Source organism: Sorex fumeus, unplaced genomic scaffold (genome assembly GCF_029834395.1).
Source record: "Sorex fumeus unplaced genomic scaffold, SorFum_2.1 ptg000037l, whole genome shotgun sequence".
Classification (NCBI taxonomy): Eukaryota; Metazoa; Chordata; class Mammalia; order Eulipotyphla; family Soricidae; genus Sorex; species Sorex fumeus.
The window spans coordinates 16,313,632-16,385,720 of NW_026606094.1; positions in this window are offsets into that span (position 1 = coordinate 16,313,632).

Genomic DNA, 72,089 nt, shown 5'->3' on the forward strand with positions numbered 1-72,089 from the left:
CAGGTGAACATCTTTCCTACTACAGTAATGCATAAATATCTCCTAAATTAAAGACAATTTGAACCTAAAGGGAAAAGCAGGCATTATTGTAGTATTTTATTTATTCATTATTTATTTATTTTGCTTTTTGGGTCACTCACACCTGGCAATGCACAGAGGTTACTCCTGACTCTGCACTCAGGAATTACTCCTGGCACTGCTCAGAGGACCATATAAGATGCTGGAAATTGAACCTGGGTCTTCTGCGTGCAAGGCAAACATACTACCTGCTTTCTATGGTTCCAGCCCCAGGATTTTATTATTTTAACATTAAATTTCTGTATAAGGCATCTTGACAAGAGAGATAGGAGACATATATCACTCTGTAGTAGGAATCTTATATCCTTCTGAAAAACTGTCTTTTTAAATGTCTAACTCATGATGTTTCTGTGTAAGAATATCGACATGAAAACCCCAGACAAATGTCATATGTTGTTTTGTTCTACCAAAATCAATTATTATGTTTGTGGTTTTATGGGTACATGAGTGTTTTTATTATAGTTACAATATATGTTGGCTTCATTCCCAGAATAGGGTTACCATTGGTAACAGGCCTAAGATGAAACTACTTAAAAGAAAAATCAGTCACTCCTATATAAACGTTAACTTCTGACTAACAAAACATGGTAATGATGATGGGGTGTCAAACTTTGGATTATTTATTACATCTGAAGAATTTATACTTTTGATTATGAAGAAGGAAGCAGTCATATTATGAACTATCTTTGGAGAGGGATGCAAGGCAGAGAGACTTCTAGAGTATAAGAGTCTCAGTATACAACTATAGTGGAATGAATTTTTCCAACAGCTTTGAGTCAGCTTTGAAGAAGATTTTTCTTTATTTATGGACCAGATAAGGACATAGTCATACTGCACCAGTAAATTTAGTTTTAATACAATATCCTTACTTATTACAATCTACATTTTATTAGTATTTCTACAAAGTGTCAGATATTCTTCTGCTGCTGACTTGGGTTAGACTTGACTCTACTGAATGGTAAGAATGAAAAAAATATGATATACTAAAGAAAAAAATAGAACTGAAGATCAGATATCCATGACTCTGGGCATAATTTATTTAACTTCAAGTAAGACCAAGGGAGTTAGAAATTTGATTATTCAAATGATAGCTACCCGTGCTTGGTGGAGTCTCTGTCTGTCTCTCTTTGTCTGCCTTAAACAATATATGTATCATATAAGCAATTTATATATAGTATATCCTTATTATACTTTGTGTATTGTATACCATATTATAATATAAAGATAACCTAATATAATATAAAAGCATTCACAATGCCTGCCTGTCTTTCACCAAGTACAAGACCAAGATGACTGTCCTCCAATACCCTGATGGATTTATCACATCTTCCAGAAAGGCAATGGAGAAGATTATCCATGACTTCTATTCAGATCTCTTTGATAGCCACATCTGCCTGCCCACATACCAAATTCAGCCGCAGGATGGATATGTCGTTCCCAATGTTCTCCCTTCCGAAATCCAACATGCCATTTTGTTGGTAATGAAGTGAACAACACCCAGCCCAGACAAGGTCAGACCCGAAAACCTGAAGGACTTGCCATCAGTATTCATCAATACACTAGCTCGGCTCTTCACACACTACCTGTCTGAATGCAAGTTTCCGTCCCATTGGAAAACCAGCAGGACTGTACTACTGTACAAGAAGGGAGACATCCACAACATTGGTAACTATCGCCCAGTCTGCCTATTGTCTGTCATCTACAAGCTGCTCACTCAAGTCATCCTCAATAGGATTGGCAGAACACTAGATGAAGGACAACCATGTGAGCAAGCAGGGTTCCGAAAAGGATTCAGTGCGATTGACCATATCCACATGATAACCAAGCTCATTGAGGTTTCTCAGGAGTTCAAGATGCCGCTCTGTCTAATGTTCATTGATTTAAAGAAGGCCTTTGATTCTGTTGAGACTGAAGCCCTAGCAAAACAGGGCGTTCAAACTCAGTACATCAGGATCCTCCATGACCTGTATTACAGATTCACTACCAGGATCTCACCTTTCTACAAGGAAGTGATCATCCATGTCAAGAGAGGGGTTCGACAGGATGATACCATTTCAATAAATCTTTTCAGTGCCACCCTCAAGAACATCATGCAACAACTGGAATGGGGAGGAATGGGAGTGAAGATAGATGGTCAGCAACTATACTACCTCCACTTCGCTGATGACATCATTCTAATAACACCAAACATTAGCCAAGTGGCACAAATGCTGGCCGACTTCGAACATGAGGTTGGAAAGGTTGGATTACAGCTGAATCTCAATAAGACAATGTTTATGAGAAACGGTCTCATTCCTGATGTTCCATTCACTGTCAATGTAATGAACATATCCAAATACAACAGTTACGTTTACCTAGGTTAAGAAGTCAACATGATGAATAACCTGGCACCTGAGTTGTGCAGGAGGAAGAGAGCAGTGTGGAATGCCTTCAAGAGCATCGAAGAAATAGCTAAGAGGATGAAGAACCTCTGGCTCTGGGCACATCAATTTGATTCCACTGTTCTTCCTGCATTAACATACCCCCGAGAAACCTGGGCCCTACGAATACAGGATGAGAATGCTATTCAGGTCTCCCAAAGAGGAATGGATAGAGCAATGCTTGGAGTATCACACTTCATTCAAACACTTCATTCAAACGAGAGAAAGAATCCAGAATTCCAATCTCTGTCGATGGTCAAGAATCAGGGACTCTGTCTTGTTTTCCAAGGCGTCGAAAATCAGATGGGCTCAACATGTATTTTATTTGGAGATGACAGCTGTACAAGAGCCATTACTGACTGGATTCCATGGGACGTCAAAAGATTGCGTGACCGCCCACTTACGAGATGTTCAGACTTCTTTGTCAAGATCCTTAATGATTGATTTGAGGCTCTTTGTGTTACTAGAACGAGCACACCCCATTGGGCTACACTCGCACTCAACAGGGATGAGTGGAGATATTACTGGTGCCCATTCAAGCAAATGGATGAGTAACTGGATGTCAAGTGATCAAGTGATAATATACCCTGCAATACTATATAGGGAATATATATTGTCTATATTCAATTAGTTTCTCTTGCTTTTAGGATTCAATAATGAACAAAGTAGACTAAATCCATCATGATGCTTAAGGTTTTTTTTTGGTTTTTTTTTTTATGCTTTGTTTTGTTGTCAGGCCATGCTAGCAGTGCTCAGGAATTCCTACTGTCTCTGCACTCAGGAATTATTCCTGTCAGTGCTAGAGGGACCACATAGTTTGCGGGGTATCAAACCTGTGTCTACCACAAGCAAGGCAAGCACCCTAGCTGCTGTACTATCACTCCAGTCCCTGAAGCTTAAGATTTAAAAGAGGAATCCAGGGACTGGAGCAATAGCACAGTAGGTAGGGCATTTGATTTGCACGTGGATGATCCGGGTTCGATTTCCAGCATCTCATATAGTCCACTGAGCACCGCTGGGAGTAATTCCTGAGTGAATCAGCCAGGAGTAACCCCTGTCTGTTGCCGGATGTGACCCAAAAAGAAAACAAACAAACAAAAAAGAGGGATACAGGTAAAGGTAAGGTAAAGGCCCTCCCGTTGATCGTCGATTTGCTCGAGCGGGCCCAGTATCGTCTCCATTGGAGACTTTGTTGTTACTGTGTCTGGCATATCGAATACTCTCGGTAGCTTGCCGGGCTCTCCGAGAGGGGCGGAGGAATCGAACTCGGGTCGGCCATGTTGGCCGCGTCGCGTGTAAGGCGAACGCCCTACCCGCTGTGCTATCGCTCCAGCCATGATTATAAAATAAATTTAAGAAATATATACTATATATATATACACAAATTTAATTGTTAGCTAATACTCTCTGTAAAACATCAGAATAAATTTGATTTTAAATAGTCAGGAAGAGAGTGATATTACTATTAAATAATCGGGAAAATCTCCACTAAGAAAGGAGGCATTTAGCCTTAAAGCCTAACTTTTAAAAAGAGACTAAAGGGAAGTAAGGAAAGAAGATGATTGTCTCTCAGGGAAGATGTTTCAGAGACAGTAAAGAGAAGACTCTAAGGGAAAGCTTGCTTGGCATGATCTATAGAAGGCCAGTCAGTGTATCCAGAACTAATGAACCAGATAGATGACTGACTTTAAAAAGAAGTACAGAAAAACAAAGTGGAAATTGGGAAACCAGTAGGAGGTTGTTAAAATGATTCAGGTGAGATCTGTGAGAGCTTGATTAAAGTGATGAGAAATATAGGATTATGGGTATATTTTTTAAGTGTAGAAGATGGCTGCATTTGTGATGGATTGGACAGGTGGTGTATATATATATATATATATTTATTTATAAGTGAAGAATTACTTTACAAATTTTGCCAGTCAAATAATGGAGTTCCCATTTACTTTATTGGAGGAAAAGAGCAAATGTGAAGAGCATATGTCAACTCTTTTTAAATCACCCCTAAATTTGAGAGGCCTTCAAATAATCTAAGGGAGTTATTCTTGTGAGTAGTTGAACACAGATTTTAGAGTATGATTTTTTTCTTGTCATTGTTTAGGTATTAGTATTTTAGTTAATGGAAATAATAGGTCTTCTGTCATTTTATCCCCAATTTTATTGTGATATTTTAATGTGAAAAAATAGACATTTAAAGTTTATCACAGTTTTGGCATATATTGAGATGACTTTAGGAACTTCTTCTCAGGATGGTGAAAAGCTGCCAGGAGAACCAACCATATAATTAGAAGTTTGCAACGTTTAGTATCTTTTTTTCCTATCTTTAGGCAGGGAAGATGATGTTGAGATTGAGTTCTGTTGCTAATAATGAGTGGCTTCAAAATAGTGTCTATGTAAAAAAGTGTCCATAAAAAAATCCAAAAGACAGAGTTTAGGGAGCTTCTGGGTTGGTGAGTATATAGATATTTGGTGAGAGTGATATGTTTAGAAAGACGTAGAAACTCTGTACTGTTTCCTCAAGCATTTCCTAATAAAGCTTTTCCATTTGGCTACAGTTGCGTTGTACTTATTTAATAATAAAATTATAATCTAATAAGCAAAATATTTCTTAAGTTCTCTGAGCTACTTTTATTAATTAAACCCAAGAAGGTGGGTGATGGGTGCGGAGCATTTCATTGGAAACTCCAGTCTATAACTGTTTGGTCAACAGTTAACAGTTTACACTTGAAAACCTAAATGCAAGTACAAGCTGTGACCTGAGGTATATTAATTCTGCTTTTATTCCTACCAGATACGAATGATAAATTTTATTTTTAATATTCATTTTGCTGATTTTTATAAAGCTCCTTATTTTTGCCTGCACCTTTTAATTTACTTTGCTTATTTCTTCACTGTTGTGCCCGAGTTTCAGATCCCCAACTGAGGAGAGACCCAGTTCCATACATGATAATGCAAAAGCAAAGGAACTTTATTACTAGCCCAAACCAGCGCTAGCCCAAGCTAGGGTCCAAGTCTCATCCAAAGCAGTGGAGTCTTGACAAGGACCTCGACTCCAACTCACAAGCAGTTTATACAGGGTCAAGAAATGGTTTATATCCTGATCTATTTTTAGCATTGCTCTACTACAACAGTGGTCAGCAATTAGACAGCATGTCCCAGTAATGGTTTGGGGTTCTTTCCAAGAAGGGTACAGCGACCTCTCATGACTGGCCAGATCTAACTGCCCAATTTCTTACTTAGGTGAGTTTCTCAATTGGAAGTTTTCCAGAAACTGCAAGTCTTGCTCTGGGGAAAAAGAAACTGAGACAGAATTGGGACCTAACGTTAGTTGTGGACTGTCATGGCATCAGTTTTGCCCTCACATTCACTTCCTCTTTTCTAATCAACATTTTTTAAAGTTCCACTTAGGCTTTCAGCTGCTTTCAAGTTCCTAACTCTTTCTTCTCTCTTTTATGTTCAGTTTTGATCCCTAGAAACTGGTGACATTTAGCTTAGAGAAGGGTAGGACAAATATGTGACTTAAATGGTCTCCATTTATCCCACAAGCATTCGAGGAATGAAGTCTCAGTTTAATATATGTCTGAGATTGATATCATTATGCCAATGTCATTTTGAAGAGTCAAACCTAGTACGGAAACATAATGTATCCAAATTGGAAAACAAAAATAGGGCAAACTAGATATTAACAAGAAAACTATGGAACAATTTTATAGTGAGATCTGTGTACAAAATGTTGAGGTATAACTGGGTATTTGAATATGCTAGGTATTATTTATTTGATATAGGATATTTTATCCTGTACTTTATAGGATAATATAGAATATCTTATCCTAATACATTAACTGTTATGAATTATGAGATCAGATCAGATCAGGCACGTTCAGGGTGGGATGGCCATAGATATTATGGATTGTGAGCATGCAAAAAGGTAGCACTGTAGTACTGTAGGACTGTCCTCCTGTTGTTCATTGATTTGCTTGAGCAGGCACCAGTAACATCTCCATTGTGAGACTTGTTACTGCTTTTGACATATCGAATAAGCCACAGGGAGCTTGCTAGGCTCTAGTGTGCGGGTGGGATAATCTCGGTAGCTAGCCGGGCCCTCTGAGAGGGGCGGAGGAATTGAACCTGGGTCGACTGCGTGCAAAGCAAACACCCTACCCACTATGCTATTGCGCCATCCCAATGCAAAAAGGTAAAGGTAAAGGTAAAGGCCCTCCTGTTCGTCGATTTGCTTGAGCTGGCCCAGTAACGTCTCCATTGGAGACTTTGTTGTTACTGTGTCTGGCATATCGAATATATCACAGGGAGCTTGCCAGGCTCTGCCATGCAGGTGAGATACTCTCGGTAGCTTGCCGGGCTCTCCGAGAGGGGTGGAGGAATCGAACTCAGGTCGGCCATGTTGGCTGCGTGCAAGGCAAACGCCCTACCGCTGTGCTATCGCTCCAGCCCATGCAAATAAAAGGGAGAGCCCTCTCGGAGAGCCCGGCAAGCTACCGAGAATATCTCACCCGCCCAGCAGAGCCTGGCAAGCTCCCTGTGACGTATTCTATATGCCAGACACAGTAACAACAAAGTCTCCAATGGAGACGTTACTGGGCCCACTCGAGCAAATCGATGATCAACGGGAGGGCCTTTACTTTGATAACACAGCGTTAGGGAGTTTGCCTTGCACGCAGCCAACATGGCCGACCCGAGTTCGATTCCTCCACCCCTCTCGGAGAGCCCGCAAGCTACCGAGAGTATCTCACCCGCATGGCAGAGCCTGGCAAGCTCCCCGTGATGTATTCGATATGCCAAACACAGTAACAACAAAGTCTCCAATGGAGACGTTACTGGGCCCGCTCAAACAAATCGATGATCAACGGGAGGGCCTTTACTTTAACAGTGGTAGGGCGTTTGCCTTGTGAACAGCCAGCCCGGCCTAGCCGGGTTGGATTCCTCCGCCCCTCTTGGAGAGCCTGGCAAGGTACCGAGAGTATTCAATATGCCAAACACAGTAACAAGAAGTCTCACAATGGAGACGTTACTGGGCCCGCTTGAACATTATTATTATTATTATCATGCAAAAAGGTATGCTATCAAAATAATTTAACAAGAGGTCAGGCAAACTTCCACTGGGTGGGATTTTTGAAATGCAAATTAAAACTATCATGACATAACACTGTGCACTTATTAAATATATGTAGTTATTGAATTACAGTGAGATACACAGTTACAAAGTTGTTCAAAATTGGGTGTCAGTCATAATGTTCCAACACCAAAATGTTCACCAGTGTACATTTCTTACCACCAATGCTCCCACTTTCCTATGCTACCTGTCTCAGACTGCCTCTATGGGAGGCACTTTTATTCTCTCTCTCTCTCTCTCTTTCTGTTTGAGCATTATGGTTTGCATAACATGTATATTTAATAAGTACCTTAGAGGGTATGGTATAAAAGAAAATTGTACATATTATTGATGGAAATGTAAAAATGTACAGCCACTATGGAAAACAATATGAAAATTTCTTACAAAACTGAATATAGAGTTCAAGCAGAATCTAAAAATTCCAGTGCTAGTTGCCATTTTACCTAACAGAAATGAAGACCAACAACTCGTTATGAGTGAAAGTTTGTAGTTTGTAATGACTTTACTCATAATTGTCACAAAATGTTCAAAATGGACAGAGTTATCCTCGATTAACCAAAATCTGGTACTTCCAAATAATGAAACACCAAAAATAAAAAGATCTACTATATGCAACAATAAATAAATTTCAATGCATTATACTTAGTGTATGAAGTCAAACCTAAAAGACTTTTGTGATATGCATTGATTATTATGACATATTATCTCACTCCTACTTTGGACAAACTGGCAGGCTACTGAATGTAGCCTGCCCACACGGCAGAGTCTGGCAAACTCCCCGTGGCGTACCCAATATGCCAAATACCACTAACAATGATGGGTCTCATTCTCCTAAAGAGCCTTGAATATAATGTCAGGGCTAGGATGAAAGAGACGCTACTGGGGCCTGCTCGAGGCAATCGACGAATAACAGGATGATTTGTGATTTGTTTGTGATTTGTGATATGCATTGATTCTTCATGGCACTCTAAGAAGATAAACCTATCCATCCTGGCATGGTCAGAACCACACCCATCAGTGCTGAGGGTGAAAGTTAGAGTCTTGTGCACGCCAAGTTGCATGTGCTAGTTATTTGAGCTCTAACCCTAGATACTCAAAAACTTTCTGGCCTACACAATAAAACAGAAGAAAAAATTCTATTGGGCAGACCTTCAAAAGAACAGAAATTACTAGCAGGCATATGGGAAAGTGCTCATTGACATCAGAGATATACAAATGAAGATGACAATATATATCAGATAAGTGAGAATGGAATAGATTCATATATTAAAAATACTAAAAACAGGTAGTTTAGTTGGGGACAAGAATTCCTCTATCTCAGCTGATGAGAATATTGCCTGACTCAGCCTCAGTGGAAAACAGTATGGAGATTTGTAAGAATAGAATTTCTATATGACCCAGCAATTCCACTTTTGGTGTCTATACAAAAACACAAAAGACATCCATTCAGAGAGATGTGTGTATGCCTATGTTCTTGCAATGTTAAGTGTGGGATCTGTAAAAATCTAAATGTCTGATATATAAATATAAATATAAATATCTTACATTGTGTGTGTATATATACATACACACATACAAAGGGATACTACTCAGTTATTTAAAATGGCGAATTTTTGTGATTTATTTCAACTTGGATAATACTGGAGAGTATCAATATCATCAAAAATTCAGAAGGAGAATGACAAATAGCAGATGATCTCGCTAATCTGTAGCATATACATAAACAAAATAAAGGAATTAAAAAGTTTTTTTTCTCAAAAATTAAAGCTGTCTCATTTAGTTTTGTATACCTATCTAGTTATTCAAGGTACAAAATTTGATTTTGGAGTAACTTCTCACTGCTTTCCTTTTGCAAGTATTCTCAAAATTATACATTTTGGGGGTTGGAGGTGGGTCAGGTCTTTGTCAATGCCTTATGATGTTAGAACTTGGAAAATAGGAAAATACACATTACTAGGCAACCCTGGATAATAATAATCATTTAGATATACCTTTACATAGTTTTTTCTGACTCCTGTAAAGACCATATGCTCACTATAAATAGCACGGTAGCACTGTCCTCCCGTTGTTCATTGATTTGCTTGAGCGGGCACCAGTATATTGCCTAACTGTTACTGTTCTTGGTTTATCAAATACATCACAGGGAACTTGTGAGGCTTAGCTGTGCAGGTGAGATACTCTCCGTAGCTTGCCAGGCTCTCCGAGAGGGGCGGAGGAATCAAACTCGGGTCAGGCACGTACAAGGCAAACTCCCTACTGGCTGTGCTATCACTCCAGCTCCTCACTATAAGTATATTCCTTAAAGACAAGGATTATTTCTTGTAGTTCTGCTGTATTTCAGAACATTAACTCCAAAACTAAGGTGGTATTAAGTAAAAATTTTTTGAATGAGCAAATGAAAAAAATCAATGAAAATGACAATACTATTGGGGCCAGAGTGGTAGTACAGTGGGTAGAGCATTTGTCCTGGGTGTTACCAACCCAGGTTTGATCCCTGCCACCATACATGATTCCCAGAGCCCATCAGAAGTGATGTCTGAGTGTAGAGTCAGGAGTAAGTCCTGAGCTTTGTGAGATATGGCTCTGAAACAAAAAGAACAGCAAGAAACAGAAAATAACAGTAGAGAAAGGAGAAATAGACTGTGGTGCTGTATCAACTTTATTAGAACATCTATTTACTATTTGGTTGACTTCAGGTTAATTATTTGATTCTGCTGGGACGTTTATCCTAGTATAAAAAGAGGTTAATAATAGGGCTTAACAATTAAGAATAGTGAGAATTAAATGAGAAAAAGTACCTGACATCCTCAGCACAGTTGCAAACATTTACATGCAATGCAATTCCAATTGTTTTTACTAATTATAATTCAGGGCTGGAGCGATAGCACAGCGGGTAGGGCGTTCGCCTTACAAGCGGCCAACATGGCCGACCCGAGTTCGATTCCTCCGCCCCTCTCGGAGAGCCCGGCAAGCTACCGAGAGTATTCGATATGCCAGACACAGTAACAACAAAGTCTCCAATGGAGACGTTACTGGGCCCGCTCGAGCAAATCGACGATCAACGGGAGGGCCTTTACCTTTACCTTATAATTCAGCAAAATGTATTGGTAATATTAGTAAACTCTATTCTCTGATTTCATTAATGATAAAAGTTATATATTGATAATATTTAGCTATGTCCCCATTTTGTAAATTCTTTTAATTCTTCTAATTCTTGATATTAATGTGTGTTTTGGAAAATGTGATCCAACAAGACTTAATTCAGTTTGCAAGTTGTTATAGTTGAACTAAAGAAGGTTGTAAGAGAAGGATAAGTCGGTGGCAGCCTTGATATTTTCATACATCTCCATAGACATGTCTGTGCTGTCTGCTCTTGGAGTTGGATGTTGTCATTTTGAAAGATTATTTATTATTTTATAGTATTAAAATTTTTATAGTATAAGTTACACTAAAACTATCTTCAGTTTCCTAAGGCTGATGGTTGGTAGCTCCAAGTGTGGTTCAACCATAAGCCAAATCAAAATCTGTATTTGTGGCTATTAAATTAATATTAGAGGAGTGGTTCTATCAGTAACTGATTTTCAAGCAATCCTGAAGAGCTCTTAAGGACAGGACTTGACCTGATGAAGGAAATGCCAGAGAACAAGCTTTTGTCAGAGACAAGGTTTTGTATCCAAAGGAGAAGCTGCTTCTAGGAAAGTGTGATAAATATGCCTAGAATTTTCTTCTGTCTAATCATTAATCCTCAGTCCTTTGGATGAAACAGGGATGGAGGCAGAGTTACTTTTATTAAAATGGAAGGAATTATTTAACGCAAAGTGAAAACTCCATCAAGTTTCAATGCACTGTAAACTTTAAGGCAATGCAGTTTTTCTGTAGATCCTCATTAACAGAGCTGCCAGATTGCTGAGGCCTAGGGAAACCAGAGGTACAAAACACTGAATGTGTCACGCACTGCATGGGAAGATGTGCTCCAGGATACACAGGAAAAATTCTCTGGGGAATCACTCCTTAGGGAAGAGGATATCTTCCTCCAGCGACTGAAAGAATGCATAAGCAAGAAAACACTTCAAACCATTACATTATTTGAGCAGATGGTGAAGAGATCAATATAAAATTAATTTATTTTAGAAATACCCACCATTTACTAATATAAGCAAAAATGATCCTGTTAATCTTTCTGTAAATGTCTTCTGGGATATACTAGTTTTGATCTTGCTTACACTTAATAAATATTCTTCCTACTGGTAGAGGAATTTCTTTTTCCATGGAACAAGGTAATTTAACTCATACAAATTGTGACTCTGGCCGTTTTCCATGTCAACCAACTCTGATAACTGGTGATAGCCAGGACATTAACTAAATTAGTAAAATCAAGACAATGCTTGAAAGGTACGGTAAGAAATTCTGGTAGTCCTTTCTAGTTGGGTGTCCATTCAGACAGTACAGTAAAGGCAGGGAGACAAAATATTGGTGAAAAAGGCCTAAAGCAAGTAATTAGTAGCTGGGGAAAGCAATGGCACATTTAGATTATTACACTTCACTTTGTATTGGTATCAGCTTCTGAATATTTCAGCAGCATTCATTTGCATATCCTCTGAGAATTGCTGAGCAGAAATTACCCTTTGTTCTCAGGCATAGAATTCAGCAGGGTTACAAGTTATATCTAGACTTTGGCCCCTTCAAATAGAAAGCTTTGTGATGATATGTTGAATGATATGTAATCTTCACTTTTGTTAAGTGAAAAGCCACAAGATTTTCCTACAGAATCTTTTGTCAGTGGTCACACATCATGAGAATCAAAATTTTTTCTATTGTGGAAATGTTCTTTGTTGAGAATATTTTAAAGGTAGTTGTGGAATGTATTGTGTAGCACTGTGCTTTGATATTTGTCACACTCATCTTTCTCAGCATTGCCATTTATGATCAGAGAGTCTAAGCGTCTTTCCAAAGGCCCCACAGTTAACAGATAAGGAACAGCAGTGCAATGCCAGCGCTACTCTCCCTCCTCAGGTCTGGTCAGACAAGGATTTGCCCAAGGACACCAAATGAAGTGCAGATGTCTGTAGCAAGGTGTTCTGAGGCAACTGAGTGTTAAATGCAATGTTATCTAATGCTAAGATCTGCCTAAGCCTCACACACAGTTATTTCGATAGGAGAAAAAAGAAAAAAGCAAGATTTCAACTTTAGACACAGTTTCTAAAGAAAAGTGAGTTGATAAAGAATGGAAGACTGAACAGAGGAAAAACATTACCCCAAAGAACTTTCTAAATCACTAAAAGTGTCTTTTTCAAGCTACGTTCTTATCTCTTTCCTCCCTTGCTCTCCAGTCTTCTCAAAGACCCTCTGCCAGGCAATTTCAGATGTATTATAAACATACTCGTGTGAACAAGAGCGATAATCCTCCACCACGCGGGGCCCTGCTGCTGATGACAATCAGCCCCAGGTAGTCTTTCACTTACCAATAGCTGTTGGCTCCAAAATAAGTTTTGAAAAAAAAAGTGAATCAGAGCTTAGGATCCAAATGATAAGTAAAATGAAGGAATGCTTGTGTTGTCACAGCTTGTGTTTTTGAGGTGGTCAAAAGTCACTGAGCTGGCCCACCCCCGAAAACCCTCATCATTGCATTCATCTATTAACAACCATTCCTGTTTGAGTTCAGGCTGCTGACCTTTTCTCTAGGTCATGTTTGAAGATTAGCCTTGTAGTCCAGCTAATAGCATTTCCTCCAAAATAAATCGCAACCTATATTTCCTTGTTATTCTGTTTTAAAGTTTTGGCTAGTTTATTAAAGTTTTGACATCTGGAAGCAGAGCGTACCTTAGACTTCAAATTGAAAGCACCCATTAAAAGAACACAATAGGGGAGTTATGATTCTTTAGAGCTGATATGGGTTGGAAAGATCTTCTGGATGAATGGTGTTTTGACATACTTAGTTGGTCCCAACTGATCAAGTACAATAAAGACTTTTGGCTGATATAAGAATTGTGTGTGTGTTTAAAAATGTCATGTGTGTCATACCAGGATAACCAGGATTTACTCAACAAATGTTGGTTGAATCTTTACTGATTTCTGTAAACCACTAATATAAATAATGCAACAAATTCTGGGCTATGTTCGGTTTTCTGCATTTAAGAAAATTTCATTCTTGTGTGAAAATGTGACAGAGTGAAGTGATCTACACAACAGTGGGAAACACAAATGCATAGGGAATATAACACAAGAGATGAAATAGACTATTTGCATTGAGTAACACAGAAATTTTAACAGAGGAGAAGCATATAATGAAACTTAGACTTCAGTGAAGGGACATTTTGCTTTCAAAACAATTTTTAAGCAACTTTTTTTTGGTCACCAATATGTTTTAATACAAATACTGGTTACTTTGTGTAAACCCAAAATGGAATATTAAAGTTTGTGAAACTGCACACAGACACACAAAACCCCAGAAGTGTGGAATTCCAGATGTAGGTAGTGGTGGCATTAGTGGATGTTCCAAGAAGAAATATTGTTTGTGTTGCTTATAAAGCTTTGCCTAGAAGTAACTCAGATATTATATGATCCATTTACTGGAAGGAAACAAGGTTAAAGGAGATTTCTTTCAATGCCTGTTCACCCAACACTTTATTTCTTTGGAATACAAGTAAACCTTCTTTGGATGTTCACGTTTGGCTACAAATTCAAAGTTGACTATCCATTTTCCTTATAGAGTGGTTACTTGAACTGGTCGGCAAAACCTGGCAAGCTCCTGTGGCGTACTTTCATTTTCATTTCATTTCATCATCCCTCGATTATTATTCGTCTATTGCCTCGAGCAGACCCCAGTAACGTCTCTTTCATCCTAACCCTGAGATTATATTCAAGGCTCTTTAGGAGAATGAGACCCATCATTGTTACTGGTATTTGGCATATTTGGTACGCCACGGGGAGTTTACCAGACTCTGCCCTGTGGGCGGGCTACATTCGATAGCCTGCAAGTTTGTCCAAAGTAGGAATGAGATGATAAGATGTCATAAAAGATGTCCTGATAAGATGTCGCACGGCGTGGTTCCGGGAGCTGGATTTTATAGTCTCTGAGTCTTGGCCGTTGATGGGATTACACGGCGCCAGGGGGCCAGGTGGTGGGTGTGACCCCCGCCTATTGGAATTTGGAGGATCTGGGTGGAGGATGCTCGACTCCAATCCGAGTAGGCTGGGAGATCTCGGCCCCGGAATCCGCGTGGATTTGTCCCTCTGCCAGTACCTTCATGTGTGCGGAGAGTGGTCTCAGCATGGTGGTGGCTGGTCCTGGAAGTCTTCGGCTGCCGGAGCCCTGGTCGGGGCGGGGAGGAAAGCTCAACTTGGTGGCGTACTTGATATGCCAAAAATAGTAACAATGATGTGTCTCATTCCCCTGACTCTGAAAGAGCACAGTTGGGAAGGACGAGTAAGGAGAGGCTGCTAACATTTCAGGGCTAGAACAAATGCAGTCATTACTGATGCCCGCTAGAGCAAATCGATGAGTAACGGGATGACAGTGATATAGTGATACAGTGATATTTGAACTGGTAAGTATTTGGGTATGTGGCAAAAGGGCTTTTTCCAAAGAAATTTTGATTTTGATTTGAAATGCATTGTGGAATTTTTCTGAAGCTGACGGAATAGGATAGAAATTACTTTCTTCTAGTTGCCACTGTTAACTTGGGTCTGCATATCCAGAGCTCCTTACTGACTGACAACAGTTGGAGAATCACTTTGTAGAGGGGGAAGTCAGTTTGTATTACATTTTAACTGGATCTCATACGTGAAGTTAGCCCATAGATGCACTCAAATTTTCAAGTACGTTTTAAACATCAAAACAAATCACAGCTAGCTGAATTTAAATGTAAAAACCATTTGGAATATATGCTTTTATACTAAATAACAGTCTCAAAGGTCTATATGCTCATATAAATAAGTTCATATAGAGCAGTACAAAGATGCTTATCTTTGTTATATATTCAGGGAGACAATCAACTCTGCTGTTTATTGTCAGAGTTTAACTAAAAACTTGTACTCTACTAAAGAAAGCAAGGTCAACGCTAGGGTAAATTTATGACAGATTATTCCAACTTCTGAGATGGTAAATGCCATTCAGAAATAATGTGCTTTTTATTAAATGAGTCTGTCTAATAATATTAAAGGTGCTATTTCTATATTAAAAACAGATGAAGCCAATATTGGTACTAAAATATGGGGGCAGAAGGTTGAGGTCATTTGGAAATTAGGTATTACTTAAAGGTAAGTCACAAGCACAGGAAATAGGAAAAATAAGCTTTATTTCAATGTTGGAGCAAAGTTTATTTTTTACTAAATTTTTCTATGTTTAATTTTTACGAACCAAGATTCAAGATTTGAACATATATGTAAATCTGCTTCTAAGTCCCAAATCATCCCTCATCGAGATTTCATAATCATTTGTGGATGTATATATGTGTGGTATAATAAAAATTGAGTTATCTCTTAGGCATTTACAATATGAAATCAAATGCTTTCTTGTTTTATGTCTCATACAATAAAAACTTCTCCCACTTCTGTACATTTTTGTTGATGACTTGTCTATATGGGCCCCTATTTGGTGAGTACTGAAGAACTCTCTATTGCTCCAAAGCATCGAGTTTGTGATATTTACTGATGCATTACTTAGTGCTATTGGCCATGAGTTCAATGTTAGTAAATCAACATGTGTTAAATACGATATCTTTAAGCAAAACTGCACACAAAGAGTATCACACATTAGTAAGATTACAAAGAAATGGCCAGAGGTTTGTAAATAACTAATCTTGTTTTCCCCTTGGGATAACTCGACATTTGCTTGTTAATTCTGTGTCTGTTAGAAGTCTGTTGAATATAGTTGCTATTAGTAACAGAAATTCACTCCTTTGTATGACAATTTTTGAATTTCTGGTTAGGACCCTGAAAAGTTATTTAATGGGCTGTCCTGCAATTTGCAAATATGGCTTATATAAATTATTTCTCTTACAAATTAGCATTAGAAAAAGTTTTTTTTGCAAGGAATATATTGAAGTTGTTCCATTTTCTCTGAGAGATTTGTAATTTGATGCTTGTCTTTTTAGCATGCCTGCCAGAAACTTAATGGAGGTTTTATGCTCAATTGAAGAAACAATATTAATTCGTGATGTTAAAATGTTTGCTTTCGTGTTTTTAACCCTCGTTTCCATCTTTTATTTCTAGCAAATAATTTTTGTTTAATTTATTTTTATAGAGTCTTGAACCTCTTGGGGAAAAAAGATATAAATGAATAAAAGTATTAATGACTAAGTGAATAACTAAAGCAAATAATCCTGGAAGAAACATCTAGAGAAAAGAAACTATCTCAGTTGAGACTTTAAAATATAACATTGTTACCTTATAAAAAAATAAAATAAAAAATAAAATATAACATTGTTTGGGTCGGAGTGATAGTGCAGTGTGTAGGGTGTTTGCCTTGCATGCTGCTAACCTGGGTTCGATCCCTGGCATCCCATATGGTCCTCCAAACACTGTCAGGAGTAATTTCTGTATGCAGAGCCAGCAGTAACACCTGAGAATTGCTGGGTGTAACCCAAAAAGCAATATATATGTATACATAGTGTATACATATATATTTGTATATCTATACTATATATTTATTTAGCACTATAGCACTGTCCTCCTGTTGTTCATAAATTTGCTCAAGTGGGCACCAGTAATGTCTCCATTGTGAGACTTGTTGCTACTGTTTTTGGCATATTGAATATGCCACAGGGAGCTTTCCAGGGTTTGCCATGTGAGTGGGATACTCTCAGTAGCTTGCCGGGCTCTTCCAGAGGGATGGAGGAATTGAACCCGGGTCGGCCATGTGCAAGGCAAATGTCCGACCCTCAGTACCATTGCTCCAGCCCATATATGTATATATACACATATATACACACAACAATGCTTTATATATATATCATATATATATAACATTGTTGTAAAATGATTTGATCTTATGTGTTCTCATTAATTTGATTTTTAAGGCATTGTATGTTCATTTAAAATATACTCATAAATATACATGAAAATTAAATAAATATCTTTTCTGAAATAACAGAATAGTTTCACGGTCACGTTTCTCCCGTTGTTCATTGATTTACTCAAGTGGGCCCAGTAATGTCTCCATAGTGAGACTTGATGTTACTGTGTTTGGCATATTGAATACCTCACGGGTAGCTTGCCCAGCTTTGTCGTGCAGGCAAGATACTCTCTGTAGCTTGCCGGGCTCTCCGAGAGGGGTGGAGGAATCGAACTCGGGCCGGCCATGTTGACCACTTGCAAGGCAAATGCCCTACCTGCTGTGCTATTGCTCCAGCCCAACAGAATAGTTGATAAGGCTTAATAACAGTATAAGGAAAATACAACATGTATTACAAGAAAACGTAATACAACATGTTTTTACCTTCTGAAATCATTTGTCTCTTCATTATTGTATGAATAGTTACAAGATGTGGATGACATTATGAAAATTATTCCTCTTGCAATATCAAAGTAAGTATGAGATGGATATTTCAATTATCAATACTAAAAATCTAATCATAACAAATAATGTTAGTGTTTTTTCTTGGCTTACTCACTGAAGTTGTCCAGTTTTATTTCTGTAACCAAAAAGTCCATTAATGTAAACTGTCCTAAATAACAAAATGTTGATGTACAAATTTCAAATGCATTAAATTTCAAATTTCACTAAAACATATGAAATTTTCTTTCTTTTCTTCACAAAAGTGCTTTTAATGGATTAAGGATTTATAAGGAGGAATTTGAAGATGGCTTAAGACTGCATGTTTTTCACGTAGAAGCCCCACCCCTAATAACTTATAAAAAATAAGCCCTGTAGCACTGTCCTCCTGTTGTTCATCGATTTGCTCGAGCAGGCTCCAGTAGCGTCTCCATTGTGAGACTTGTTGTTACTGTTTTTGGCATATCAAATACACCATGGGGAGCTTGCCAGGCTCTGCTGTGTGGGCAGGATACTCTCGGTAGTTTGCCGGATTCTCCGAGAGGGATGGAGGAATCGAACCCGGGTCAGCCACTTGCAAGGCAAATGCCCTACCTTCTGTGCTATTGCTCCAGCCCAAAATATAAGAACAAAACATAAGTACCTTAAGAATAAAATACAATTATTTTGAATGGAAAGATTGATATTGCAATAAACAATACTGATGACCAGCGAATCTCGTCCTCAAATTACCAAAATAGTTTGTGAATGGTAAGAGCAGACTCTAATCATGCTTAAAATATAAATGTTTTCTAATAGTGACTCGTATACATAGTATACATATTTATTTGCATTCATCTGATCATGAGAACATCAAACTGCTATGATTATATTCTTGTGGTTGCCTTTTATGCTAAACCATTATTTTATACTAAAGAGTCAATGTTTAGTGTCTTGGGGAAGCAATAAAAATGTTTTTACTTTTTTGGTCCTTGAAAACTTCTTGCAATAATCTGACACTATTTATTTACTTATTTATTCTCTATATCCCACAGATAAATTGTCAACTGGAATTTGTCTTTTCCTCTCTGATTTATTTCACTTAATGTGTCACCCTCCAGTTATTTTATTTTTTTAAACAACATATAGCATTTTTATATAGCAAATAAAAATGACAGTTCAGAGGACATGTAGAAAATGTGGTTTTTAGGTTAAAAATAACACTAGAGCTTTTTTTGCCTTTGTTTTTCTTCCAAATAAAGTTATATAAATAGAAAAAATCTCAAACTTCAAATTTCTTCAAACTTCTAATTTCTAAGGATGAAATTGTAAAACACCCGACTTTTTTAATTGATAAAGTAATTTTTATATATCAAGTAAAGTGATGTTCAGAGTTGGTAAATTATTCACTTCCTTGGTTGTTAGTGTTCAGAAAACAATGAAATTTAAGTATTGTCCAGGTCTCGCTCTTAGTGTTCCAAAAGATTGGGCCCTTTCTTTCAGAGATGAAAGCATATTTTACTCTTTAATAACTAGATGATCCTAATCTTGCGTTTTAGAAATATGCCTTCTAGTAATGTTTCTGCATGTAAATGTCCTTCCTGCCATTAGTCATTATGTCTCAGGCAAAGGGGAAAATACTTTTAACTCCTTTATCTACTTGTTCATTTCATAGGTTTTTCCACATATAAACTAATTAAGATGACATCAATGCAGTGTTAAAAATGTACTGTTAAAGTGGAGATGGGGCCAGAACAATAGTATAGCGGGTAAGACGTTTGCCTTGCACGTGGCTGACCCAGGTTCAATCTTTGGCATCCCATATAATCCCCCAAGCACCACCAGGAGTAATTCCTGAGTGCAGAGCTAGGAGTAAGCCCTGAGCATCGCTGGGTGTGACCCAAAAAGCAAAAATAAATAAATAAAAATGTACTGACACATAGAAAGGGAGTGACATTTAAAATTTGGTTTATATTATCTTTGTAGCATTCCATGCTATACAATAAACTGGCAAAAACACACTAGTAGAGTTCAAAGCGTACTAGTCTGAATGAGGGAAGGAAAAGTTTAATGATTGTGGTAATTAATTTGGTAGCAAATAAGAGGCAAGACTAAGTTGGACTAAAATCTGGTTGGCTCAATATTCACGCTTTTTTAAAAAAAATTTATTAGTGAGACACCATGAGGTACAATGATCAAATACCCATCCCTCCACCAGTGCCCATTTCCCACCACCACGGATCCCAGTATCCCTCCCACCCGCCATCCCCCCTGTCCCACTCTGCCTCTGTGGCAGGGCATTCCCCATAAGCAGCCGCACAGTTCAGAAAGAATGTCCTGGTATCTGCATGCCAGAGCCATGCTTGTAGAAGCTCATGGTCACTGGGATTCCATCTGGAGAAGGTGGGACAGCAGCACCTACACTGTCTGGGACCTCCCGGTGATATTGGCTCTGCTTGGGGCCTGGAGCATTCTCTGGGAACTGTGGGGCCCTTAGGCCAGTTTTCTTCTTTGTTGCTGTGTACTGTAAGATGGAGCTGGGGGGCGAGAGACTCACACTTTTTTTAATAAATCTCTGAACGATTGATGTGGGTGTCTATTTTAGATGGCTAATTGATAATTATGTAAAACCCAACTTGTACAATGAAGGCAGTAAAAGTAAAATATTAGTTACATAGCACAAACTAATATTAGAGACTTTGAAAAGAACCAAAACTTGAGAATACCAAGAAAGTATTTTGACTTAATTTTTTCCTCCTCTAGATATGTACAAGTCATTATTTCACAGTTAACTTACCTTCTTTGAACCTTAAAGAACATATAATCTGATGTATCACAAAAAATTTACTGTCTTAGATTCTCCTGCCTCCATGCCTGGCTGTCCTCACCAGGGCCCCTTGGAGGGGGGAGGGTTGAGTTTCCCTTCCCGCCCCCGAGCATAGCCCAGGCAGCTGAAGACCTCAGGAACCAGTCACAGCCGTGCTTAAGACCATTCTCCACACATTCAGACGAGCCTCATGCATGAAGGAACCAGCAGAGGAACCCAGGTGTGTGGGACCCAGGGCTGAGATCTCCAAGACTGCTCAGATCAGGACTGGGCCTCCTCCACTCAGATCCCCCATCTTCCAGTAGCTAAGCAGTAACACCCACTAACTTCCCCCTGGCACCGTGTAATCCCATCCATGGTCAAGACCCAGAGACTAAAACCAAGCTCCTGGAAAGCAGCTGCGTGACTTCCTATTGTCTAGTTCTCGCTCTTGGAGAACCCGGCAATCTACTGAGAGTATCCTCCCTGAATGGCAGAGTCTGGCAAGCTTCCTGTGGCATATTTGATATTCCAAAACCCAGTAACAATGATGGGTCTCATTCTTCTGACCCTGAAAGAGCCTTCGATGTGGCACTTGCTAAAAATCTCAGGGCTAGGATGAATGGAGATGTTACTGGTGCCTGCTCGAGGAAACTGATGAACAATGGGATGACAGTGACAGTGACAGTCTTAGGACCAAAAATATATGGGGACCAGTAACAATAATTTCAACTGTTTAAGGTGAAAGGTAAAGGCCCTCCCGTTGATCATCGATTTGCTCGAGCGGGCCCAGGAACGTCTCCATTGGAGACTTTGTTGTTACTGTGTCTGGCATATCGAATACGTCACGGGGAGCTTGCCAGGCTCTGCCGTGTGGGCAAGATACTCTCGGTAGCTTGCCGGGCTCTCCGAGAGGGGCGGAGGAATCGAACTCGGGTCGGCCAAATGAAATATGTAGTAATATGATTTTATTTTGTTTAGTGGCATTTATAAGTATTCAATATGCCAAACATAGTAACAAGAAGTCTCACAATGGAGACGTTACTGGGCCTGCTTGAGCAAATCAATGAACAACGGGAGGACAGACATACAGACAGACAGACAGTGGCATTTATGATGTTAGAAAAATAATAATTTGACATTGGAATCATTACTCTCATCCTGTTCCTGTTGGAATAAGTCTTAATGACAATTATAAATTATATTAAGGATTGTGACCGCGTATCTACAAGCTCCTAGGTTCTGGTGGTCATAAAAATTTGGCTGAATTCTGCTTTTTAAATAAAGAACAGCTACAAAAAATATGTGGACTATCAGCTGCTCTTCCTTAATAAGATTTTCTGGTGTGCAAATCACAGCAGTGAAATGATGCAATGGGGCATAAGTACAATGAATCAGGTGACAAATTGAGTGTAACACTAATTATATTCACTATGAACCGAAATATATACATTTGATGGCCAAGCTGGCACACCAGTGTTCAAAGCTCAAGGTGAAAAATAAATGCATTTCTACCTCTCTCTTTTACAAAACTCAATAGCCTACGACAGCCTGTGTCTGGCATCAAATTCTATATCTCTACCTGTTTTTCAGTGTGGAAACCCAATTCCTAAAGGAAAGGTCATTATCATTATTAAGTTTTATAAGAAAATCAGTACATACCAGAATCCATTTAATAATGGAGACATCATGAATGTCAGATTTAATACAATTTGCAGAGTGCTAATAACTTAAAGTGTATCCTTGTCTTAAGTTAAAGACAGAATTGGAAATTTTATATTTAAGGGTTTGCCTGAAATCATTCAGAAGTATTTCTGCAAGGCTAAAGGAAAATAGTGACTTTTTATAACATTGCCTTTATTTTGGTTCAATTTCAAAGCTAACAATAGTTAAGACAAATTACATTGGTATTTGCCTGAGCTAATCAAGGGGATCATTTTAACTGTGAATTTTGTGTTACCTTATAATAAAACACAGGATACAGTTGAGCCTTTGTTTGCTAGTTTGTAGGTAGATTTATTTTAGACACATTGTTAACTCTATCAAAAATACCTTTCCAGCCCAACAGATTTCTTTTGGTTCTGAAATTGCACACTTGTAAAATATTCATTTATTCAGAAACTAAACAAAAATTTTGTAATTTCTGCATTACAATGACCCTAATTCAAGTTCAGTTATAGATAGAAAGAGATTGTTTCTTTTTCTATTATATATTTAAATTAAAAATAGGAAGATGTAGTTTCTACTAATGAGTTTTGTAGAATTGTTTTAATATGATGTCCCTTAGGAGATTTCCTCACTCAGTGTGAAGGCTCCTAAGAGGTACTTGTGCACCTGATTAATTCATAAATGACGCTGAGGGTTGCACATTTGCCCAATTCTAGTTAAATCATAGTAGGCAGCTATTCCTCTGTAGGATGTATTGAAAATTGTGATGCTCTTATTATACACCTAATTACAGTATTCTACACTAGTTTGATTCTTTCCATATTTTCTTAATAAATGTAATGTCTATTGGAGAACTTGAAATTGAGGTTCATTAAAATACTTCAGTTCACATGATGGCAATAGACAATAAACTTGTGCCAACGAAATATTTTCTAAAATTCCAAGTATGTGTATAATAATTATAGAGAAAATAAAGTACACACAATGATTTTCAAAATTAGTTTTGTGTTGGGCTGGAGTAATAGCACAGTGGGTAGGGTGATTGCCTTGCATACGTCCGACCCGGCTTCAATTCCTCTGTCCCTCTCAGAGAGCCCGGAAGTTACTGAGAGTATCCTGCCTGCACGCCAGAGCCTGGTAAGCTCCCCATGGTGTATTTGATATGCCAAAAACAGTAACAACAAGTCTCACAATGGAGACGTTACTGGTGCTCGCTTGAGCAAATCGATGAACAACAGGAGGACAGTGCTACAATGCTACAGGTTTATGTTATAAATAATAAGTAGCTACTACAGAGATATTAAAAAAATTTGAAAAAAACACCTGAAAGGAAAGTTGATAGTTTGTGGGTGTGTAATCAATAAAAATGTGCTTTTTTTTAAAAAAAATGGAATCACTATGAGAAACACAATTACAAAGTTGTTCATAATTGGGTTTCAGCATGCAATGTTCCAACATATGTCCCTTCAATTGTGTACATTTCCTACCATCTGTTTCCCTCCAGTCAATGGGCAGCCAGTTTGCCACTTACGGCAGTCACTTTTCTTCTCTCTCTCTCTCTCTCTCTCTCTCTCTCTCTCTCTCTCTCTCTCTTTCACTTTGGACTGTTATGGTTTGTAGACAGGTATTGAAAGGTTATCATGTTTGTCCTTTTACCTTCTTTCAGTACTCAGTAGTTGTCCAGAGGCTTCACTTACTTCTAGAGCCAACAGTCTAAATTTTGGTCAGGTTAATTTCTTGGTGAACTCAGTCCCTACATGATGGAGCTCTGCTGGAGGTCTGGCGTTGATTTGGAGAGTCAGAGCCAGTTGCTACCAGGACTCTGTTTTACTGGGACCTGGGCTGACTAACCCACGCCCCACCAGGGTGTCCAAATACTTTTGGCAGCTATTGATCTCTTTCCAGATTTATTTATGAGTCTCTGGAGCAGGGCTGGTAGATGAGCTTACATGGCAGAGCCAGAAGCAGTACATCTCTGGCTCTACATTGCTCTTAGCCCTAACAAGAAAGAAGGACCATGCTCTTCAGATGCTCCACATAGCCGGATAACACAAGGCCAACAAACAGCTGGGTGCCTTGGTCATTCGACTGGTGGTCCTCATTGAGCGTGTACACTTTTACCTGCCACCTTGTATCAGTCATCGTCATTGTGCTACCCCACACAGGCTGGCCAAATATCCCTCCTGAGTGAATTGAGAAGGGGGGGCTAAGGACTGAAAAGTTAGCACCCACAAACTGAGTGACTCCCTGACTGCTGCTGCTTGCCACCTTCAAGCCTTGTGGTCAATGCCCTCATGGCCCAGTCCGGACCTCCACCTCACCTCACCTCTGCTGCTCAGTCTTAGCACTATTGTACAAACCCCAAGAGATTAGCCATGTGACAGTGGCTACATAGCACTCTGCAGTTCCCTGCCACATTGCCTTCTCCTCCTCCACCATCACCGTTGAAGAGAAGTCTCTTCCCACGTTGCTGACACCTCCTCAGGCCGCTGCCATTTTTCCTACCTTTCCACACTAAGTGCTTTCCCGGTTAACTTATGTAGCAGTCAAAGAAAGATCAATATTTCATTCTATTGACTCTTCTCTGGCTGAGGCGATAGCACAGCGGGTAGTGCGTTTGCCTTGCATATGGCCGTCCCGACCCGGGTTTGATTCCTCCACCCCTCTCGGAGAGCCTAGCAAGCTACGGAGAGTATCCCGCCCACACGGCAGAGCCTGGCAGGCTCCCCGTGGTGTATTAGATATGCCAAAGACAGTAACAACAAGTCTCACAATGGAGACGTTACTGGTGCTTGCTAGAGAAAATTGATGAACAACGGGAGGACAGTGCTACAGTGCTACTTCTTCTGCACAGTCCTCAGAGATAGAGTGCCAAAGGCCCAGAAATAATGTGTGCAGTAGGCAGCTGCAGCAGCCTCCTGGGGTTTGTGGACTTCCAGAGGAGTGTTGCATCAATTTTTGGTCACCACACATGCATTCTTGGCAGTGTTCTGACTGCCGGCTGGCCCTTCCCACAACTCCTTTATTTTACTTTTTTTTAAAGGATTTTTTGACTTTTTTATATTTATATTTTATTTATTTATTTTGAATACCCATCCCTCCACCAGCGACCATTTCCCACCACCATGGACCTCAGTATCCCTCCCACCCCCCATTCTCCCCAATCCACCCTGTCTCTGTGGCAGGGCATTCCCTTTTGTTCGCTCTCTCCTATTGGGTGTTGTGGTTTGTATAAGAGTTAAGCCTGATTTTCAGGGAGAAACGTTGGATGATTTACTTTCCATTGATCACTTCCCACAACTCCTTTAAAAAGCATTTTTTTTTTCTAAAGCAGGTCAGAATCCCGTTCCTTTGTCCCTCATGGAGTAGTGCTAATTCAAGCTATTTTAGTATGAGAATTAGTTGAGTTAATATGGTTAGAATGCTTTAGAATATAAACATGTCTGACTCATATTAAGTCCTGTGTTACCTCTTATTTATATAGATCATTTTTCCTTAAGTTTTCTCATTATAAATATTCTCTATATAAAATACAGTGTCCACTATTTTTGCTTCAAACTGTTATTTTCACTGATATTTCTTCTATAGGTCTTTGATATTGCCTTTTGAAAAAGCATATATTATTCTACTTGGCATGGGAGATGTTTCACCTTTAAAATTTCCCCTTTAAAACTGCAGAAAAAATATGTTAAAAGTAAGCCACTCTATGAAAAGGGAAGATATTTATACACAATACGTCCAAAAGGACTAATATCTAAGATACATAAAGCTCTCACGAAGTTCAATTGCAAAGAAACCAATAACGAAATAAAAATGAGAAAAGATGAGCAGTCACTTCTACAAAGAAAATATACAGATGGAAAAATTATCAGGGAAATCCAAATAAAAATAACAGAAAAGTGTTAAGTCACACTGTTGAGAATGATATATTAAACAGAACAGAAAGAAACAATGTTAGGAGGGGTGTGGTAAGAAAGGAATTCTCATTTGTTACTGGTGAGATTGTTATCTGATTAATTTCCTATGAAAAACAGTACGGAGGCTTGTGGGAAAAAAAAAGAAAAACAAAAACAGATGAATAGAGTATCCATATGACCTAGCAACAGTTTTATTTCTTTGCATTTTCTTCTGAAATACACACACACACACACACACACACACACACACAGAGCTGAAGATATAGTACAGAAGGGAGGGTGCTTGCCTTGCACATAACAACCAGAGTTTGATCCTTGACACTATATGGGCCATTAAGTACCTCCAGAAATTATCCCTGAGAGCAGAGCCAGGAATAAACACTGAGCACCATTAGAAACCCAGACACCATCTCCCTCCATCCTGAAAAAAAAAGAATAAATAAAAAATGCCCTAGCCAATCAGGGCATTCAAGCCCAATACATCAGGATCCTCCGTGAGCTGTATTGCGGATTCACTACCAGGATCTCACCATTCTACAAAGAAGTGATCGTTGATGTCAAGAGAGGGGTGCGGCAGGGTGATACCGTTTCACCGAAACTCTTCAGTGCCACCCTCGAGAACATCATGCGACGACTGGAATGGGAAGGAATGGGAGTGAAGATAGATGGTCGGCAACTACACCACCTCCGCTTTGCTGATGACATTGTTTTAATAACACCAAACATCAGCCAAGCGGCACAAATGCTGTCCGACTTTGACCGTGAGTGTGGAAAGGTAGGACTACAGCTGAATCTTACGAAGACAATGTTTATGAGAAACAGCCTTGTTCCTGACGCCCCATTCGCTCTCAATGGAACGACCATCTCCGAATGCAACAGCTATGTGTACCTAGGTCGAGAGGTCAACATGACAAATGACCTGGCACCCGAGCTGCGCAGGAGGAAGAGAGCGGCTTGGAACGCCTTCAAGAACGTCGAAGAAATAGCTAAGAGGACGAAGAACCTCCGGCTCCGCGCACATCTCTTTGATTCCACTGTTCTTCCTGCATTAACATATGCCTCAGAGACCTGGGCCCTACGCAAACAAGATGAGAACGCCATTCAGGTCTCCCAAAGAATAGAAAGAGCTATGCTTGGAATATCACGTTTCACTCAAATGAGAGAACGAATCCGGAGTTCTGACATCCGTCAATGATCAAGGATCCGGGACGCTGTCTCATTTGCCAAGGTGTCGAAAATCAGATGGGCTGGTCACGTAATGAGATTTAAAGATGACCGTTGGACTAGAGCTGTTACTGATTGGATTCCACGGGATGTCAAGAGACCGCGTGGCCGCCCACCTACCAGATGGTCAGACTTCTTCGTTAAGATCATGAACGATCGGTTTGAGGCCCTTCATGTTCCCAGAGCGAACAGATGACATTGGGCTACACTAGCACGCGACAGGGACAAATGGAGACGTTACTGGCGCCCGCTCGAGCAAATCGACGACTAACGGGAAGTTAAGTGATTAAGTGATGGGGGTATGGTGCCACCAGCAGATCAATCTGTACCTGTGAGGTGAGTGCATCAGCAGCCTGATGGCATGGCCAGGCCTTCAGATACCGCAAAACTGCTGCTGTGCCTTTGGCCAGACCCCAATAACTTGGGGCAAAGTTTACCAAGAAAGTAAACGGCCAAAAGTTAGGTATGTGGGAGACATACCCACAAACCACTTCCAGCTCAGCTATATAATTGGAGACATGGCCTCTCTGGTTCCTGATCAAACTGCTTAACAGCCATGATCCCAGAGGCTCAGAAACGAATCTCGGAACCCAAAAGCTTTTGCAAAAATGTGTCCTGTTCCTGCAGTAGGTTACTGGGACTGGGCCACTCCAGGTGGGAATAGGTTTCGTGCCATGGCCTGTTCCCCTTGGCGGCATGGTGACCATCATCCTCGAGAGGCCACAAGACAGTCAGATTTGGGCCTGCAGTGATGAGACACGTGGGACCTCACCAGATGGGGGTGGAACCGGCCCTTTCCTTCCCATCCCAGCGAGACCTCGAGTCACCTCCTTACAAATGGCCTCTCTGGCTCCTGATCAAGCTGATTAATGGTCATGATCCCAGAGACTCAGAAACAAATCTCGAAACCCAGAGGCTTTTGGCAGAAATGCATCTGGACCGCATACACGTCCATGACTCCAGAGGCAAAAGGACTTAATCCAGAGCCTGACAGCTTGCCGCAGAAAAGTGAATGGACCATGCGTTAAACTACAGCCATGCCTCCCCAGGAAGGAAAGGGTGTTGCTCCCTTCCACCTTTCTCCCCCTGGCAGCGAAGTGGCCACTGCCTCAGAACTTATTGGAAAGCCAGGTATGAGCCAGCAGTGATGGGGCAACTGTAGTCTCATGGGAAGAGGGTCGGTACCAGCTCGTCCTTCATGCCTCCCACAAGTGGCTCTCTGGCACAGCCATGGCTCCTGAGGCAAAAGGACTTAATCCAGAGCCCGGCATCTTGTGGCAGAAAAATGAATGGACCATGCCTTAAACTACGGCACCATGTCTCCCCGGGAGGGAAAGAGTGTTGCGCCCTTCTGCCTTTCTCCCTACGGCAGCAAGGTGGCTGCCGCCTCAGAGCTTATTGGAAAACCAGGTATGAGACGGCAGTGACGGGGCAACTGTAGTCTCATGGGAAGGGGGTTGGTGCCAGCTCATCCTTCATGCCCTACTGAGGTCACGAATTGCCCCCCACGAGTGTCTCTCTGGCACGGCCATGGCTCCAGAGGCAAAAGGACTTAATCCAGAGCTCGGCAGCTTGTGGCAGAAAAGTGAATGGACCATGCGTTAAACTATGGCACCATGCCTCCCGGGGAGGGAAAGCGTGTTGCTCCCTTCCGCCTTTTCTCCCCCCCCCTGCCCACTGAGCCGGCAGCAAGGTGGCCACCACCTCAGAGCTTATAGGAAATCCAGGTATGAGTTGGCGGTGACAGGGCAACTGCAGTCTCATGGGAAGGGGGAGCGGTACCGGCTCATCCTTCACGCCTTACGGAGCTCCTGAGTTGCCCCTCACAAGCAGCTCTTTGGCACAGCCGTAACACCAGACGCACAGAAACCAATCTCTAAATTATCTTTGCAGAAATCCTAAATTGTGTGACCGCAATAGCAGCCACGCAATATTATATGATTCTCATAACCAGCTATAGAAAACAAAGTATTTCACAATGCCTTTTCAGCAATTCTGATTGTTGGGGGGAAATTTTAAACAATAATGGCGCATCTTTTCTCAAAATGATCAATATAATCAATGTAGAGAAGAGTTAAGTAGAAATCATCTGCCTCACAGGCATTGGGTGGGGTGAAAAGGGAGGTATATTGGGGTTAATAAATAAAACTATGAAAAAAAAAGAAGGTGGAGTTCATGCCCAATTTAATCAGCCAATAGTGGCTGAATAAATAGCAGTACTCCTACAAAAAAAAGAATAAATAAATAAGCAAACAAACAAATAAGAAAGACAAAATAATTAATAAAAAAAGAGGTGCACATCTTGGGTTCATTGCAGCACTTGGTGCAATAGGCAGGACATAGAAACAACCAAAATAGCCAGTGACAAATTGGTGCATAGAGAAGCTGTGGTAGATCTATGTAAGGAAACATAAAATTATGCAGCTTGCTACAACTTGGATAAAACTAGAGAGTGAGAAGTTAAGTGAAGTCAAGGGAGAAGGAAAAATACTGCCATGTTCTCACTGTGGTATAAAGAATGACATGAGAAGAAAATGAAGGATATCAACGTGAACAGTTACTCACCTTTGACAATGTCATAGAAAGGGAAAAATGGGGCAGAGAAGACAGGAGGCAGATTGGAAATAGCAAAGAGGCATTGACAAGGGGATGTGAACACTTTGGTGGTACAGTCATGAAGTCATTGCAAACATCAAAACCATAAGATCCAACACTATTGAAAGCATATATTCAAAACAAAAATAATGAAGTTTTAAAAATGAATTTGAGAGTCTGTAGAGACAGTACAGTGGGCAAGATGCTAGAGAGGAAGGTGCCTAATCTAGTTTAATGCTTAATACTTATATGACTCCCAGATCCCTGAGCACAGCTGGGTGTGGCTCCCAAGCCAGAAGCTTCAAAATAAATGAGTTTGATAATAAGTCTTGTGTGAGTCGGGTGTAGGAGGGAATCTCGGATCATTGTTGGAAGAACCTGAAACTGTTGGTGGGTTTGGTGTTGAAATATTGGTGCTGAAACTCTATTATTAACAGCTTTGTAAGTCATGGTGCCTAAATAAAAATATATTTTTGATTAGTTTGGATTATTTTCATCAAATATAAATTTGTACAGTCAGTAAATTTTACCCTCCAGATTTCTAGTTGGGAAATTTGACCTAGTGCATAAATGAGACGTAATTCAAACTACCTGACCTCAGATATGTCATTTATAATTTATTTTATATGAAAAGTTTTTATTAAGATATTTTTTATGATTTTTCTTTATAAGTGTCTTAAACTTCATTCTTTTTTTGTTAGGATGTCCAACTTTTATCTTTATAAATTGGGAATGAATCATTACACTGAACTGAATATATTATTTAAGTACCAATTTTTAATTATTATTATTGTTGTTACACTTCTGTCAAGAAAATACCAGGTTTAGGAACTATCTCAACATTTGTCTAAATCTTGAGTGTACTGATACAATACGGTTTCTTGGTTTCTTCCTTTTATCAAGTAGTAAGATATTAAGTATATTATGCTAAAGAAAGAAAAGGAATATGCATATTATTAATGTTCTAAATGAAACATCATGAATAATAAGCTCAAAGAAGTTAATAGGCTTATCACAAATGTGACAACTAGTTAATGGTGTGGGTAGAAGACATGGCTTATGATTCATAGATATTTTTTTCTGCCATTATGCATTTTATCGTAAAGAACAAGAAACAAAAAAGGGAACTATAAAATGGCACAAACAAAAATGTAAAAACATTGTGAATGTCAGTCTAACAATTTTTAGTTCATCAATCATAATCATTGAGAATTTTAAATACTTTTATGACCTTATCATTTGACACAATAAAATTGTTTCAAAGCGGCTTAAAATAAAAAGATAATATTGCACGCTGATTTATATTGCATATGTTGTATAAAATATTTAACAGTAGTTTTTTTAGATAATGATTTTCTAAATTTTAATTATATAAAGTCTTTCACTTATAAAATTATCCAGCTTATAACACACAATTATCGTCATTTAAAAATGCCTTGGATGTGTGTTATTTGACCACCTTAAGACATTTTTTGTTTTAAATTTTAGATCCAAGTATAGGGAAACTTGATCAGTTAGTAAACTGACCCCAGTCAAAATATGGTAGGGAATTAAGTGGTTACATGTGTTGGTAGGATAAAGTTTCTTTAGGGTTGAATGCTCAAGATGGCACTTTAATCTCACATTGGACAAAGAAGTTCATTGAGTTTAGAATAAATAACATACCTAAGATCCAAGTCCTTTAACATGTGTATATGGTGGCAGTGGCAGTCACACTGATGGGGAGAGTGATAGAAACAGATGAATCCCAGTATACCTTAAAGAAAAAAGAAAAGTTGCTTCTGTTGGTATGCTATCTATACCATGAAGAATGTATCTTGATGAACATTTGTTTTCTTTTTTTATCTTGTACTTGTTTGAGAAATAAGCTAATACTTGAATTCAGTATAGAATATACAAAGTTGTAAAAAGTTCGAACTTATCATATGAATTAAAAAAAAAACACTCACTTTAAGAAATAAGAATTTCACACTTACTCCCACAAAAGTTTGAAGTAGTAGTTTATACACAAGGCATGTGTTAAATAACATTCAATAAGGTTACCAGGGCCCTTATATTTTATCTGAATTTTATTTTTGACAGTCATATTGCCTTTATGAAGACATCAGGACATGATTTTATTATACCCATCATATATATAGCGATAAAACATTTAAAGGTATTTTTTTAAGTGGGTGATAGGAAAAAGGGGCAATTGAGATTATATCAAATGATTAAAGTGAAAAAAAGATCATTTAAAATTAGAGTAAGATAAAAAAACAAACATTCATTGACTATCATAATAAAGCATCCATGGAATCAGAATTTTTCCTCAAATAGATCAATATTTCTTTTAGTACTTAAAAATATCAGAGTAAAACTTCTTAACTGACTATACTGGCTTCTTTTGTATTTTAGATTACTTTAAAATTATTATTAAGATTGGTTTTAGGCAGCCATACAAAAATATTTTGAATTAAACTTACTGAAATCCTTGTCTGTTGATATAACAGGTTGTAGACTTCCTTTATTATAGGAAGAGACTATAGGAAGAGCTGAGCATTGACCATTGTACTAGAAGGGGTTTCTTATTGAAACCAGAAAAGAGTTCGGTGAGTATGTGATTGGAGAGAATGCAATGCAATAAGATTGGGGAAAAAAATATTGTTTCTGTAAAAGTTGTCAAAGTAGGAGACATTGAAGAATGGTGATGCACAGGATAATTCAGCCCAATCTTCTGATTTAGGGTCACTCATGGAGAGACAAAATGAATCCTCAGAAACTGCAATATTATCTTTAAATGGCAATTTCAAACTGAAAATGGTTGTATATATTAAAATGACAGAATTACATAAAAGAGTTATGAGATAAATTTTAGAGAATGATACAACTTTGTACATCTGAGATGATCAAAAAAAAACTGACATAAGGATTTAAAGAAATTATTAAAGAATATTTTTATTCTGAAGATATCATGGCTTAAGTTTAAAAATTCAATAGAGAAATATTGCTTTTAATGAAAATGTTATTTTTTCCAGAAAATTAAAATAAATATATTATTTTTGTTTATTGTCAGACAGTTTTTAATCTACTTTCTCATAAGAAAGAGATAAAAATTAACATGAACTAATATTAACTAATATTAACATGAACTAATAAGTTTTGCAGTCTGAAATCGAACAAATTATTGATAGCAAGAGATTTTGAACCTTGAGTTTGGTAAAATGCCTAGCAATAAGTATGGGAATAAATACATCTTGCAATTATTACCTCCTAATTCTAGCCAGTTTAGGAGCCAAGTAGTCCATTCAGAAGTCATTTCTTTGTTCTTACCTTCCCTACCTATTCTCCGTAATATTATAAAAAAAGTTAATGGGAATTGACTTGAGAAAGAAGATTGAACTTGGTAAATGATCTCTTATACTAGAGTTTGTGATTAACTTGTTGATTGCTGATCTTAAAGCCATATTCCAATGGCCATGCAGTAGTGAGGAAGGAGGTATATTTGCTCACAGACACCAATGAGTCTTTAGCTCTTAAGTCCTAACTTACCTTGATGGGATCTAATTCTAAAGCCAACATTGTTTTATTTTATTTGCAACAATGATTTAAAAAAATTAGCATAAAATAAACTTTATGGGCAAGAGGATTATGATATTTACTTCATTCTTTCTTAAAACAGCTCAGTTTCTGTCTATTCCAGTTGGTATTTATATAATTTTATCCGGGACAATTTGACACCTTAAGTATGATCTGATAGTCCAAATTTTAGACTTAATGTAACTGTAAAGAACTGCTATATTAAAACATTTGCATATGGCATTCTCCTATTCTGAAAATTTATGAATTTTAATAAAGTTTCTTAGATTTTATAACACACATTTATAATTGTTCAGTTCAGAATAACATAAAAGGGATTTGGAATTATATAAAACACTTAAGAGCAGAATTATGTCTTCAATTTTCCAATTACTTCTTATTTGTTGATTTTATTATCACATAATTAATATTTTTAAGATGAAAACTTTATTTATAAAAAGTAATTTTACTTTCTTTATAAATGTGTGTTTGTAAATTCTAAATATACAAGTGTACCCTCAGGATGACAGAATCATATTTTTTTCAAACTACAAACAAACCTATGGTCAAGCTAATAAAACTATATAGACTTTTGCCAAGCATCAGAACTATTAAACAGTTATTTGAAGCCAAACACCACTAACAAAAATAATACTAAATAATAAAAAACTGTACATCTACACTGGTTTACAAAAATGTTGACAACAGAATTTCAGGCATACATTTTTTTAAGTACAAAAAACTTTTTATTTACAAGTTCTGAGGAAGGGAGGAGAGGAGAGATAGAGGGAGGTGAGGAAGTAGCAAGGGAAAAGAAAGAGGAAGAGGGAGAGGGAGGGAGAAAGAGAAAAAGAGAGAGAATAATGTGAATAACGTTAGAGAGAACATGTGCTACTCAAGAATGAAGAGGGAGCCCAAGTTCACATGCCAGGATTAGATATGAAGGAAACATCTCAAGAAAGAAGATGTGATACATGTGACACATGTGTTCCGGCACCACAAAGCATAGTTTTCTAAGTCCAATCAGATGACCAGTGTCCACATCCCTCTATCAGAAAGATTATTTGTTTATTTACTCAGATGTTAAAGTATAACAAAAATAATTGATTCAACCTTTTAAAAATTAAAGAAATGACTTTAGTACATTTTTAGAAATGTACTAAAGAAATGTACTAAAGAGACGACCGCTGGATTAGAGCTCTTACCCACGGGATTCTACGGGACATCAAAAGAACGCCTGGCCACCCACCTGCGAGATGGTCAGACTTCTTCATCAAGACCCTGATCGAACAGTTCGATGCTCCTCGTGTTTCTGGAATGATCAGATGCCATTAGGCTACACTAGCATGCAACAGGGATGAATGGAGACGTTTTTGAGCAAATCGATGAGCAACAGGATGACAAGTGATACAAGTGATATTAAAGAAATAGTACTAAGACTAAAGAAATAGTACTGAGATAAGTCATTTGCATTTCATACAGTTTACTCTCCAGGGCCACATATGCCTTCTGCAAGACCTCACCTCTCCCCTGCCACCACAGGAAAGGTAACAATGGCTAAAAGGGAATTAGATTAGAAGTACTGATTTCTGCTTCTAATCAGAATCAGTACTATTATAGTTCTGTAACACTGTCCTCCCGTTGTTCATCGATTTGCTCGCGCGGGCCCAGTAACGTCTCCATTTTTTGGAGACTTATTGTTACTGTGTTTGGCATATTGAATACATCACGGGGAGCTTGTCAAGCTTTGCCATGTGGGTGAGATACTCTCGGTAGCTTGCCGGGCTCTCTGAGAGGAGCGGAGGAATCGAACCCGGCTCGGCCAGGCTGGCTGTGTGCAAGGCAAATGCCCTACCGCTGTGTTATCGCTCCAGCCCTAATTATAGTTCTATAAATGGATAAAAATTGTCAGAACATACCACAATACAATTTTCAAGGATGCATTAGTGAAAACTTTTTCCATAGGTAATTTTATTTTATGGAAAACAGGGGATTGCCTGAATATTCCATACACCGATTGAGAGACAAAGTTTGCATAACTACAGGAATTGCATGAAATAGTTAATAAGATTAATAAATGCTCCTGAGCAGCACCAGAAGTGATCCCTGAGCAGAAAATCAAGAACAAGCGCTGAGCACCACTAGATGTGGCTCTAAACAAAAATAAACCAACCTAAAAAGTCAATAAATACTCCCTAAAATCAAAGACATACATAAACCACTCGACAGACATTTTCAGGGTTGAATTTTTAAGCATTCTATGCTACTAAACCATAAAGGGCTTCAGTTCAATATGTTTTTTTTTCATATAAAATACTTGAGCATTGTATATATATATATTGTATACATATATATGCACATTTTATATACACACATATGTGTGTATTTATTGCATATGTTTGGTTGTATGTATCAATACGAACATACAGATGTGTACAAAATAGGTGTCAGAGACTAATTGAAAGTTATAATTGGGCATGAACAGGTTTACGGAACTACAGAGTGTAAAAAGTCTAACTAAAAAGAATAGACTACAGACTATTTGTAATTGAATTTAGCATAGATACTTGGCAAAATGTATTTATTATTTGATATATATATATATATATATAAATCTGCATGGCATACTTTGGCAAGCTACATGTGGCGTATTCAATATGCCAAAAACAGTAATAGTAACAGGTCTCATTTCCCCTGATCCAGAAAGAGCCTCCAATTCGGCAGCGTTGGGTAAGAGGAGTAAGGATATGCTGCCAAAATCTCAAGGTTGAGACAAATGGAGATATTACTGGCCCCCACTCGAGTAAATCAATATACAATGGGATGACAGCGATATGTGATACATATGTATGTCTCTCCATATAAAAATTTGTAGTCTTAATTGAGATCCAGTTGGTTCTTCTTTATTAACTTTAAACTTAAAACTTAAAACTTAAAGTGCTTATTACATAGTGAGAGAGAAAAAAGAACTAAACTATTTACAAGAAGAAATTAATCAACAGTTTATTTTTGTTTACAAAATACTATTTAAAATAAAATTGTTATATCTACTGACTCATAAATGATATTTTCCTCTGTTATTGGTAATTATTATTTTCTCATAGTTTACTTTAAAGGCTCTTTAAAATAAATGTAGTGATCAGCAATGTCCAATACTGCTTTTGAAATCAGCATTGAAAACATATATATTTTTCATATTTACACATATATTTGCTTATGTAATAAGGTTATAATAAAGTTAGAATTATGTAAGTTTTAGCTTATTAGTTACTCTGGAAGAGTCACGTCCTTTGAGACTCTCTACATGGTCAGCAGCGCTAGGCACAAAGCAAATCATTGCTCCCAACTTTACTAGCCTGCAGAGGTTCAGTATAGTGATAGCAACAAGGCATCACTTAGACAAGTTGATCAGTACTGAAGGTGGACCATTCATTAGGTCCCATCATACTTAACACATACTAGCAAATTGAATATCAGAATGAAATTTGTAGTCATTAGGACATGACAACCTTTAAGTAGGTTTTCTTTCAAAAATATTCATTTAGATATTCAAGTTATGGAAAATCATTCTGCTTAAAAACGTGATGGGGCAGAAAAAATTATCTTATTTATTTACATTTATTTTATTTTATATTTATATATATTTATCTTATAAAATAAAATAAGATTTATTTTAAATAAAACTGATGACTATTTTATATGGAAAATAAATCTTCATGTTGAAGAATTTGGGAAGTGTTTTGTTTATTTGGACCACATATTTCTGTTTATATTCCTCACACTATTATCTGTCAGCTTCTAGCACATGTAGTAAGCAATAATTTTTTGACATTGATATGTAAATCTAGTCTTTTGATGATATGCATGTTAAGCCATTTAAGTTATCACATATGAGAGCTAGAGAAATAGTACAACAGATAAGGTAACTGCCTTGCATGCAACTGACTCAGATTCAATTCCCGGCACCCCATGCTATCTTCAAAGCCAGTCAGGAGTGATCTCTGAGTGCAGAGTTGGGAGTAAGCCTTGAGAACTGCTGGGTGTAGCCAAACAAAATAAAACAAAACAAAGTGTCACATTTAATAGGCTCCAGTACAGTTTTCTGTGCTCACATTAAAGATAAGAAACATTTCCGGTGCCGGGACACCCAAGTTGGAATAGGTTTGGTGCCTTGGCCTGTTCCCCCTGGCGGCTTGGTTGCCACCATCTTCCAGAGGCCTATGGACAGCCAGGTAGAGGCCCGCAGTGACAAGAAATGAGGAGCATCATGGAATGGTGGTGGAGCCAGCCTTTTCCCTCCCGCACACCCGCCCCTATGAGACCCCGAGTCACTGCCTATGAATGGCCTCTCTGCCTCCTGATCAAGCTGCTGCTTAACGGCCAGGATCCCAGAGACTCAGTAACAAATCTTGGAACCCCGAGGCTTTGGGTAGAAATCCCTCCAGATTTAATTATAAAAATTCAGAATTCCAAAATTACACACATCCACTATTGAGACCACATGACATCATATGCAATTCATAATCAGCAATAGAAAAAAATTATCTAGTGTTGCCTTTTCAGCAGATTTGAGTGTTGGAGTAAAATCGTAAATAATATTGGTGGGTCTGGTGTCAAAATATTGAATGTAATCAAAGTAGATAGAGGGTAATGTGGAAATCGTCTGCCACACAGGTAGGGAGAAGGTGTGGAATGGGGAGTATTCTGGGGTTTTTGGTGGTGAGAATGGGCACTGGTGAAGGGATGGGTGTTTCATCATTGTATGGCCAAGACTTAAACTGAAAACTTTGTAATTGCTTTCATGATGATTCAATAAATTTAAAAAAAAGAAAGAAAACCCTGCAATGGCATACACACACACACGCACACACACACACACGCAAAGATAAGGAACAGATCTAAGTGTGCATAGATTTGTGCTTCTTTTCTTATGAAAAACTTTTACAATTTGTGTGTGTGTGTGTGTGTGTGTGTGTATGTGTGTATGAGGAACATTGGCAATTTTTAAAAATGTATTCTGGTATCCAGAAGCTATCTTCTCCATAATGACCTGTCTGTGACCTTTGTCATGACATTGAAGGACTGCTCTCTCCAGGGGTGAGAAGTAATTCAACTTCAATAGTTTCTCTGCTCCAGACATGTATAAAACAGAGACTATAAACATATACTGTAAGCTTACTTTGGCTCCAGTTAAGCTGACACCATCAAATTCATTTACTTTAGAACTTGCAGACAAGGTTTCTGCATCAGCTCTCTCTGCTGCAATCCAGAAGGTTAAAGGAAAGCTAGTTAAAACCAATGTAGAGGCTTTTGCTATGACAGCAGTTATCTATTTAAAGTTCCTCAATTTTTTTATAACATGTAATGCCCACTGTCTGGAGTGTTTAATACCATTTGAGAGAGGCAAACAAAAACCTTTTCAAAAGCTGAGAAGCCACATCAGTCAGAAAAAAGTTAGACAGAGTGGAAAAATATATGTTAAGAATATTTTTTAAAAATTGAAGCAGAAGGGATATGGGAGAGGGGGGTATTGGTGGGAAATGTACATGGTGGAGGGATGGGTTTAGGAACATTGTATGACTGAAAATCATGAAAGCTTTGTAACTGTATCTCATGGTGACATGGTGATTCAATAAAAAATTAAAGTATATATGATACACAGCGGGTTGGGCATTTGCCTTGAACGCAGCTGACCCGGCCGACCCGAGTTCGATTCCTCTGCCTTCGATTCGTCCTCCCCTCTCAGAGAACCCAGCAAGCTACTGAGAGTATCCTACCCAGAAGGCAAAGCCTGGCATGCTCCCCGTGACATATTTGATATGCCAAACACAGTAACAACAAGTCTCACAATGGAGATGTTACTGTGCCCGCTCAAGCAACTCCATGAACAATGATGAACAATGGGAGGACAGTGACAGATGATATACTGGAGCGACAGCAAAGAGGGTAGGGCGTTGGCCTTGCATTGGGCCATCCTGGGTTTGATTCCTCTGTCACTCTCAGAGTCGTCAAGTTACCAAGAGTATCCCATCCACAGGACAGAGCCTGGCAAGCTCCTCATGGCGTATTCAATATGCCAAAAGCAGTAACAACAAGAATCACAATGGAGACGTTCCTGGTGCCTGCTCGAGCAAATCGATGAACAATGGGAGGACAGTGCTACAGTGCTATATATGATTTACTTTTAATTTAATTTTACTATTTTTGTTTATTTTAGTCATTATGATTTACAAAACTGTTAATAATAGGGTTTAATGCATATAACTTTCTAATACACACCCTCCACTAAAGTGTTTGATTTCCTCCACCATAGTCTTAGGGTCCCCTGTTTAACCCTTCCTCTACCACCCCACCACAGGAAGCTCTCTTTTACAGATGAGTTTTTAGATTATGTTGTATTTGACCCCTGTCATTCCTCTTACATCTTATGTGTGAGAGAAATTATTCTATATCTGTCCATCTCCACCTGGCTAACTTTACTGTGCATAATCCACCAGTTCCTTTTACATAGTGACTCTTTTTCACTTAAAAGTTTCTTTCCCTACCTGTGCATCAGTAGGCATAAACTGCAAAACACAGAGTCAGTGAATCTGCATGCAAGAAGTGAATTTTTAATATTAACAAATAAATTTGTACATTTTACCTTTTTTGATTTTGTATTTGTTGCAATTTTATTTGAAGTTTCAAAAACCATCCCTCAGAATAACATCCCCGTTTTTGTCTAGTATGGCCACATTTCCAAAGTTTTTGCAGTATGATAAACTTATATAATCTTGAAGTAGGGAAAGGTAAATAACATAACTATGGGTTTAAAATAGGAACTGGTAATTAATACTTTGATATTAGATTCTATATTCTAGAAAACTGTCACTGTGAAATTAGTAAATTTGCATAAGTTGGTTAATTAGGCCTCAGATACAATATATAAGAACTCAATTATATAAAGATATATATAAAGTATTCAGTATGTAATCTTAATACAATGCAATAAGCTAGAAATTTTTTAAAAAGGACAAATGTAAAAAATTAAAGTCAATTAAAAGTATTCTTGTTTGAATAATGCTAAGCTCAAGGAGACTATCAAGCCTAAAGTTATGGATTATTGAAAAAGACAATAGTGAAAGCATGACAAACATTTGGCATACATTCCAAAATGTCATTTAAAAAATTAAGATGAAAATGCATTTATTAGAAACTAAAAATAAAAGCAAAAATAAATTATTATTAATACCTTGAGAATAGTGAGAACTCTTAAAAATTCTCCCTGGTAGTCCCAAAACATGGAAAATTGAATGATTCTAAAATTCATGTATATTATCATGTATATTATCGAATTTATGCGTATGGACAATTTTTTGAACAATAGAGCAGATTTGAAGTACAAGATAGTACATGCTATGCCCAGAGCTGATCTTCGTTTGATCTTCAGCACCACATGTTCCCATAAGGAACGACACCTCAGGTTAGAGCCAGGAGTTAGCTCTTGATACAGCTTGGTGTAGCCCCAAATATAGATGGAAAAAGAACCGAACTGATTAGCAGTTATTCACTATTTTCTCATTCCAGTCCATAGAATCAGAAATCTATAACCTTTATAGATTTACTTTCTCTGGGCATATTCTTAAGACAATATCATTTATGTATGGTCTTTCACTTGTTCCTTTCCGTTTTTTTGAAGTGTATATATTTTAATAAGATAGCACAGCGGGTAGGGCGTTCGCCTTACAAGCGGCCAACATGGCCGCCCCGAGTTCGATTCCTCCGCCCCTCTCGGAGAGCCCGGCAAGCTACCGAGAGTATTCGATATGCCAGACACAGTAACAACAAAGTCTCCAATGGAGACGTTACTGGGCCCGCTCGAGCAAATCGACGATCAACGGGAGGGCCTTTTATTATTTTATTATTATAAATCCTTTACTCTTTTTCATTTTCACATAGTATTCTGTTGCTGGAGCGATAACACAGTGGTAGGGCGGTGGCCTTACAAGCGGCCAACATGGCCGACCCGAGTTCAATTCCTCTGCCCCTCTCGGAGAGCCCGGCAAGCTACTGAGAGTATCTTGCCCGCACAGCAAAGCCTGGCAAGCTGCCTATGACATTATTGATATGCCAAATACAGTAACAAGTCTCACAATATTACTTGGCCCGCCTTACACGCGGCCAACATGGCCGACCCGAGTTCGATTCCTCCGCCCCTCTCGGAGAGCCCGGCAAGCTACCGAGAGTATTCGATATGCCAGACACAGTAACAACAAAGTCTCCAATGGAGACGTTACTGGGCCCACTCGAGCAAATCGACGATCAACGGGAGGGCCTTTACCTTTACCTATTCTGTTTAGTAGATGACCACATTTTATCTTTCGATGGATATTTAGTTTCATTTTTGAACTCTTTTTAATAACGTAGCTGCATATATTCCTGTACAAGTTTTCACTTGGAAATGTGTTTTCACTTCTTTTGTGTATATACCTAGAAGTGGTATTGTTATACAGTATTAACATTTTTTATTTATTTTAGAGTCACACCTAGCTGTGCTCAGGGATCATTTCTATCAAATCTAGGTCGGCTGCTTTTACAACTGCCCTAAACACTGTATTATCATTTTGACCCTTGTTCCTACATTTTAATATTTTAAGAAAGTGCTAAAATATTTTCTGAAGAGGTCCCATCTCTGATGGTCCCACCAGCAGGGTAAGAAAGTGTGCATTTCTTTATGTCGATGTTAAAACTCAGAGATGTTTTAAATAAGCGATTAGGATCTTCTTTGGAGCGATAGCACAACGGTAGGGCATTTGTCTTGTGCATGGCTGGTCCTGCTGAGCTGGGTTCAATTCCTCTGCCCCTCTCGGAGAGTGGACAAGCTACCGAGAGTATCTTGCCTGCACTGCAAAGCCTGGCAAGCTACGCATGACGTATTTGATATGCCAAACACAGTAACAACAAATCTCACATTGGAGATGTTACTGGGCCCACTCGAGCAAATGGTGAACAATCAGAGGACAGTGCTATAGTGCTACAGGATCTTCTTAGTTTTTCTCAGCACAAGCACAGCTCTATACAAGCACTTGGCATTAGATTCTTGGGCTTCATAAAAGTTTCTCAGTTACGGAAATAATATCTCCTATATATTTCTTTTATGGTTCTTATTAGCATTATTATCTTCTTTGAACATTAAATAATTAAAATGATTACTTTCACAAAAGTTTTAAACCTAGCTATTTATGAAGAGACAAAACTTTGATTCAGATCAAGTAGCAGCAAATGAGCAGGGTGGGGCTGGAGCCTATGGGGTTAGATGCTTACCTTACATGAGACAGATCCTGGTTGGATCTCCAGCACCACAGGTGGTCCCATGACCCCTTCTATGAGTGATCAAAGAGTGCAGAGCCAAGAGTAAAACCCTTAGCACCTTCAGGTGTGGCCCCAAAACAAAACAGAGAAGGGAATCACTGTGGAGTGTGTATAAGTTGGAGTGTGTAGAAATCTGGCAGAATTCTCATGAAATATAGTTAACTTTTAAGTAAAGAGATTTCTAAATCCCAACTTAAAACTGTGTATGCATACCCCATTTCTCAATCAAGTCTTTAGTAAATTACTCCATGTACAAAATAAAAAAAAATAAAAAATGAGAAAGTAAAGGGCAGCTCATTTTTAACTAGAAAGCATTTTCCACCTGCTCTATCTGGTATAACAGTTTTTCAGTCTTACCATATAACTGGATCTCTGTCTCTGATGGACAATTACTACTCATTTTTAGCATGGTATGATGTTTCTGTGCTATGTTTTCCAATCTTAATACCAGTACTTTCATTTGTTGAGGATTCAAAAAAATGTAAACTTGAAGCTTAAGAATTGCATTGAATTTGAGTAATTTTAAGATCAAATTAGCTTTGCTTTTCAAGATCTGATTGATTTTTACTTAAAAGTATTTGCCAGATAGTTCACGTAGGTTGATTCTTGTATCTGGAAAATTCTCAATCAAGCAATATGCAGCCAAAGAAAGAAATGCTGTGGGAGAAAGGTTCTTTTTCATCTGCTGATGACTACATTCTCATAATCAGATAAACAAAGACCCATCATGAGATTGATATTCCAAAATAGAAATTAAATTTTTATAAGTTACCTTTGTTAATCCAGAAGATAGGGTGAATTCAGGACGCACAGTGTCTTTGCATTGCCAAAGCATGTTTTCAAGATGTACAATAAAATGATCGCAGAGAACTAGCAGAGTCACACAGAAATAAGAAAAAAATAGGGAATAATGAAGACTCCCTAAAGTTTACAACTATGGAAGATCCATTTTCTGGTCTCTATGGAACATGTCTATATATGGTAGGAAAATGTTTTCCACTCTTTAGATATGAACAATTTTTGCCACTAGTACTTCTCTGTGTATGTCATCATACTGGAGAGCAATACTAAATTACTAGCCACACATGAGTAGTTTTAAACTTGGAATTTTTGTTGGAAATTAAAAATAATACCTTATTTTATAACTAATGATAAATAATTTCAGGTGTAACCATTTTATTCATTATATACTTTGAGTCTCTCAGACTTTTAAACTTTCATACAGATGTAGCTTTCCATACAGTCTGTGACAGGGCACAAATTCATTCTTTTGTTCATGTATGTTAATGTCTTTTTTTTCAGTCTGAATGGCTTTCCCATTAACTTTAAATCTCATTTATTCCTTAAGTATGAGCTCTTATGTTTATATTTCCATTAACTTTTTTATTCTTGTACTTTTCTTTAAATGTCACTTGTAACTGAATTCATTTTCTTCAGTATGGTATATGTTACTACCTGGAGGTAATCTCCTCCCATTAACAACAATTTGTTCAGAGAAAATATGATTTCTTACTTATCTACATTTATCAGCAATCATCTTCTATGTACTTAGTATTTTGAATAGAGAAAAAGATAAATATCTAGTGGTGAAAGTAATAATTATTTGTCATTTTAATATTTTTACTAAGATTTTGTGAAGAAAAGGGGAAGGTATGTGATTGAGTACATGTATTACTAAACTTCTACTTAACATAAAATCTAAATATGTATGGATTATCTTAGTGTTTGGGTTGCTACACTCTAACAATGTGCATGAAAGTTTTTCAACTAATCAGACAAGATCGACAAATTACTTCAATTGATCAAGTTAGTATATCACTTTGAGTTAAACTTTTACCTGCTATCTAGAAAGCAAATATCAAAGGGAATTAACTGAACTTTTCAACTTTTCACTGTTTATTTAGACATTGTATAGACATAGCCAAAAAGAAATCCCTCCAAAAATACCTCAAAGAAATTTTTCTTCAACTGCATAAGATCATGAGAAAATAAAATCCCTCTGTTCTCAAATGACACGTTCAAATTATAAAAGTATAGTGTGGGGAAATCAGTTCAGCCATGGATTATCAAAACAACAGAAATATAAACCAGGTATCAACTTATAATATTTGCTGGAATAAGTTGACTCTGATTCAAACTGTCAGCTAGGTTCTTTGACACAGAAACAAAATACCAAACACAACTGTTGAAGACTATAGCAATGAAAAAACAGCTTTCCTTTCACTTTTTTTTAAACATTCTCTTATTATAAATAAGTTGAACTGGTTGATAAACTGAATTTTCTTGAGGTGGGAGTACACCCAACAGTGCTCAGGGTTTACTCCTGGCTCAGTGGGGGTATAGTGCCACTAGCAGGTAAATCTGTACCTGTGAGGTGAGTGCATCAGCAGCCTGATGGTGCCCTCAGACTTCTAGATACCCCAAAACTCCTGCTGTGCCTTTGGCCAGACCACAAAAACTTGGGGTCAAGTTTACCAAGAAAGTAAAAGGCCTAAAGTTAGGTATGTTGGAGACACACCCACAAACCACCTCCGACTCTGCTATATAATTGTAGGCAAGGCCTCTCTGGTTCCTGATTAAGCTGCTTAATAGCCATGATCCCAGAGACTCAGAAACAAATCTTGGAAACCAGTGGTTTTTGGCAGATATGTGCCCCGTCCCCACAGTAGGTTACCAGCACTGGGCCACCGCAGGTGGGAATAGTTTTCATGACTTGGCCTGTCCCCCTGGTGGCTCAGTGGCCGCCACCCTCCAGAGGCCACTGGACTCCTGACTCAGCACTCCTGAACAACTGGGAAGACCATATGATGTCCCCGGGATTGAATCTCTACTGTCCATACACAAGGGAAGTGTCCTACCTACTCTAGCCTTTAAACGGAAGTTTAATTGGATTCTTTTTGCATAAATCCAGTCCTGAGTAAAATGTGTTTTCAAAAATCGTATATATTGGCAAAAATATTTTGTCTTTTGCAGAGTACTATGTAATTATTCTTGATTGAGTCTATTGAGTTCCATAGCACAGGATATTTGTCATTCTGCTCCTTTTGAAGCAAGTAGGTCATCTAACATTAGCCCATATATTTTCATTGTTTTTTTTTCCATACAAAGTTCCTTTTTTTTTGTTCATGAAGAACGAGTAAAAACAAAGTACACAGCAGATGGACTGGAAAACCTTCATGTTCAATGATCAATTCAATTTTAAAAAGGTAATTTTTAAAAGTACATAAAGATACAGCAATGCACTCAAAATTTATCTTCACAAAGGTCCTATCCACTTGAATGCTGCTATTCTATGTCAGCCTAATTTGTGTTGGGACACTTTCAAATGAAATGTTCTGTCAAGGGTTGTGACCTACCGTGTCTGAGGTTCTAAGTTGTCCAATAGATAGGAATCCATTTTCTATTCTCTATCTCCCCATCCATATAACAGATTTGGTTTAAAAGAATAAGCAGAGACCTAACAAATGCCTAAAACCTAAAAATTCTGTCAAGGGAAAAAATGGGAAAGAGAAGAAAGAGAATAAATCCCCAAATCCCTGCACATGCAAAAGCTTTCTTATTTTTTTCCCACATCTAAAGAAGATGAGTCGAATAAGACCGCATCCAAAACCACATGAGTAAAGATGAAGTTGTGTGTTTTTCACATCCCTCAGAACAGACTAAAGGATGAAAATGAGGGCGAGCTCCCTATAGTGAAACATGCCCAGAAGTAGCAAACTTTGACTTAGCCATGAGCCAAATAAGCTGCTCCTGAATAATCAGGTCTAGGTTTAAATCCACAGAGATGTTCTTTTCATGTATGAGAGATGGACTTTTGATTTCTTCTCTGGGACAAAGTTTGAAGTGATGTTGTGACTCTGGCATAGAAAATGAAGAAAACCTTGTAATGGACTGCATATGTAGGCTGATTAGTAATTCCCTATTGTGAATTATGTTTTGAATCATTACCACTCGAGTCACCAGGTTTCATCAATTTGAGTTGCAGATACCAGAGTAGAAAATCATTATAAAGTTAACTGTCCCAGTGAATAGTATTTTAATACTTGATAATTGTATAGTTAAATGCAGAAATAGCAGAAATTAGTGTTTGCTGATCTTCTTTTCCTTTATTCTTTACGCGAACAAATCTGATAACGCAGCTATTTATAATATGTGTTATAAGAAAAAAACTATTAACTTATAGCAGGGGGAAAAGAGTCAAAATTTACTTCTTTATTATTTTTCAATGAAATGATCTGTGATGCCGAAGAAAAAGATAATCTCTTAACCTAGCATCTGATGCAAAATGGATTAGAGGGTAAAAACACAGATTCTTCATGAACAGAAAAAGTATAAACAACAGCAGAGTGTTGAATTCAGTTCATTCCTTTTTCTATGCCTGGACTTCTCATATTGGACTGAAAGTAATTAATAGGTTTTATCATGTCTTCCCTCAAAATGGATAATCTCCAGGACTCCCTCAAAATAATTCTACCCCTCAATACCTCGAATTACTAATAGATTCCATGTATTTCCTCTTTCCACTGTTATCTGAATTAAAAATGTTCTCGGTGTTTTGCCTGGGTGATAAATTTTTCTGGGTGTGTCAGGAAGAAAATCAGAGAACTCTAAAGTTGACTTTCATCTTGTACTCTGCAGTACAATTCTGAAGGAGAAGTATCAATATAGCAGATATCTATATCTATATCCATATGTATATCTATATCTATATAATGTACTTACATGAGAACCTTATAGAAATGGGTCTACAAATTTATAATTCTGTATAATTTTTTAATTTGACTACTATTTTGTTATATTTGGATATGTGAGCATATGGATCTAACTACTTGTTTTGAACAGCAGTATAGTCTAAATTGGGGGGAAAAATAAATGTAGTAGACAATTATTAAGAGAATTTTGTTTATAAACCAAAGTGTTGCAAAATGCATAGTCAATTGCTTTAGTCTTGACATGACTAATAAATTGCAAATCAAAATGTGCGTGGGAGGGTATTTTACATGAATGTGTGCTGGCGAATTTAATACTCTGACTTTAGAAATAGTAAAAATGACGCTTATGATACACACGAATATGGCAAAATTGAACTACAGAGATGGTCATCATGCAATGTGAAACAAATAGAATAACAGCTCCACAATTGTCAGGATCCTGGCCAATCGACCCTGGCAAACTGGAGTATGATCCCCCACGCTGCCGGTGTTACATCCTATAGGAGAGGAAGTGGGATGGGGAGAAGCCTCTGCGCTGGCGCCCTGTGCACCGCAGACTCCCGCCGCCACGGAGAAAGGACCACTCAGAGAGGGGGGGAAGCTGGAGGTCAAGCTGCTCTCTCTTTATTAGCTCTCACACAGGGGTATTTATACATATATCTCCGAGTACACACAGTTCGTACAGGCTCAGTACAGATGTTAGTTGATGATTTACCTTTCCCGCCTTTAGGGCTGGGTGTGTTAACACCGACAGATGGTAAGGGTGCGTCCTACATCCCGTTATCCTCTCAACCAGAGTGCCTTTCTGGGTGGAGTGCCGGCACAAGACCCTGAGCTCCTGTGAACAGAGCCAGCTCCTGTTTCCAAGGGCAAGGGATTTGGCCAGGGTCTCAGGCAGGCTGCTGAGACCCCAATACACAACAATTTTCAATTTTGAGGCAGAGATTCTGTAAAATCTCCCATCTTATTTAAAAAGTAACTTCCATCTTTCAGAAGAAGAGAGTATCTTAATCCCTTAGTTGTTAAAACTGTTACAGCATCAGAATAGTGGAATACATTCTGAAATGATCTTATTTTTCCATTTCTTTGTGTTAGAAAATAAGAATATCCCATTAAGTATACCACTGTTGATTATGAAATTTCTTATTCACTATAGTAATGCCTTTGTGATACTTGCTATCCATAACCACTATCTGATATAACAATTTCACTATCTAATCAGAAACATAACTTCTAATCAAGTACAGATAAAATCAAACAAAACAATCACCAACCAGGATCAATTTAATAATGATCTACATTTCTATAGTTGAATGAGTCTGTAATTTTAAAAGTATATGGATTCTATTTTGATTTAAATTATGCAGCTCTAACATAACTGAGTAAATGAATTATGTGTCATTAAAAGATTTCTTGAAAGTTTTCATTAACTATTAAATAAAATAGCTTTTAAGCTTCAGCATGTTGTACCCAGTTGGAAACTCTCATGTCTTTGTGATATTCTGGTGACAATTTCTATTCTAAGTGTCAGAAACAGCTCTGCTATCTGGAACAAGTCGCATAGTATTCTCCCCTTTTAATATTCTAATCGTGAGGTGTGAAGTGAAATGGTTGCACAGTGTAATGGTGGTAAAGAAGTTGAGTGTCAATGAGACGGGGAAGGTGACAGACTCAGAATAGGTCCCTGAGGTGCTTTCCAAGTTCACCAGATAAAGATTCCCTTGGGAAATTTTTCTCATTAGTTCTCAGATACAGTTCAGTAATTCAATAGCACTAGGTTACCATTAGTCACAAGACCAAATATGTTACTTTCCATGCTTTAGTTCCTTTATTTGTATATGTCATTTTCAGACCAAAAATTATGAACCCTACTCTCATGCAAAGTCAGTCAGTAGGTTGTTTACATATTGAAGTATGACATATGACAAGCAGTTTTTGTGGAGGTTTTTTTTATATTGTTGATGTATGAAGCAAATTCAAAGGGTAATAGATATTTCAAATGATTCTAATGATACTTCCCCAAACAACTGTCAATTTCTTTAACTAGAATTGTAAAAATATACCACACACATTTTTGTAAGACAATCTAGAACATAGTTTTGAACATAATTATTAGAGCAAGATCACATTTTGAAAAAAACTCTCTCACCCTTATTTATCTTACTTGTAAAGTAAATTTTGCATTTCTTAGAGAGAATCTAGTTATCCTCTAGTCACAATTCTGTTCTGTGAATTACTATGTTTCTTCCAAAATAAAATATTGAACAATGTACAACACAAGGCTACTATAGAACATCCACTTTTTGCACTGTAATAGAGACTTTTCAAATCTAGATTTTAATTTTTTTATGTAGTTATTGGGCAAAGATGAAAAAGATGTATAGATTATAATTTTACACACTTTATTTGTCATTGTCATAAACAGTCTGTACCTTTTTCTAGGCTATGAAAATTAAATGCACTCCCACTCTGCAATTGAATGCTTAATAAGTTAGGGGGTTGTCTACCTCATTACTCACTAGGTCATAAAGAAAGGAGTGTCCACTCCCATTGGTCATTTAAATACTTCTGGTTACATTAGGGAAGCAGTTAATGATATCTGTGAAATGAAAATGAGACACTACAGTAGCAAGAAGATGCACAGTTTTGGAATTTATAAGACAATATACAGTTTTTAACTTTATTTTGCAAAATTGACCTTCTTTATGAGAAAATACTCACAGGATATTCTACTAAAAGTATAATTTAAATGTATTTACTTAGAAATCTCATGGCAAAACGGATGTTAGTTTGGTAATGCAAACCATATATTTCTTACAAAAATGTATTTACAAAAAAATCTAAAAGGAAATGTTTTTGCCAGAAATGAGAAATATGAATGAATAGACTTCTCTAAATAAATTGGTTAAAAACACTCCCTCCTAGGAACACATACACAAACACACATACACACACACACACACACACATACACACACATATATCAGTTGAACATGTAGCAATGAACATAAGTCCAGATAAACTATCAGAAGCTTCTGCTTATGTGCTGTTCATATAGTTATTGTTGAATTATGAATTTTAAATATTTATAAGTGATTCATATTAAAAAAATCATCAGTTGCAGCTACAGTTCTTCACCTTCAGTCATCCTAACTATCAAGAGGTCTGACTCAATCACTTTCTTGTCAGCCTACCTTTCGTCTCCAGAATACACAATTCCCAAATCACAACAAAATATAAATGAATGGAAAGTACTAATGATGCATGATTGCCAAGAGATACCCAGTTTTTAAAGCTTCTTTGCTGGCTAAATTTAAAATTAACAAAATCATAAAATTCATATCCCAAGGCAAATATTTTTTATGTTTTATATAGACATCTATTAAAAATAAGTATACAGAATTGTCTTCTAGTCTCTCTGATTTTCTATGACAGTAGTCATATCATCTCTTAAAGTTCCAACTACAATAAGTTTATTCCCTGTTTACTTCCAATATCTTGCTTAGAAAAGCTAGACTAATGAAAAAATAATAATTTAAGCGGAAAAAGCTTGAAATAATGAGATATGAAAATTATTTTGAATTATTTATGCTGAAATGCATCATTTAAATATTAAGGATTAGATTAAAGGATTAAATTTAAATATTAAGGATTAGATTTCAATGGTATAGGTATATCAAATATTGGCAAAAAGTTAACAAATCTTTAATTTTATGTTTTTCTCTTTGAATTTTCTTAAAATGTGACAATTGTGAACAAAACTATCATTTCTAATTAACTTTGGCACAATATAAGTATGCAATTTCTTTACCCATTTCACATGAGTTGGCTGGGCTGTGTTTTTACTATCTGAAGAGACTCTTTTCTAAGCAAAGAATCATATGTGCTATATGTGTTACCACAGTTTATGGGTGCATAAATTTAGAATGAGCAAAAAAAATATTCATTGCATTTGGTAATTTAATCATTTCTTTAGAAAAATAAAACTTTTACTTAAATTTTTGTTGTGAAGAATTGTTTATATCTAAAATACTTTAGTATAAACAAAATTTATAATGGAAACTTAGTAAAAGAGTTATGTCAAACTTGCAATAAATAATTAAATCTTTAGGTCTTCTACTGAAAGGAGGGAGGCCCTATAAATAGGAAGTCAGTGATTTTTGCAGTTTCTAGTATAAGTCAGCTAATGGCACTGTTTCAACTTTTTTGAAAGTTTGTCCCATTTTTCTTTGAAACAGCTCTTAAAAATCTTGTTTTAACTGTTTCCTGTAATGGTCTTCATTATCACTGTAGCATTGTGACTTATACAGGTTCTCAATGACATTCAGAATCAAGCAGACTATACATATATACAATCATATAAAAGTCAGGGTCCGTTCAACAGATGTGCTCTTGTGTAAGAATCATATCACTTTTTCTGAAACACTGAAGGCATTATTTTCAAGTAGTTTTAAATTTCAAATAAGTTTAGTCTATATTTAATCTAGACATGTTGGTTTAACACCAAGCCACACCAAGACCTTTTAAAGTTCAGTGGCTGTGATATAAAATTCTTCACTGTGTTGCACCAATAAATTGAGAAGTGCAGGATAATTTTCTATTCCTGCAACTGATGAGAAATGAAAGAAAGATTTCGGTATAGACCCTCACAGATGTGAACTCTTTCATGGTTATAGTCAAAGTGTGTGTTTCCCAAAATTAATAAAAACCACCCATATAGGTGATGTATAGCTTGTGGAAGTAAGTAGTTAAAACAAGGTCACCTCCACCAATTTTCTCTTGTTGGTCACTTTACATGCCAACAGATTAAAGAACACTGAATTCCTTTTCTCTGAAGACCACTTTTATAACTGAGTTATTTATTTTTTTATTTTTTTTTATACTAAGCAGCCAAAAGAAAGAGGCACTTGACACCTCCAGCAAGTATCTCAGTTCTTTTCATATTGTCAATAGCTCCACTGATAGCACTGTTCTTTTGACAGCTAAAAGCAGATGTGGGGGTTAAGTATGGGAGCAATTCAAATGTCCATAGTAAACTGCAGGGGGGAAGAGAGAGCTCAGAGAGCAGCAGCTTTAAAGTAATTGACTAATACAGTAAGGATATTAAAGTCATTTAGTGCCAAAAGGGAACACACTGATCCCTGACCCTCAGCCACTTTGGAGTAATCTAGTATTCAATCCAGCGTGTAATGACTGCCAGGCCTGTCAATCCTCCAGGCTCTCCAGTCAAATGCCTGTGGCTACTATTGGTTTCTGGTAAAAGGACAGAAATGCAAGGAAATGCCTCTCAATCAGCCTATGATGTGATAATGTTATTGCTCCAATGTATTATATATTGTCCCCGCATAGTTTAATCTGTTGAGACCCATGTCAAAAATTGCCCTAGTTCCCCAGAGGTCTTTACTCAACCTTTAGTAATACAAGTGAATTTGAAAGGAAAGGGGTAACTTACTTGATGAATTGTTTCCAGTTAACACATACATGTATGTATGTGTGTGTACATATATATATACATATATATGTATGTTGTATATGTGTATGTTTGTAAATATACTTGTGTATGTGTGTGTTGACATATTTATAATAAGAGGTTAACAGTAGTCTGCAAGTTAACTCTGTAAGGTATAAATTAGAACAATACCAGTGATTTGGTATGCAAGCCTTATTTTATTTACTCCAATAAGCAAAATATTTCACAATTAAAAATATTGACATAGATATTTATGTACATGGTGGGTAATTCATATTCAGTATATATGCCATAAGGAGTTTTAACAGAGGAAGATCTCAGGGGGAAAAAAAAAACCCTCAATTGTTTCTGCTACTTTGAGCCCCTAAGAGTTGGCCAACTTTGGAAAGCTTACATTTTAAATGAGGTGTTTTGCATTTGAAAATATAATTATTGCTATAGGCTACAGGTGAAAAATCTGAGCAAGAATGCATAAAATTGCCACTCTTTATTATTTTGATTTTGCTAATCAAGGCACTAGAAATTGACCCATATCGAGTCGCTAAAGTTAAAATGTCAAATGAGAGAATAATTATTCAAAGCTTATTTTTATTTTCTTAGAGAAAGTCTTTGTATTTCTTAGTCATTTCCTCATTTACTTTTTCAAAAACCAACTTACATAGAAACTTTGTAAAAAGAATCTTGGAAAGCACTCGTGATGATAATACACGATTCTTTTTAGAAAGCTTTCCATTTCCATGGTGAGGAATTTTGCCTTTTTTCTGTTCTATAAGACTCTGTCCTGTTCTCTGCATGGATGATGATTACAAAATAAGAAACGAAAGTGACCATCTATTTACTTCAAGTAAAAAATAAATTTGAGAAAAAAAGAAGCAAATGATTCCCCATCGACCTGTTTTCTCACCATTTGGCTCTCTAAAACAATAAGTCAAAGAGTGTTTGAATGTAAGAGGAATTTTGCTTCTGTTATCTACTTTCCCCACCTGAGATATTCTGAATTTTTGTACAATTTGTGGAAGAATATAAGAAATAGAGAAAATTCTTACTTTTGTGCCCACTGAATTCCAACACCTCAGGGGCAAAATGAATGTAGAGGAATCCCATCAGGATATTTCTGGCAATTTTTCATTAGTACCCATGACAAGCTGTTTCACCACAGGTAATTGTTTTTAGGAAAAGTTCAAAAACAGGGGGAAGAGATAAAGTGTACTACTACACACATGGTGCAATTATTACCGATCATGTATATCTGAACTTTTTCACCTAAAACATTGATACTCTTCATTAGTGTACCAGTCTAGAATATGAGGAATGTTGGGTAACTTTCTCTAGTTACCTAGTTAACAGTTTAAAGTTTTCAAAGCTTTCCTAAGAAATGGAAGGGGAAACTAAATAGGTCAAAGAATCATAGAAATTCAAAAGATCATAGGATTAATTTGTCTATTCCTTATAAATAATGTCATCAAATAGCTTGCTTGTTTGTGAGGATATATTTTATAAAAAAAATAAAAGTTTGCATCTTTAATTTTTTTTAAGTACAAAGGGTTTTATCTATGAGTAACCTGACTCTAAAGAAAAAACAAAATCAGTCCAATTATTCTTTAGCTTCTTGATTGGATTAAAACTCCCATTTTTTTGTTTTTTGGGCCATACTGTGAGTGATCAGGGCTTAATGCTGCCTCTATACTCAAGGATCACTCCTGGAAGTGTTCAGGGTCTGGCTGAACACTAGTCCCAATTCAGTGCTGGTGCAAGAGCCACGTAACTGGGCAAGGCATGTACTTTAACCCCTGTATTATCTTTCTAACACCGAAGTTCATTTCTTTTTATCATCTTATGAAAATCAGTGAGTCACTTCACTCTTTTTAGCAGAATTTTATTTTCCTAAATGATAGCTGTTGAATATATATTTAATTTTCTCTAAAAATAATGTGAATCAAGCATTCTTTGATCTGAGTTAATTGGGTGGGTTTTTCTTTAGCTTCCACAGAATTAAGGGCATACATCTTATCTTATTTCCTATAGTCAATATATGTTTGAGAAAACTCATTTATCTGGCAAATATAGAATTCAGCTCTATCCAAGGCTCCATAAAAGTTACAAAGAAGAATAAGACATGATCCCTATTTTCAAAAGTTTACAGCACTATATGGGGGTGATACCAGAAAACTATAGAGCATAATTCAAAGTGAAGAAGGAAACTAAAAATCTATGGATAAATTAAAGTTAGTCATTCTATTTTGATAAATCTGCTTATAGGGCATAACATTAACAGAAATATATTTTCATTTGTTAAACTGTCCTTATTAATGCTCAGAAAACCATCTTATTATTATTGAATCTGTACTGTATTTGAAAGAAGTTCTACTGACTCAGAAACCCATGCTCTTTTAGTAAGAATAAATTTTCCCTTAATAAAGACAATGATGCTTTAATTTCCACATGTGAGGAAAGTTATTCTAAGTTTCTCCAAATTGAAATCTCAGTTTTCATTTCAAAGAAAAGATTTAAAGGGTCAAACATGTGATGCAGTATAAGCAAAACCCACTTTGAGGTTCATGTAATAGTCAATTACTATAAGGTCACAGGATTCAAAATTATGTCTTATTTCTTATTGTAATCAGAATATATTGAGGTTACCAACTATTGAATTGATTGGAATTTTCTATCTTAGTTACATCCATAATAACTTAATGAGAATGAAGTTAATCCAACCGGGTTCGTTGTGTAAAATCATTATTTTTTAGTCCAGAAAATATAATCTGTATCTATTAATTTCTTTTATATTTTAATTAAAATATAAAGAACAAAGCATGTCTAGAAGAGTAAATATTATTTTTCATGAACTTTCTTATTTCATACTTACTGCAAGAATTATACCAATACCTTAAAACCACTGGTTCAACTGAAGAGCTATATTTACACTTGCATTTCTGTTCTAAAGCTACCTTAACAACTACTCTTTTTAAGGGCATATGACAGTTTGTAGAGGCTTTTAAAAACAATTTTGAGTATTAAATAATTATGAATCTCAATATTCTTTCTTGTTTCTTGTCATTTCTCTCAAGTGCTTTATTGTCCATTCTCACATGTAACTGCATGAAACACAAAGCTCAAAGAATGTTTATAAGTAAGCTTCTGAGTAAGCGCTGGAGAGGTCAGAGATATGAAATTGAGAAAAATTTAGAAGCATCCTTAGGATCATTGTCATTTCTGTCCCACCTTTTGACCCCATTTCTTCTTCCCCAGTAATACTAGTGTTCTGACTTTTGACTTCAAAGGGAGACTACTTTGGTCTTTGTGCCTCATATATCTAGAACAACTTTTACTAATTTCAGTAATATATTAGAGTTTTCAAATAGCATTTTATGTATATAAGCATTTGAATTATTTATATTGCAATAGTGTTCATTATTAATTCCATGTGATCATTTTATCCATTTTACTGCAGATGAACATTTGAGTTTCTAGTGTGGAGATATTATAAATACTACTGTTCTAAAAACAGCAATTGTATTAATTTTTCAATTATTGTAAGTAGGAACTGGGTTGCTTATGTGAATATATGTTAAGCTTATGTTTAAATTGAGAAAATGATGCAAATGTTCTGTTTCTACCAATTCATTCACCTATAAGCCAGATGATAATCACAACCATTTTTTGTTTTACCAGTAGTTGGTGGTAAATATTTCGTAGTTTTAGTCATGCTTTGTGATATAAAACATTATGTTACTGTTGTTTTGATTTGTGTTTTCAAGATACTAATGAAGATGAGCACATTTTCTATTATTAGGTAATAATGAGCACATTTTCTATTATTAGGTAATATCAGTAGCATTGATAAATTACCTTTGAAAATTGTATAGATGTCCTAAAAAATACAAAGAAACATTACCTCACTACCTATTAGCATCAAGAACTATCAACCTTTAAGTTAAAAAGAAAACAAACAAAAGTAAACACTGTCCTCCTGTTGTTCATCAATTTGCTCGAGCGGACCCAGTAATGTCTCCATTGTGAGACTTCTTGTTACTGTATTTGGCATATTGAAAACTCTCTGTAGCTTGCCAGGCTCTCCGAGAAGGGCAGAGGAATCGAACCAGGCTCGGCAGGGCTGACTGCGCGCAAAGCAAATGCCCTACCACTGTGCTATCACTCCGCCCCAAGTTAAAAAGAAAAAGAAGAGAAAAAATATCATTACTGCAATGCATTTCTTTTGTCATCACTGATTTGCCTTTAAAAAACTATTTTATAATTTTATAATATATGTTTAATTTTTTGATATGTTCTTTTAGCTGACTTGCTCATTTATTTTATTTTGAATTTGTTAGCCATTTACTAAGATTTTTGTCTGCAGCAGAGATTTCCTTTTCTTTGCTCTTTAGTTTGATTATTGCACTTTTCAACCACAGTAAAAACTTTTCATTTTTATGTGGTTAAATTTATATAATTTTTATGGTTTGTGCAGTTTGTGAATACTTGTGTAGTGCTTCTGAATTTCAATAAATATAAATTACTGTTATTTAATTATATCTAGATCTTCCATGACTTTAATTTTTACAATTAAATCTTTTATTTACTGGATCCTTTTTTGGTAGTTAAAAAAATGCTGCAATCACTTAGTGTACTGCTTATTCCCTCAGCCCCATTAACTCACCAATTCAAATAATATTGTTTAATTAATAAATTCATTTCCTGTTCCTTGAACTACTACCTATATTATTCACTTCACTTGATCACTTGACATCCCGTTACTCATCAGTTTGCTCGAGTGGGAGCCAGTAATGTCTCCATTTGTCCCTGTCACGTGCTAGAGTAGTCCAATGGTGACTGCTCACTGTAGGAAAACAAAGAGCCTCAAACCGATCATTCAGGGTCTTGATGAAGAAATCTGACCATCTCGTGGGTGGGCGACCATGTGATCTTTTGCCGTCCTTTGGAATCCAGTCGGTAATGGCCCTAGTCCAGTTGTTTTTTCCAAATTTCATTATGTGTCCAGCCCATCTGATTTTTGACGCCTTGGCAAACCGGACAGCGTCTGTGATTCTTGATCATAGACGGAGGTCGGAACTCTGGATTCTTTCTCTCATTTGAGTGAAGCATGATACTCCAAGCATAGCTCTTTCGATTCCTCTTTGGGAGACCCGAATAACCTATGTTATTCATTCACTAAATTCCAGTATGTACTTCAACTTATTTCTCTATATATTGTCTGCTTTGTTAAATATTTCTGTTTATACCAAAGCCATATGAGCTATTATAGTAAAACTTATTTTATAATGTGTTAATAGTGGGATTTTTCTCTTCAAATTATGTCTTTTTTTGTTTATCTTAAAATCATTTAAGTGAACATTAATGTTACTTTTTATCTTGTCATCACCATTTTATTTTGTTGTAGTTGAAGTAATCCAACGTCTGAAGGCATCAGAACAACCAATATGGCAGCCTCTTTTTCCACAAAATAACATGACCCATATAAAACAAACAAACAAACACTGTCCTCTCGTTGTTCATCGATTTGCTCAAGCGGACCCAGTAACGTTTCCATTGTGAGACTTCTTGTTACTGTGTTTGGCATATTGAATACTCTCGGTAGCTTGCCAGGCTCTCCAAGAGGGGCAGAGGAATTGAACCTGGCTCGGCCAGGCTGGCTGTGCACAAGGCAAAATGCCCTACCGCTGTGCTATCGCTCCAGCCCATATAAATAGCAGTAAAGTTGGATGAACTTGTATACAAAGTATGCAGTGAGCGATCACTATGATTTTCTTAATATATACACAAAGAAATACAAAATGACTATACTAGATATCAACTGGCAAAGGAGACCAAAAACATGAAACTTTCTGTGGATTGGAAAGGAAGTTAATTTCATAAACTCAATAGGATTAAAAGAGAATAGCTGAGACTGTTTTTAGAAAAGAAATGAATAATACCTCAAAATGGGAAGTAATAAAGAACAAACTGGATCATTTAGGAAGTATTGGAAATCTCCAATTCCGCCACTTTCAAGATTATTAAAAAAACTTGGGCTTGGATTTTATAATGTTTTATACTCTTTATTTGAGTTAAAAATATGCCTTGATCAGGTATGGTTGCAGTGCCTGTAAACTCTAAGAACATAGTTGCATCTTTTTTTCGGCTATTTTATATAATCCTATGCTCTTTAAACTAGGAATCTAAGTGCTCAGACGACAATTTCTCAAGTTCTTTAAAATTTGTTATTTAAAAATAAGCTGATACTAAAATCTTAACTTCTGCTTTACTGTTCAAACTAGATCATTTTACCTAACGTAATAAAACTGATTACTTTTGTCATATTCCTTAGGATGCACTTTACTCTAATAGAACCATTTGGTAAACATATAAAATAACAATGCAAGTTGAATTTCAAGTCTATACATGAATAGCAATACAATGCATAAATAGCACACATAGCGACGTACACACGTGCACACTTCTTTATTACCTCAGAATGAAAATGCAAATGAATTTATTAGCTGAAGAGTGGCACCAAATGGAAATTTATGCACATACATTTAAAAAACAGAACCTTGAAAATAAAGTAGTTGCAGCCTATTAATTTTCATCTTTGACAGTTTTTTAAATTCCTTTAAAAAAATGAAACAGCATGAATACTGTCAATATATCACAACAGCCACATTAGGTTTTGTGATATACATCATAATATAAAGAGCACTATTAGAGCACAACCTGGGAACCATTAAATCATTCTAAATCACTGTTACATTCCATTAGTGTCAATGGTGAAACCACATAATAGGCTTTATTACAAACTTCACCTTGGTAGGCCATTGTCTCTAATAACCACTTCTCTATGATGTGGTATCATACCCAGAAATCCAGGGAGATAATAAAGGCTCCCTTATTTCTTTTTTATTGGATGGGTAAAGTTAAATTTAGCTGTAAGTAAAAAAAATCCCGAGGCTTTGTTCACTAACTGCGAGTTGCTGCTATTTGGACAAAAAAAATTAGGCAGACTTGGGAAGAACAGTATGAAATAAATTTAAAGCCTGGCAATGCTGAGGCCAGGGTAGGCTGGGCAGTGCCAGCAATTACGATGTCATTTTTGAAATGTGGTTTAGTACATTTGTGAGCCTCTTTACACTTTTGTTCAGGAGCAGAGTATTGATTATAGAAACACTGTAAGTTTCAAACCTGCCCTTTCCCTCATTCTCCCCTGGTTTGAGCTGTACCCTTTTAAAAAGTCATTTGGGCACTTCGTGGAGGTGAGGCTGGTAAGAACTTCGGCTCAAACTGAGATCAATTTTCAGATATTTAAGGGAGAATTGTTGTACTTGTTCTGTGCCCCCCCTTTTTTTAAAAAAATAAAACCACTTATTCTCCTCCCCATACTACGAATTTAAAATAAGTCCTTCATTTATTTCTTAGATACACTTATAAATGCTCCCTGTAAGATTTTAACTACTACATCTTGTTATTAACTAAGAGAATTTTAGTATAGAATAAAAAATTGAGTCAGAAACAATGAATAGGTGAATTACTATCTCACGTATGATTGAAATTATTTAGTAGGCTACTGGGAAAAAAATCAAGTAGTTTTATCTCCCCTACTATTCTTAGCTTATTTTAAATATATGAAAACTGACTATAAACATTTATATAAACAGAAATATACCTTTTGCACGTGAATTTGAAGTAAGTTTCAGTGAAAAAATTGATTATTATAAATTATTATTCTAATGACCCCACTTTGCATTAGGTTCATTTCTTAAAACATTTAAAAGTACTCTTATTCGTAAGCTAAAATGATGTGTATCCCTAAGCTAAAATGATGTGTTAACTTCAGGAATAAAAGAACAAATAATTTTGGAAAGACAAAATCGGAGCAAATAGCAACAAATACGTCATGGAAAGTAGAAATAAGTCATTATCAAGAAACAAATTATATCACAAGAATAAAAACAAAATTATGATATACCTGGGTGATATACTTTTGTTAAAATAATCTAATAAAAGGATCAAATAATAAATTTGTAATCATAAAGTAGATGAAAAATTAAAGACTATAGAAATATCTCATACCTGGTTAAATGACATAGAGGATCCTATATTGTGAAACATTTTTGATTTCCCTATAAATGTCTCCTTTGCATACCTAAATCAGATTTATGATTGGTATCAAACTATGCTTAAACTTCCTTTGATTTTTTTCCCTTCTTTAAATTTTCCCTTTTTCAAACTCTTCTCTACCTGTTTTCTCTATCCATCTCTTTATTTAAATCTGTCCTCCTGTCTATCTTTTCTCATTTTTTTCTCCCTTTGTATTCAGAATAGAGAGAGGCTTTCTCCTTTCTGTATTCTTTTACATTTTTAGACCTGTTATCTTATCATCTGTATTTCCTTATTTTCTTTATTAATATCCTTTTAACTGCCAATTTAAGCATAAATTGGTTGCTAATAGCAATTAATGAAAGTATTAATATAGTACTCTAAGGAAAATCAGAATAAGTCTAGGATTTCAGAAGTTTTATTTTTGTGACTATTCAAATAGAAAAAAAAGCACAGGTTTGATTTACTCTCTCCATTACCTAAAATCTTTTTTGCTTAACTCTGACTTTGTTTTCCGCACATAGGATATATTGTATTTCTGCCTCTGTCTCTGTCTCTGTTTCGACTCCTCCCCTTCACCCCCGCCCCTCTCTCTCTTTTTCTGTGTTACATGTCTGGTTTGCAATACCATTGATGTTCATAGGGAAGTGAAAGAATTGCTCTTTGAAAAGTCTGTGCTCCACTTTATGAAGAATAGCTTTATTTTCTATTTTTGTAATGTTTTCTCTTTTTATTCCCTTGGAAAAAATCATGATAGAGGTCAGTTCTTAATACGTTAGGAATCTTACCCGACTAAAAATTACACCATTTAAAAATAATAGATGTTCACCCGTGTTTGGTTTTAACCTTATTCTAATGTCAAATTTCATGAGACACTGACATTTGACTTGAATCTCAATGCCAAACAGTTATGAATAAGCTAGTATCCAAATAAAAAATAAATTCATAATGTTTGTTGGTTTTCAAACACTGACTTTAGGATTAATATTATCAACACACCAGATTTGGTTATAAAGTTTCTAGGTAGATTTGTTTTGCAGATAAAAGATTTAAAAAATATATATATTATTGCTTTTTAATTTTATTTATCTTTTTTGATGCCAGGATGTATTTTTATGAAGAGTTGATAGAGTTAGAATTCTACAGGGATTGTTTTACTTGTGTCTTTTCCTGGTTCAACATTCCTTCTATATTGAAATTGTGATGTTTGAAAGACATGGGAAAAATTTTAGTATAGGATAATTTATGGCTAAACTGTCAAGGCATATAACCAAGTAATATTTTAATATGCTAAGATGTCTTGCAATTCTCTACAACCATTCTACTCTTTAGAAGTAATTTCTAAAGAGATCTAGATTTAAATGTAGTTATAAAACCTGCGTGGGAAAGACAGAAAATACTTTTGCTTATTCCTTGAAATGTGCGTTTATGTGTCTATGTACTATTATAGCATTGAAAATCCTGGAAAAATCTGCATGTTGTGTAAAGATTTCCAACTTCCAATTCAAATCATTGGTTAAATAAATTGTTGTGACTAATTTTTAAAAGCATACTTTTAACTTTAATTTATTTCTGCATATATTGCTGATTTATGAATACAGTTCTTAATTTTTCTTATTTGTACGAATAAAATGTGGGATATTTTCATTATAAATAAACATATTTAGATTTTTCTTATAATCTTAAGGGAATGATTATGAGTTCTGATATAAATCTTCATACATTGATATGTTGTAGATTTGGAAGTCAAAATTCTTTGAGATTATAATAAACTGAAAGATTTTTTCTTAGAAAATTAGTAATATTTCATTCATTTTATTTGTGACAATGTGTGAGAAAGCTGCCAACCAAAGGCACAAATTTCATCCAATTATCTCAGAGTTTTATAACCTTGAGCTATTCGGATTAAAATGGCCAAGTTAAATGCTCCTATCTTGTAAATATTAGTAAATACTTTGGTGTGTCAAGAAAAAAAAGTGAGTACTATAATTACTGGAAACATGTGGCAATGGACATTTACGTTTTTTAAAATGCAATGTAAGGAGAAAAGATTACAGATACGTGATCAAGATATTTGTGATAACAAATATTTAGGCCAGGTATATTTCCCCCCTGCTCTTTGCCTTCTTTCCATTGAGGACCTCTTTAGAGATTTAGTTCTTTTTAGTTAATTGAAAATGCTCTTTTAAATAAATGAAATCTGCAAATAAAGATAGAAATAATATGAAGCAAACATGTGACAAAGACATGCTAAAAGTGCCCAGTTTATTTTCTGTAAACATCTTATTAACCATTCATCAATTTTTTAATGAAGATTTTTTAAAAAAAAACATTGCAAATTGTGCTTTTGGGTGATGAATTTGTTATTGTTGTTGTTGTTGTGTAGTGATTAAGAATAAAACTTTTGGGTCTGGAGCAATAGTGTAGTGGGGAGGGCATTTACCTTGCAAATGGCTGATCTGGGTTTGATCCCGTGTTCCACATATGGTTCCCAGAACACACCAGGATTCATCCCTGAACACAGAGCCAGGAGTAAGTCCTATGCACTGCTGGGTGTGGCCCCAAAAGAAAAGAAAACAAGTTTCTTTGGAAATATAACTTAAGGTAATATAACTAGATCTTAAATTCAGATGATGTAATTCTGCTCAATTAAATGTAATACAATATAGACAATGGCTAATTCATTTATTTAACCGATTTTATTAAGGGTTTAATATGTCAAATAAGCCGTAGTCTCACAAGACAGGACCTTGAGTAGAACTCAATGCCTTTTCTCATTATCAGTGTATTCTGGTGGGGAGAGAGGAACTCAAGCAGAAAAATTTAGTTTTGCTAGTGTTAGAGGCATATAAAGTGCTGTGTTTCCCATATATTGCAAGGACAGTCTAATATACATGGTTAGATAAAGGAGAAAAATCTTTCTACAATGGAATAATGATGCTGAGATCTACACAAGTAGTTGGTCTGGGGAACTATAGATCCAAGTTAAAAAAAAAAAAGCAGCAGCCAATTAATTATAAGGAGCCCAGAACAGTGGAGACTGACTAGAATTTTAGTGCAATGAACATTCTGCTCTAAGTCAGTGAGAATGTCCAGATACAAACCTTGACAGATGCATTAGGTTAGGATAATGATTGGATATACATACAAACACACACACACACACACACACACACACATATATATATGTATATACATATTGAATATTGTGTTAAAACATCTATTTCAATTTGGATGATTATGCAACCTTGCTTAGAGTGCAGCCAAAAATTGTTTTTGCAGTGTCAGAAACTCAAATGGTAGAGCAGCCAGACTCAGACAGAACTGTCACAAAATCACTTTGCACATGTAGCAGCACTGGAGACTAAACTCATGATCATGAATTTGAAGGGTTTTTATTGTAAACCATTGAACCGTTCTTCTGGGTTCTGAGTCAAATTTTATCAAGATCAAAACACATGTTTTTTTATTTTTCTGTCAGTGTTCTGATAAGAATTGCTGTTTGTAATCTTTTATGACTTTCAGCAATTGGATAATTGAACTTAGCAAAGAATAAAACAAAGGTGTGAAATTACGTATGCTCTAGTTCACAAGTTATAAATGGAAATAATGCAAAAATATGTTACATTATATATGATGTAGTTATCATTGTAAAGATCCAATGACATAACATATATAAAATTTACAACTTAGTGCCTGATACTTCTCCCTTCTTTTACTCTTGAAAAAAAATTTTCCTTAGTAGACAACTAGATTTTTATGATTTTTTTCTACTTATTTATAATTTATTTTAAATTATACAAGGAAACATCAGTTTCCAATAAATATTAATTTTAGCAACATAATCTCATATAAAAGGTTGCAAAATTTGTCTACATAATAGATATAATGAAACAAGTATTAGAAATTAAAAATAAGTATTTATTTGATAATGCTGAGTTCTTCACATATAGTGAAGAACTGCTAATCTTTGTATAATCCTTTGAGTAAGTTCTTTCATTATCCCTATTTGAAAGCACAGTGAACTGTGATTCACGAGATTTAACTGTCATGTCCCTGATCACCCAGAGGCTAAGTTAAGACTAAGCCTACATTTGAAAACATGACTATTTAAATTTATGGCTCAATGTAATATAGAAATTCAATACTTAATTATTAGCTTCTAGACCTTAGCTTAACAATAAACAAATGGATATAATATCCTAAAAAATATAGCTGTTGACCTAAACATACACTTTTTCTTATTGATTGAAGAAAATCACTAAAATGACAGACATTATTATAAAGGAGATAGCTAATATGTTGCAAAATAAGATTCTGCATATTTTGCTATATCAGAAGATACAATTTCAATTCTTATATATACAGACTTTTTATTTTGCATTACAGTACAGTTTAAGATAATATTATACTGAAAATCATATTTCATAATGCTTTATATTTATGTTTTACACTTTCATAATCTTATTTTGATATTATTGAATACATATTTGTAAGTGTAAACACTTCTGAGAGTGTGTAAAATAGGATTTTTTTAAATTGAAAATTTTTTAAATGCATTAAATAATTTTTTAAATATTATCGCTATAAAATTTTTGTAGTTCATCAGCTGAACTTAAAATAAAACTTAAGGGGATAAAGTTACATAAATATCTGAAAATTTATTGTCTTAAGAAAAACTATACATTGACTATTTTCAACTACAGATAATTTTATATGGCAGTTCATTATACCAATGAATATGTTATTATTTAAAAAGCTAAGTTTTGTTTTTAATACCTTCTATGGCATATACTTCTCATGTAATAATTCCAGTTTGTTTTATCACTTTTTGTTATTTTAAAAGAATACTTAAAAATATAGCTGTACAATTTTAAGAAAAATTAATATTTTCTAAAAATATACTGTTCAGAACTTTATTTTTCAAGGAACATTTTTGCTTCATAACTTTCATAAGTTTTAAACAATATATTTTAAGAAAACATCAGTACTAACTTAAATTTATTAAAGTATCTGGATCCCTCTTAACCCCAATACTTCTATAATTTATTTATGTATTTACACAAACATTGTTACACATGTGGTCTGGAGGTATCACTTTTCAAGAACAATCAGAAGTTAAACTCTGATATGACATGCATTAGTAATATCTCAATTAAAAAATTAGAATTGTTAATATGTTAGCGGAGACTCTAAAGGAAGTCAAATGAAAACAAAGTTTGCTTCAGCAGATAATATATTTTTTAAAGACCTATTCAATGAAGGATAAAATTTGTATTTAAAAGTAAATTTGCTCAGTAAATGTTCATGAAAGAACTTTCAGTGACGGAGATACTATGGGGCAGTAGAGATGACATTGCAGAAAAGAAACATGTGAAGCTTTCATTTACTATGAGGAACTAGACGATAAACCTGCAAACTATAAAGCAATAACATCATGGTCACGGTTCTCCCATTGTTCATTGATTTGTTCAAGCGGGCCCAGTAACGTCTCCATCATGAGACTTGTTGTTACTGTGTTTGGCATATCGAGTACGCCACGGGTAGCTTGCCAGGCTCTGCCGTGCGGGCGAGATACTCTTGGTAGCTGGCCAGGCTCTCCGAGGGGGGCGGAGGAATCGAACTTGGGTTGGCCATGTTGGCTGCGTGCAAGGCAAACGCCCTACCGCTGTGCTATCCTGATACAAATTTTCGAGTAAAAATATAGTAAGATAGAATTGTGAGTAACTTTTGAAATGGTCACTTTGTATAGTCACAAAGAATTTATGGATAAATAATATTTAACCTCCAATCAAAAAGTCAAGAATTTCAACCAAAGAAAATTTTGACCTAAGAAAAGTCAACTATTATACACCCCAAGCCTGTAACAGGCTTGATTTGTCAACAGTCGAAGTATGCTGCAAAATGATTTTAGAAAATTAAATTACATGAGCAGCTTGCTTCTGGTCATTTAGAAACCTTTGCTGTCTTGTAACACAGATATAAAAGGACAACTGATGTGTTCATGATATCAAGAAGATCTTGATGACCAGGTGTGAGGAGCAAACTACATAGGAAGCCAGAGTGAATGCAAGAAGATTGGTTATAGAATTATTATAGTGATACAGGTAGAAAGATTGCAGAGCAGATCATGGAAGTATCAAAAAAAAAAGAATTTCTAATGATTACACAAAGAAAATACTGGAATGAGTAAATAATCAAAGATAAATAAAAATTTATATTTGAAAATATGAACACGATTTTGACTACAGTTTGTATTAAATTGCATTTTTGGCAGCTAGAGTTTTTAGGAAAATTCTAAATTTCATTTGAGAAAGAGTAAAAAGAACATAACAATATAAAGGACTAAATTATGTTAAGATTAATTTCTTAAGACTGTTGTCTTAATTTATTTCTATGACTTCATATCTGACTCATAAATAACCTTCATCTCTTGATGACACAAGGGGACATGATTGTCTCGAATTTTCCCAGCACCATTTGTTGAAGATGCTATGTCACCTGTTAGAATGGCTATGATCAGAGCAACAGAAGACAAGTTTGGCAAGGATGTGTAATAAATGAAAAATCTGCACACTGTTGGTGGGAATTAAAACTCGTTAAGTACTATGGAAAGTAATAATGAGATTCTTCAGCTCCAAATTTAGGTATTTATGCAAAATAACTGTTTTTTTTAAAAAATGTAGGAGTACTGCTATTTATTCAGCCACTGATTAGCTGATTGAATTGGGCATGAACTCCACCTTACTTTTTTTTTTCATTTATTATAATTTTACTTATTGAATCACCATGAGAGCAGCTACAAAGCTTTCCAGTTTAAGTCTCGGTCATACAATGAAGCACCCGTACTTTCACCAGTGCCCATTCTCCGCCACCAAAACCCCCAGTATACCCCCATCCCATACCCTCCCCCAATCTGTGGGGCAGATGATTTCCACATTACTCTCTCTCTACTTTGATCTCATTCAATATTTTGACACCAGACCCACCATTATTATTTGGGATTTTACCCCAACACTCAGATGTGCTGAAAAGGCAACAGTAGACAATTTGTTTTCTCTTGCTGATAAATAATAACATATGATATCAACTGGCTGCAGTAATGGCTGTGTGTGTGATTTTGAAAATCTGAAAATTTAACAATTAAATCTGGAGGGATTTCTGCCAAAACCTGCTGGGTTCCGAGATTTGTTCCTGAGTCTCGGGGATCATGGCAATTAAGCAGCTTGATCAGGAGCCAGAAAGTCCGTTCATGGGTGGCGACTCCGGATCTCGTTGGGAAGGGGAGGAAAGGGCTGGCTCCACCCCATCACGTGAGGCCCCATGTGTCTTGTCACTGAGGGCCCAAACCTGACTGTCCAATGGCCTCTGGAGGATGACAGCCACCAAGCTGCCCAGTGGAAGCAGGTGGAGGGACAGCACCCTTTTCTCCTTGGGGTGGCCCTTCAACAGTAACCTACTGCGGTGTCCAGATGCATTTCTGCCAAAAGCTGCTGGGTTTTGATATTTGTTTCTGAGTCTCTGGGATCATGGCCATTTAGCAGCTTGATCAGGAGCCAGAGACGCCTTTCATGGACTGCGACTCAGGATCTTGTTGGGACAGGGAGGAAAGGGGCAGCTCCACCACCATCTGGTGAGGCCTCGTGTGTCTTGTCACTGAGGGCCCAAACCTAACTGTCCAATGGCCTCTGGTGGATGGTGGTCACCGAGCCGCCAAGGTGGAACAGGCAGAGGAACAGCACCCTTTCCTCCCTGAGTGGCCAAGCGACAGTAACCTACTGTGGGGTCTGGACGTATTTCTTCCAAAAGCTGCTGGGTTTCAAGATTTGTTTCTGAGTCTCTAGGATCATGGCTGTTAAGCAGTTTGATCAGGAACCAGAGAGGCCATGCCTCCAATTATATAGCTGAGCCAGAGGTGGTTTGTGGGTGTGTCTCCCACATACCTAACTTTTGGCTGTTTACTTTCTTGGTAAACGTTGCCCCAAGGTTTTGGGATCTGGCCAAAAGCACAGCAGCAATTTTGGGGTATCTGGAAGTCTGAAGGTGCCATCAGGCTGCTGATGCACTTGCCTCACAGGTGCAGATTAACTTGCTGGTGGCACCATACCCCCAATAACTGTTATCTTAACCTAAAAAGAAACACTTTTATATTCACTGCAGTTCTTTTTACAACAGAAAAATTATGAAATTCATCTATATTCTCTTATGGTTTATTGATAACGTTATAGTTTATATAGGTATATCATGGGATATTATTCATCTTTTTAAAGAATGAAATGCTACAGTTGGCACAAGATGGATGATCTTGAAGGAAATAATTCAAAGAATAGTAAATATAATTACACTTGTCTGAGGTATTTAAAGTATTTAAAGTAGTCAGTCTCATTGATGCAAAATACAGAATGATGGTTACCAAAGATGGTGAGCTAGGGTAAGAAGAACTCACTAATTAATAGATACAAAATTTCAAGTATGCAAGATGATAAGATCTATAGATCTGCTATACAACCTTATCTCCAATCTATATTGTACATTCACAATATCACCTGCAATCAGATCTCATGTTAAGTATGTTTACCATAAAGTTAAATTAGAAAAAGAACGGATGTGGTCATGATTATTTTGAATTCAGCTGCAGGGAATGATGGGAGTTGCAGTTTTAAGAGTTATTCATATATGGTTTGCCTACTGTTATCTAGTCTTGCAGAATTCTACTCACCTGTCAAAAACATGTTTGCTCCAGGCAAATGATTGAATGCAATTATCATATAGAGGAGAGGTTGATAAACACTTACAATTCATAATTGCTAGGAAATACCCCTACAACTATAGCTCTCCTTGCTCCATATAAAACACCCAAGTTCAACTATAACATTTTTGGAAAAATAGTGAAACACCAGCAGCTAAGTAAGTGCCATACTGAACATTATTGTAAGAATTAATTGTGGTTGTCAGGACACTACCAGTGAGCACATAATATACCCAGAGAAATTTTGTGCCCAGTCCATTCTCTGAATCAGATTTAGAAGTAGAAAAATATAAATATGTAGAAATTTAGGGAATTTTTTTTAAATACTTAGGATAAGAGCACTTCAATGTTGCATTGCGCTTTAAGCCTTCATTCTTTCTGAAAGTAAGCAATCAATATCAAGTGAAAAAAGCCCATCTAAAGCAAACTCATTCTTAAAGGATGAAGTAAGTACAAAGAACAGTGATCAAAACCTCGGAGACTGATAAACAAGTTATAGTTTGTCATTTTGAGAAAGACTGTGATACATGCTACTTGCCATAAGGGTTAAAACTAAGTGCAGTGGTTTGGACTTGGTTAATTAGACACACAAATCCTTTTAGTGTATCACAGAAGCCTGCCTGCCTTTTTTGCCTTTGGATACTGTATCATGACTCTTTGGATTGCTTATTGGTTATTTCTCTTGACAACTCAAACCTGAACATTAAATCCCATTGGCAACAACTATCTGTCAAGAGGGGAAAAAAAGATTTGTGTATTTAGTTTTCATTATAGAAGTGCTTGTAGTTGAAAAAATATGTACCTGTCAAGTTTTCAACATCTCGCTGGGGATGCAATGCTGTTGTGATTTCAAAACCTGGCTGACAAATTCACGTTTCAGTGGTAAAGACAAATCAAGGGTTTTTCTCCCCCACCCTTTTTTAAAATTCTTTTTTTCCTACCACTTTGACAGTCATACATAACAATTTGAGACCTAAGTGCCACTTTGATGCACTATTCCATTATTAAGTGGCACAGTCACTATAGAATAGATGACGGGCCTGTACTCAAGGCATTGTGAATTAAACAGCTAACCCAGAGAAAACTGAAGGGGCCAAGGAATTCTAAAATATTAAAAAAAATTAAAAACTGTCCTTGAGAAACATTAAAGTATATAATTTAAAATGTTCTCAGATACTAGTTTGTAAACTATGGAAAACAAAATAATTTTGGTAGAGCTGTTCAAGTTTAGAAGAAATATTAAGTACATTAGCAAGTATCCCCAAACCCACAATTACTAATTCCCAGTATGAATGATTGATCTTGAAATGGATCCTAGCAGGAAAAAAATGTGTACCATGAACCTTAAAATTTTAAAAATAGAAAGACACAGAAACACATATTTAGTATATGACATTAATTTTACAACATATTAATAGTACTATTCTAAGATTATTTATATCTAAAAGGCAGATTTTCCGTTAAAGTAATATTGACTTAAAGTACTTAAATTAATTTCTTTGTCAATATCTCTACAGTAAATCAATATACTTAGAATAAAACACCAGATTTTTTGCTGGAAGGCAGGATAATCTTGGAAAATTTTAGTTCAAACTCATTAATCAATCAGTAACTAGTAGAAAAATAATTAACAGCAAAGCAGGCAGAATTTGGTAATAAGCCCCCAATTAGAGATTTTATATTCCACCATAAGTTCTCTTGCTAATCTGCAAGGGGAGGAGAATCAAATACTTGGTTGTTAAGATACCCTTTCTTATGTGAGCTAACAGTAAGTAATTACTTGTTCAAGAAATGCATATTACATAAAATTGTACTTTTAATATAATTTCATTTTATGTTGAGTCACAAC